We start from the raw sequence: 72,089 nt of genomic DNA on the forward strand, positions 1-72,089 counted from the left end.
GTTGTATAATTAATCTTCATTGTTTTGATCATTTAAGTCAAGTTGATTCTCGACTCTTACCTTATAGATCACAAACAAATACATGGCCTTCTACCTTTGATTAGAGAGACACATGTAACTATGGGTAGAAAATTTAACTAAAAGGGTAACACCTTCTGCTACCAATCGTCAAAATCAAAAGATCCAAGATGTCATTGTGAATGACCTTTAGTGGACCGATACTCAAGGTGACACCCTAAACTGATTAATCTTTGTATATTTTCCTTTAATGTACCCCGTACCATTACTTAAATCAGTAAAATCAAGAATTCTTCTTTTACCAATCTATCCTCAGATATGTGGTTCAAAAACTTAAGCCATTGATTGGATGAATTCTTGTCCACATGATTTTATTTATTTCTAAAATTACTGATTATCTCATTCTAATGAAAGGTGGGCCAAGTTTGACCTTGAGGAGAGTGCAATCCAAGTCCATAAGGATTGCCCTGAAGAGAACCAAAATCACTAAATGGAAAATGAAAAACTAGAGAGAATCCATTATACTTCCAAACCTTGATTCACAGCAGAAGGAATCAAGTTTTCTAGGAAAAAGGTTTCTAGTGTTAGAGTTGGTGCCGTAAAACCCAGTATATTTCGTTACCCATGCTCATGGATTCACAGATCCTAAGGAGCAAGGAGATCTGGGATTCCGGTTCTTTGCAGACCTTAGTAGTTCCTAGTTGGGGTTGAGGTTGGACACCTCTTCCTGTATACAACTAGCATCTATCTTGCCTATATGCACAAGATGTGGAGTGACTTATCTCAATCACTTGGGTAGTGGACCCTAAGCAAGATAGAATGGGGACGACAATGAGATTGCGTACTGAACATGATCACATTAGAATAGCTTGTGGACATAAGACAATTGAGCTATTCTACCAGACAGAACCATTTACATGTCCTTTGGCCTGAGGGGTCATATTAGTCTATTGGCGAGTCTCTTATTTTTGGTCTATCTAATCGTGATTCATTTGAAATTACCAGAGGGTAGTACTGGAGTGTTAGACAAACCTTCGAGGTCAATAGTGATACCCATCATGGAATTCTCTGCCTATTTAATAGGAGAGAACATCTACGGTTTTGGTCAGAGCAGTAGGCCTAGAAAAATACCTGGCCAGGTGGATTTGATAAGATGTTTATCAAAAGAATTTCACAAAATAAGTTTTGAAATGGTTTTAGCAAATGCATTTGCAGGCCGACACTGCTTGACTGGAAGGTATACCATGAGTGACCCCAATGGGTAATTAATGCCCACCCCTGTATGACTCAACTCGGTAGATGTGGACTTAGAGAAAGGACTTGCACATTTGATGTGATTACCGGTATGATGATTTGACGGTTATTTTCAGTGTTACGTTTCGATGGAGGCCACTGACTCAATGCGATTGGAGCATTAGCTATGGAGAAATAATCGCAATAGCGCCCACTTGTGGGTTTTGCAGGATCTACTGTTAAATCCCTGCTACGATCCCACTCACTACTTGATTGACCTATTATAATATATTAGATAGAGGTCCCGCATTTATTTGGTTGCTCACACGAACTAGTTTCGTAGCATTGGATTCATTGAAAGAATATACACAATGTATATAATGTATATGCACTATGGGATACATTGAGAATACCAAAATGGTTAAGTATTAACCATAAGGGTATTTTGGAAATATCATAAATTATAATGGAGCTTTAATCCTATTGGATATGATTGGATTGCATTAATTTAATTGGGAATTAAATAAATAATGCAATAGGAATATTGAATTGGATAGGTGGACCCACATGGGACGAATTTGGGTGGGACCCATGCCCATACGCCCCATGTGGTATGCAATTTGAAATTCAAATAATATTTGAATTCTTATTGCTTGATTTGTTTTGACTAATTAAAGCAACACATGTGATGAAATTGGAATGAGAGAGAAGGAAACAATGAATAAACAAAATTAGAAACAAAGAACACCACACAAGGCAACCCAAGGTTGCTTGGGCAGCAAGCAAACCCCCTTGGGACGCCCCATGTGGGTTTCCAATTGTGGGTAAGCTTGTTCCCCAATTGGAGCTTCCAATTGTGGACCCCGATTCAAGGAGCGGCGAGGAATCGTTCCTCGCTGCCTCCTCGGATCGGGGTCCATAGGCTGGCGACTCTGCTGGGGATCTCTTGAGATCATGCCTAACTCTGTTAAACGTGTCATTTTAATTAATTTTGAGGAAATTTGAGAGAAAATTATTTCAAATGAGAACTTTTTCGTTAAAATCTAGGGGCACCAAATAGGTACGTAATAAAACAAGGGCTCTCACACTCACTCTCATCCCTGCATATATTATCTTATTTTGTGATTACTTTTCAGCTATGGTTTGTTGTGGATGGATATCAGATGACCTATTCGGGGTACTATGAGCAGGAACCGTGAGAGCTATACCCGCCTTCTAGAGCATCCCCGCACCAGTAGTGCACTCAACACTTGGACACTTCGTGTGTAAAACGGACATAGTTCGTATACGGGCGATAGTCACGGTATACAAGTAACTATGCACCCGGCCAAGTGGACCTCATCCTTACCCCCTCTCTATATATTGCATTTGTTATTTTGTTTGCATATAGAGACGGACATGTGTTACTTACACATGTTGAGCTTAGAGTTAGGGGCCTTGTCCTATTTATAGACTATGGTAGCTTACCTTATGTGGCTACAACACAGTCCTAGTTCTCTCACGAGTTTGTCATGAGTCAAGATTTTCTTGACTCCGCTAGATTAGACTAGGGATGGTGCCCCTAGTTAGGGTGTATATATGTATATATACCTATTTATATTCATTATTAGATTAGGGCCTTCTTATTTAGTGAAGTTTTCCTATCTAATCTAATCAATTATATCAATTCATCTTTCAGATCTAGACTTGGTCAGTGGCTTTTACTTGTCACCCTTATGGCCATAGTCTATCCTTTGACCCTTTGACTATACCTCTGACCCATATCTTGTATCATTGATCCATATTCTACATATTTAGATTAGAGCATATTTCTTAGTTAGGTTCTCCTTACTAATTAAACCATTCTTTATATCTATCCATTCTGTAGATCACAATTAGATTATTGGTTCTTTATCCATAATCTATTCCTTAATCTATTAGTCATAAAATTGATCCATAGTTTCCATCATGGGTTTACATTATTAGATTAGGATTTACCTCTTACTTACGTTCTCCTCCTTAATCTAATCAATTCTTTTTATGTATTCACTCTGTGGATTATCATTAGATTATGGGTTCTTTATCCATAATCTATTCCTTGATCTATTGTTATAACATTGATCTGTATTTTTCATTATGGATTTACATTATTAGATTAGGGTTTACTTCTTAGTTAGGTTTTCCTTCATAATCTAATCAATTATCCCTATCTATTCATTTTTTGAATTACGATCAGATCGATGGCTTTTAACCGTCATTCTTATAGCCATGATCTATCCGTCGGTCTTTTGGTTGCAAATCCGACCCATTGCCAAATGTCGTCATTCATGGTCAATCCTTCAGTTGATTACATCTCCTTGGTGACCATATTCTGCTTATCGATTGTGAGTTTATCTTGCCATTATTATTTGAATGCAAGTATCCTTGCTGGGAGTCCTATACTACCGAGTTTATCCATATACCCTCATGATGACTTGTGGGGGTACCTTTGTGAGGCCGTCTGTGGGACCCGATCCCGCGAGAGGGGAATGGCCCGTGAGCTGTCTTCCTCTTTCTTGGTCTCCCGTACCCACGCAAATGGCGTGTGCTTTTTATTATTGATTTTAATTACCCAACCAAGCAGGCAGCAACCAAGCCATAGGGTGCAAACAAACGTGCAACCCAGTACCCCTAAGGGAAGGCGTAAGCCGCCGAGCCTAGCAATGTGTGATTTAATTCATCTTTTCCGTGAACTTGGGATCACTAAGGCAATCCGAATTCCACGCAAAAGAGAGTGACAGAGTCGCCACCTAGATGAGGAATCTAGGACCCACAATTGATCAGAAATCTATGGGGAGTTACCATCACATGCACCATTCCTGCCCAATAATCGGTATTCAATTTCAAAAGTTAACTCTTTTGAATTTCTTTTAAATGGCTCATTTAACTCTATATTAATGTGCGAACTACGTGACATACATCATAAGATCTAATTTTAATGTAATTCCTAAATGTGTATCTTGATTTTCTTAATTTGTTTGAATTCAGTCTAAGTGAAAGTTCTCCTAAAATTCTAATTTCATGCAAAGTCCTAAGTGATTTAATTACTTTTAATTTAATGATTAATATACAAAATCCCACCACTTATGTGTGGAGCCGACTCGGGCTTGGTATGCCACTCAAGTATCCAAGTTGCCTACGTATCCCAGCCTCACTGGAATCAGAGTCGATCGTAGTTCGGTGCACCTAAACTAAGCTACTTATGCCTAACTCCTCTAGGACACCGATCTAGACTAGATTGACTGTTTCAACAGTTTTAAGAGAAATTATTTAGTTCAAGTTGAAGATTTTATTATCCTAGGACTTCATCTAAGATGCTACATGGTCCTAGCTAAGTGCAAGACGTCCCTTTGACTAATGCAGGTTAACCTATATCCTAGGTAACTAGGCCCGTCTTATGGGAAAAAGGGGTAATTAGTGTAACTAGATCTATGACTCAATTGCTAATAATAGCAATCAGTTGTGATGAGGCTGAACTCCCTAACTCTAGGACACCCTAAAACCTAGGATACAACGCGAGGTAAGTGTTCCTAATTGGTTCTAAAGGTCCTTACGAAGAGATACCGTTATCCAATGGTTCCAAAAGCACTGATCAAATGATCTTAATTTATTAAGTAAATAATTTTTAATTTTTCAAAGATTTTCGATTCCTAACATCTAAGGAATATCAAAGGCTCCATGGTTAGCAAATTTCAGCCTTGAGTTGCATCCATGGAAGGGCATCGTGCTCTCAATCCATGTATAATTTAAGACATAAATTATAGTATATTATTGCCTGGCATGATTCTCAGGATTTCCGTGTACAGTGGACCTCGGAGCCAACAATATATTATAATTTATATGCTCAAATTATGCAGGAACGATCACAATTAGTATACGATTATGAATGCGATCTCGGCAGTTAAACCATCACAGCATAGTCAATTTACAAAGGGAATCTATAACCTCTAGGGTTTCTGTTTCAAACAATTTTAAGGTTAAATATATGATAAAAAATTAGGATTTTCTGAAAGTTTAATTAGGCGAAACCTTCACGCACTAATTAAAGGCGGAACCTTCACGTACTAACTAACATGGAAGCTTCATTATTTGGAACCTTCATGCAGTAACAAGCAGGAAAATTTAATTAGGCGAAACCTTCACGCGCTAATTAAAGGGGAAAATTAGCTAGGTGGAACCTTCACACGCTAACTAACAGGAAACTTGATTGAGTGAATTTTTTTTTTGAAGAGATTGATAATCTTTTGATTTTGATTGATTGATTTATTGATTCAGATTGATTCCTTTGAAGATTGCTTTGTCTCTTGCCGAGAAAATGGGAGTACGAGTTCCTTACTGAGGACCGGGCTCACATGATTTGCCGGGATTTTGGGTACTGACCCATTTTTGAAAGAATTAGATTCTTGCTGGGAATTGAACGCTTTGAGCATTCGCAAGCAGACTCTCTGGGAAATAGATGTTAGACTCCATTAGGGATTAGCTTTGCTGATGAGCTGACTATGGAGTAGGCTTAGCTGGGGAATTTGGAGGTTTGACTCGAGATGTGCTCGTAACCTCTCTTATCTCAACTTGTTGGAGACATTGGCACTGATTGCCTTTGTGTGCTTGACATCTTTTATGACGCAAGTCATAAAAGATGCCCCTAGTGTACTTGTGCTTCCATGACGAGAGTCTCAAGGAAAAAAAAACAATGATAGTTGAAGAAAAGATGCCTGGTTTCATGAATGCTTAAGGTTGCATAGGTTTTTTTTTTCCGGATGGAGAGAGTAGGACTATCACCGTGACGGCTGAGTCTAAGAATCTCTTTCTTGCATTGCTCACTTCTGGAGGCTTAAGGTCTCTGGTAGGTTTGAATAAGATGACTCTTGCCCCTTCTGATACCTAAATCAGGATTTACTCTGAATTTTTTTTTTAGGGCATGCTGCCCTTCTTCCAACGCCAGCGACTTCGACTTCAAAGGGAAATGACAACAAATAAATAGGAGAAACGAATTTCAAATGACTCAATCAAAGAAAACTATTACTCTAGAGACTCGACTCATTTTTTTCTTTACTCACTCTTGGATCTTATGTGTTATATGTTTTAGGGTATGGCCTAGCCACTCTAAGAGTATTTCGAATACCGTGTCAAGGGACACTACTCTCCTCCTTCGGTATTTCCTTCATGGTTATTATCCCTTTCAGATTGCTCGGTTTCAATTACCTAGATTAGAGGAGCGTCAAAATAAGCTTGCTGGCACTCCTTGGACTCTGAGATTTTACTCCGGTTGAAAGTTCTTTCTTCACCTCATTGATTCGCTCCTTGTGAGAAGTCACTGCCATTGACCATATTACCTTTCCAGGTTTTTAATCCGATGGACCGCTTGCCCTATCTTTTGCCTGGATCGCCCTTTCGGGTTTTCGATCCAGCGGGCTTGAGTACCCTGACTTTTGCCTAAGCCGACTTTTTAGTTGTCAACTTAGCGGGTGAATGATCCTAACTTTTGCCTAGGCCACCCTTACGGGTTTTCAGCCTAGCGGGTCTTCAGACTCCATCGTTTTTCTCTTTTCTTTCTGCTTTTGCCTCGAACCTTTCCTTGTTCACCAGAAGGACTTTCTAGGTGGGCGTGGGTTCAAAAGGGTTGGATATTTATTTGGTTCAAACGATTTCGACCGAATTTGGTCTAACCAGATTGCTTACATACCCCAAAAATGGAGCATCAGGTCCGCGTAGTTCGCTTTGGGTTTGGAAAAGAATGATTTAGCTTTTAACTCAAAGGTTGACCGAACCTGGAAGACCAGGTTGCCTACGTACCCTTGAAGAATTGGGGATCAGGTCTGCGTAGTTCAGACTCAAATGCCCCTGGTTTGGTTGATGGTTGAAAGAATATTTCATTTTGTTGGGGCTCAACGGAGTTTGCAAAAGGATTTTTCGAACTTGGGATTTTTGGTTTTGAAGGTTCAAACGGCCAAGGATGGCCTTCTGGTGTTCTTGCGTGAGATTTTCTCAAATGATTGAGGTTCAACAACTTTTGAATTTTTCTTCCTCTTTTTTTTAGGAGTCTGGCGACATTTCCTAGCAAGACTTCATCTGCACTGCGCAAGCTTGACTGATTGAATTCCCACTTTGTCTTTGGGATCTTGAACTAGTACTTGAGATTCTGTGATTCTTGGTCTTCTCTGAATTCTGAAGACGATTTGAAACCGACTCCACTTCTTGGGATTCCGATATTTCTAAGGAGTTGAAGTAGGGGCACGTTCCCTACTCCTTTTTTGTTATGGAGTCCATCTCCCTTTTTTATCATTCTATTTCTTTTCTTTTTTTCTCTTTTGGATGTTCTTTTTCTTCTGGTTCCCCCTTTTTCTTTTTCTTTTAATATCAGGATCGCCCCCTACTCCTTGACTGTTTTGACTTGAAATTCCATCAGAATATACGGCCCAAATATTCTTTTGGGGTTCATATTCTATGGCCTTGATTTTGTTGCGCACAAAGGTTCTCTCAATCTTTTCACTATCATCACTTGATGTCTGATGCTCCCCTTTCTGAATTTTTTGCTTTTTTGACCTGATGTCTAAAGCTGAGGGACTCTTTCATTGAATAGCACTAGGGCATGCTCCCGGTTTATCCTCATATGGCCAAGCAGAACTACTTTGAACCCTCTTAGTAGGCTTTATCGATTCTTCGTGCTCTTCGGAAGATAAAGTTTTGCCAATCTGTATTTCCCGAGTTTCAGATTTCGATACCACCATCGACAGTTTCGATTTCGTCTTCAAGTGGCTTTGCTCGACGTTCTTGCTCTCGTTTGACCATCTTTCAGATCTCGAGGAGAATTTCGTCTGCATCCTCTTCCGAGAAGGGTGTCTTAGTTTGTTCAACATTAGATCCCAGAGGAAACACAGAGGAAAATTGACATTGAAAACACATGTTCATTTCATTGAGAAGTTTATGTACATTGATGATACTCGACACGCAACATTGGGCTTTACATCAGACATAACAATGGGTTGAATGCTGACTCACCATAAGAAAGGCAAGCAAACACAAAATACTTGGACTTGACACTAACATGATTATTTGACCTACCAACTTGGACAAGAGAGTGGTTACACACACGACAAGGACGAATTTCAAAGAAATGACACTTTTTGGAGGCAATGGACTAGCGCTGAAAGTTCATGACATCGTGCCTTCATTAATGATGATAATAATTGGAGAGAGCAACCCTGGAGTTAGAATCTTAGAAGGAACGGCCTCTTTGGTTTCTGTTGACCCAGCTCAAATTGATCTTTAGCACCTGACAATGGCAAGGCTTTCTCTAGTATGATGTTTTCAAGGAGTTCAAGCTCTGACATTTTTTCTTTTTTTTCCTTTTGCAGTCAATCTACTTCCCAGCCCCAGGGTGGTATAGGAAAAGGTGGTAAGATCTGTGAATGGTTGAATGAGTTGAATGGTCCCCATGGTGGGTGGAAGAGGTGCAACATGGTCAATTGCAGGGTTCTCGGAAGCATTTGAGTTCGAGAAGAATGAGGGGATCCCCGTCTATCAGGTCCTGAATTTCATCATCATTTCCCTCATTTCGGTCAGGACGAGACTCTCAGTAGACTCAACCATCTGGGCAAGGTGAGAGGTGAAATGTGTGAAGCAGAACTGCGGTTAAGCCTTGAAGCTGGGCGAGGCCAAATGGGTTTTGAAAAGGTGAATCTTTCGAGAGCTATGATTAACCAACCGGGCAAGATTCCTATCATGGACATCACAAACACTAGGTTCAATGAGAAGAAATCGCATGGCAATGTAATGCGCAAGTTGAGACAAAAGGTAGCACCAACACATCCTTCCATTGGATAAAATCAGACAGCATAACGGCTGTACATGGAGATGGGGTACGGTAAGCACATGGTTTATCCATAACCCTAAAGGATAATGGTTACGCTTAAGGTTTTTGGAGAAAATCCGGCAGCATAACTACTGTACAAGGAGGGTCTCGGCAACCAAGCATAAAGAATACACCGACACGGTCAAGATGAAACAGGGCTCTCAGCAAGAACACACACTGGTAGTGATAATGGCAAAGTAGACCCATAATTGGCATGCGGAGCGATCGGATCAAGATCGATCAAAGGATCAAGCTCAGGGAAGATGGATCATGGTTATAAAGATAATGATGTGAAACCAATGATCTGATCATAATCCAAAAGACGGATGGATGGGAAAAATGGATTAGATTAGGAAAGGAAACCTAACTATGAAGCAGGCCCTAATCTAGTAATAAATATATATACATATATATACATCATAACCAGGGACACCAGTCCTAAATATAATCCCGCAGAGTCAAGACACTTGACTCAAGATAGACATGTGAGTGTACTAGGACCGCGTCTGTAGCCACATAAAGTGAGCTACTCTAGTCTAAAAAATAGGATAAGGTCCCTAACTCTAGGCTCCACATGTGTAAGCAACACATATGTTCGTCCATAAATGCAAACAAAAGGACCATGCAATATATAGAGAGAGTAATGTCGCGAGGTCTACCTGGCTGGGTGCATAGTTATTTGTATGCTGTGACTATCGCCCAGCATACGAACTATGTCCGTTTTACACACAAGGTGTCCAGGTGTTGAGATACTACTGGTGCGGTGGCACTAGAAGGCGGGTATAGCCCTCACGGCTCCTACTTATAGTATCTCTCCGAGAGTAACCTGATAGTGTATCCACAGCAGAAAGTAACCACAAAACAGATAATATATGCAAATGATGGAAGTGAGTGTGTGAGCCCTTGTTTTATTTACGCACCTATCTGGTGCCCCTGGCATTCTAACGGAAAAGGTTCCCATTTAAAATGATTTTAGTCCAAATTTCTTCCAAGATTAGTAAAAATTGCATTTTTACAGAGTTGGGCAATGTTCCAAGAAACTCCCCAGCAGAGTCGCCAGCCTGTGGATCCTGATCCCGAGGACAGGGCGAGGGACACGAGGTCCCACGTCAGTCCTCTAAGATCTCCACAATGTGAAGGAGAGCTCTACCAAGGAACTCTCGAAATGATGCCACTCACAGCATGGGTGGCGATATAAATGAGATACCTCTCGATTCAAGGACCAGCCCGGAACCAAGATGTACCTATAACAAAGAAGAGTCGCCATCCAAGGAAGTAGGCCCTGGATCCCATGAAATACTCTGTTGCAACGGATAACCAGAGATACAAAAGTCCGTGCCTGATGACGAATGGGGAAGGTATTAAGCGCCCCCAATTCGTCCAAGTGCAAGCACCTGGTCTCTTATGCCATTTTTAATTAATTTTGAAGAGTTTTGGGCTAAAATCATGTGAAATGGGAACGAGCACCCCCGAAGAAACGTCTATCTAAGCATGCATGACTCGGGGATGGGCAAAAGAAAATAAACATCCAAATCCAACTCACCGCATCTACTCCTAACCCATCACATCTAGGAAAGCAATAACATCTGCATGCACAGCTACAGCTAAGCAAGTAATAGCAGATATGATAAGCAGATAAGCAGAAAAGCAGTAAATATCTACAGCTAAGCATGTGAAACTAAACGCACAAGGAATAAGCAAGCTGAAAGTAAACACATAAGGAACTAAAGACGAACACACGATAAACTAAAAGATGTGAGGGAAGAAAGGAATCAGAGAATAGACGGTATGCGCAAACCCAAAATGCCAAGGAAAAGAAAATGGGACTCAGGGAGCGATTCTAAAGGAATCGAGCTCAGTGATCCTGATCCGCTAAAGATCGGACAAGTCTCGCGATCGTCATAGCCTATCGTTGGGCTCAGTGAGGACAATCCCTGTAAAGGGGCCACGCTACGTCATCGCCCATCCCAAAACCCGATAAAACGTCGAAAAACCGATAAAACCGGCAAACCACGATCAAAATCGGAAATGAAATGAAAGGAAGGCTCCGAGTGACCTGGCAATCACCATCCTTGCCCATTTTGGTTTTTGTATTTTTGAGAAAAGCTTGAAAGATATTTTTGGATGCTGAAATGATCTTTTTGAAGGGTTTAAATGATTTTATTGAAAAGTTTGACTGAACTTGGGATGATGATCCCAAGCTACCTACGTACCCTGTAAAAAGGGATCAAGCGAACGTAGTTCAAAACAGCTTTTCGAAAAACGCTTTTGAGAGCTTTTTGATGTTTTTTGGATTTTTGTTATTTTGATTTTTATGTATTTTTATCCCTTTTGATCGAAAGGGGGTTTTGGCTCAAGAGGTTGCCGTCCGTCATCGCCTAAACCCGACGATTGTTCCCAAAATCGATGGGGATCCCGAAACGCAAGGAGAATCCCAAGGAACATGTGAAAAGATGAACCCAAAGAAGGACAGAAATTAATCCCTAACCCTATAGAAAATTATCATCTCGGAGAGGGAGGAACCCTTGAGTCCTGTAAGAAAGGACGGCCTCCAAGAAGGGAAAATCCCTATACCCTGTAAGGATCCCAAGAAGAGAAGAGGATGTGAAGGGCAAAGGGTTGGCTCAAGAATCATTCCGTCTTCGCCATTTTACCCCTTTTACAATGCCAAGACCAAAACTCTAAACTAACAAAATTCAAAGATCACACCTCCCTCCGTGTTAGTAGGATGCACATACTGAGTTCAAAATTGCGGGAACTGAAGCTTAAGGCCAAATCACGCCATTGTGCCATTTGTAAACGAAGTAAAGTTATGGCCTGATTTTCCCCTTATAAACCATTTCATAGTCTATTCCTCACAGAAAACCTGCTTGTATATAGGCATAAACTTAACACCAAGCCCCTAAATTAATACCATGATACTAGAAAACAGGGTAGATATCAACACAAATTTTGACAATGCAAATGGGGTTAGAGATATTACCTGAATGTTAGAATTTTAACAAGAAGAAGATGTTGAAGAATTGATCTTAGCGTTGATAAGATTGACGAAGAAGATGACCAAGCCTCGCTCTAGAGCTTTCGGGTTTAAATGGAAACAGTCTAGCACGAGGGTTTAGAAAATGGGTTAGAATTTAGTGGCAGTGGTGGATGGGGAAGATAAAAGGGTCGATCGGAGATGGGATGGCCGGAGTGGGGTCGATCGGAGATGAGATGGGTTTTGTTGAGATGGAGGTGGAGAGGGAAAAAGGAAGTGGGTTTGGATATGAGTTTTGAAGGAGGAGATGAGGGTGAGATGAAAATGGATTTTGGGATCTTGAGAGAAGGGGTTGCAGAGATGATGGAGCTGGGAGAGGTTGACAGATTTAATGGAGTTATTGGTCGGAGCCGTGCCGGAACGGCCAGAGATGGTGGAGAAGATGGTGGGTTTTCAAAGAAATAAAAATAAAATGGGTTTGAGAGTGATGATTGCAGAAATGGAGGTGGCTGAAGGTGGTGGTGTAGAGAGGGTGGCGAAGAAAGGAAGAAGGGTTTGGGAACAGGGTTTGGCAGGGAGATGGTGGTCAGAGAAGGTGGGAGTGGCCGGATTCCGGTGGGGTTTGCCGGAGATTGGGTTTTGGGTAAGGGCTCGAAGTGGGTTTGGAGGTGGGGAAGTGGTGGCCGAGGGAGTGGTGGAGACGGTGGACGGTGTAGATGGAGGTGGCAGCAAGATGAAGATCCCTCTTCCCTCTCTCTGCTCCTCCCTCTCTGTAGCTCCTCTGTTTTTTTTTTTTTTTTTTAATGGTGGTGTCGGTGGGATGGGGAAGATGGTGGAGGTAGCAGGAGGGTAGAAGAGGAAGAGGGTTTGGGTTGGTTTGGTCGGATTCCGGCAAGCTTGCCGGAATCAATGGTGGTGGTGGTCTCTCCCTCTCTCTCCCTTGGTGGCTGCTGTTGGTGTTGTAGAGGGGGGGAATGAAGATGGTGGCGAAGAGATTCGGTGGTGGTGGTGGCGATCGGATAGAGCTGGTGGCTTGGTGGGTATGATGGCTCCCTCTTTTCTCCCTTCCCCCTCTCTGCTCCTCCCTCTCTGCAGCTCCCAGAGATGGAAAAAAATCTCCCCCTCCCTTTGAAAACCCTCGTTCGATCCCTTTTGTTAGGGAAATGATATATTCCACCCCCTTTTGTCCCTTGGACAACCCTCTTCAAGTGTATTTATGACTACTCTTTTTAACTACGAAGGGCGGTTGGGTAGAAAATGGGGGGGGGGGTTAACATTTAGCTCTTATTTGTTTCGGGTTGGGTTACTAACTTAGGATCATGTCGGGTTCGGATATTTTGGGAAACTTTAAATTTGGTTCCGGACCTTAGGTTTCGGGAACTTGAGACTTGATTCGGGGAGACAGTGAATTCGGCTTCGGGACTCGGATTTCGGGATTTATTCAAAAAATAAATAAATATTTCTTTTGGAAAATTGGGGCTAGGTCAAAATGGGATGTCTACACTAGAAAACCCCCGGGTCAGGCAAAATGACCGAAATACCCCTATACCAAGTAAAAATGAAAAAATACCCCCGAGTCGTGCAAAATGACTAAAATACCCTTATGACATAAAAATGATCAAAATAACCTCATATAGGGTAAAATGACTAGAATACCCCAAGATTATGGAAAATTACTGAAATACCCTTATATCAAGTAAAAATGACCCATGGATCATAAAAATGACTAAAATGACTAAAAATACCCTCATGAGATAAAAATATGCCATATTGGGTAAAATGACTAGAAAACCCCCGCTCCGGGTCAGGCAAAATGACCGAAATACCCCTATACCAAGTAAAAATGAAAAATACCCCCGAGTCGTGCAAAATGACTAAAATACCCTAATGACAAAAAAATGATCAAAATAACCTCTTATAGGGTATAATGACTAGAATACCCCAAGATCATGAAAAATTACTGAAATACCCCTATATCAAGTAAAAATGACCCATGGCTCATGAAAAATGACTAAAATGACTAAAAATACCCTCATGAGATAAAAAAGATAAAAATACGCCATATTAGGTAAAATGACTAGGATACCCCCAGGTCATAAAAATGACCGCAATACACCTATACCGGGTGAAAATGACCAAGTACCCTGAGTCATGGAAAATGACTAAAACACCCTTATGACATAAAAATGATCAAAACAGCCCTATATAGGGTAAAATGACTAGAATACCCATGGATAATGGAAAATGGCTGAAATGTCGTTATGTCAAGTATTTTTGGGCTTATTGATTTTGTTAGATTTCAAATTCAAATCCAAAGAGCATCCAAACAAAAAAAATTAATTTAGATTTGAAATCCAAATCTATACGTGGTCATCCAAACAACATTATTTATAAATTTGTGAATTTTAAAATTTTGGATTTTGAATCCATGGATTTTGGAAATCCAAATTCACCTCCAAATCCAAATCCAAGGGGTATCCAAACGGGCCCTTACATTATAGATAGAATCATGGTATTAGACTGCTGTAAAAATTTCAAAGGTGTTTGTTAAGATTTGATGCCAATTAAAATTCACACAAAATTCGGATAAAATCAATGAATCAATTAAAAAGTAGATTAAATGGTATTCTAAAATCATGTACAAATTCCAGTAGATATAAAATAGGTTATATGAATTACTGTCAAAATTTCAAGACCTAATAATTAATGCTCCTTCATAAAATCCATTTTTTAATAAAAAGGGGATTTCGTTTCCTAGGAATTAAAACCCAAGTTTTTAAAAGAAAATTGTGAAATCATATTAAACCTTTGTAAAATATTTTGAACATTTTTCACTAACCTTCCAATGGCCTAAACTACTGGTTTGTAGGAAAAAGATTCGAAATTTTATTAATTTAATATGAAAAAGAATTACGACACTTAAAACGAAGAAGCGATGAGAAAACAAATAAAAAAACTTTTTTTTGAAAAAAACATTTCATGAGAAATTCAATTTATTATTGATCATTAATTCTGGAGAGTTTCATCAATTTTAAAAATCTTTTGATATTTATTAAAAATGGCCAAAATTTAAAATAATTTAAAACAGGATTAAAAAATTCAAAAAATCCAAAAAATTTTGGGTGGTCTGGAAATCAAAAAGTTGGTTTGGAAACAAGATTTCACAAATTGTGGACATGGTTTGATATACTTTTTGGCTTCGTTCATCAAGAAATAACCCCTTTCGGGGTTATTTTATGAAAAATAGAATGAAATTAAAACGGTCAAACTGCGATTGGAAATTAAGTTTTCGGTAGTATTTTATTTTATAGAAATCCCAAAAAATATCAGTTTTTAAAGAAACTCACGTTTTCAAACACTTGCTTTGATAATCCGATTTAAATCCATATTGAATAAAAAACGAAAGAAAATCATTACTAAATGGAGGCAAATTAATTTTTTGGTGAAATTTTGGATTTTGAAAACTTATAATCTATATTATAACATACTGGAATTTCAAGAAAAAATTCATTGATTTGATCTATGAAAAGTAAAATCCTAGCATGCTTTTCTACTTTTGATATTACAAAGATAAATATCCTACCGTTGATTGCGCTCCTTGTCTCTAGGGTGCGTAGATCCGAGGTATACGCTTTGTCGCACCATTTTATATGATGAAGAAGACCCAAAGAACACCCCAAAGATCATTGATGTGTGATTTGTTGAAGAAGAAAAGGGAATTCAAGAATCCCTTTTGTGAACAACCCTTGAGAGAGATGAACACACTTCAAGAGAGAAGATGTTTTTTTTTTTTTGGGAGGAGAGAGAAAAATGACGAATTTGAATTTTTTTGGATCATTCTTAGGATTGTTTGCTTTGATTTTTATACAAAAAAACTAGGGTTAAGAGAGAAATAGTAGTTTCCAATGTGAGAGCTTCATTTTTGGCTTGTTTCCAATTTTCCCCACTTTCTTTCTTTCTTTCTTGTTTCTAAATTGGATTTAATTCCAATCTTAATTTCTTGTCAATCAAGACATGCTATTCTTCATTCCACATTGCTTCTTTGGAAGAGAACTTTTTAAGCAATCATTCCTCTTTTCTTTTTTTATTCTTTTTAATTTTCTTTTAACAAATATGATGTCACCATTGTGAACCCACATGAGCTCCATCTTTGCGGGCTTTAGACCAATGGGCCATTTTCACACGGGTATTGGGTTTTTCCGTAAAATTCAATAAAATCTTTCTAAATTCAACATTCTATATATGGACCCAACCCATTTGACATTTATGGTGCATCCCTCACACATGATCGGACCATCTTTTTTGGAAAACAACTTTTCGGACCAAAATGCTCCTATTTGACTGTTAGACATCCAAATGCGACCAAAATACCCTCAGATTGGTTCACCCCTAAAGGGAAAAATTAAAAATGAAAAGTCTTTGTGATCAAACTTAAAAAATAGAAACTTTTAAAATTGGATCCTTTCGGTGAGCAATATTAAACAGGATCATTTGGTATCCCCTGAAAATACCCAAAATGCCCTCAACACTTAGAATTTCCAAATTAAGCGAAATCCCTGAGAAATTCAAAATTTAGCAGGTTTTTCAAAATTTAGGAAATCATTCATAATCTCTCAGACATATTTCGGGGATCAAAAGAATTACACAGGAAAAGACCAAATTACCCCGAGGTGCTAGAATTTGGCGAGACTAGGGAAAACCCTGAGAAATTCCAAAAATAGCAGATTTCCGAAAATTTATGAACGGACTCAAGATTTCTTAGACACAACTTATGGACCAAATATGATATGTTGGAAATGTCTAAAATACCCCCGAAGTGCAAGACTAAGAGAAAATCTTGAGAGATCTAAATTTAGCAGGTTTTCCAAATCTTACGAAATTACTCATAATCCATCAGCCGTACCCTCGAGATGGTTTTGGATATATGAGAAATGATTGAAATATCCATAAGATGATGAAAATGTGGAAGCCCCATGAGTTTCTAAAAATAGCAGCTTTTTCAAAATTTGTAAAATCACTCAAGCTTTCTCAAATATAACTCGAGGGTCAACCGAGACACACCGGGAATGACCAAAATACCCCTGTAGTGTAAAAATGGGCGAAAATGAGGGAAACCCCAAAAATTCTAAAAATAACAGATTTTTTCAGTTGGTTGGAAACTTGAATTTTCATCTTCTAGATACCATTGGAATACCCTAGAAACCTTTAGGATCGCGAATCAACTTCAGAATTCCTTCAACGAGGCGAAATCTACCCTAAAATGCACAGATGCCTAATCCTAAGTGGAATGCGGACTCGAGACTTGATAAACTACCGAATCTTTTGGTTTTTAAAGTATAGCAAAATGGGGGTGTCTACAGATGCCCCTCTTTGGTAGAGATGACGTAGTCATCGAATACCAAAGCAAAAGTGACAGAGCCATTTTGCGCAGCTTTAATCAACAAAGGACTCTAGACAAAATGCAACCTAGACGCAAACATATACTACCTAATGCAAGACCCTAAACAAAGTCCTAGAATTGAAATGTAATAAAGAATCATTTATTCTTGCTACCATGAGATGGTAGTTCAGAATAAATGAAGAAATGAATCCAATCTAAGAGCGAAAATCAAGCAACTTAGAATGAAAAAGAATCCCAATGCGGTGCTGTTCACAAACAGGCAATGAGCGAATGAGATATCATTTTCGAATGACTTTTGAAGAGAAGGAACAAAGATCGTTCTCAAACAGTTTTTAGAAGAAAATGAGACACCGTTCACAAGCGGGCTCAAGGAGGATAAGAGACCATTCACAAATGGACTTGGAAAACAAGACACAGTTAACAAACAGGCTCAAAGAGGATATGAGGCCATTCACAAATGGACTTCAAAAATGAGACACCGTTAAAAAAAGGGTTCAAAGAGACCATTCATAAATGGACTCGGAAAATGAGACACCGTTCACAAACGGGCTCAAAGAGGATAAGAGACCATTCACAAATGGATTCGAAAAATGAGACACCGTTCACAAACGGGCCCAAGGAGGACATGAGACCATTCACAAATGGACTTTGAAAATGAGACACCGTTCACAAACGGGCTCAAAGAGGATAAGAGACCATTCACAAAATGACTCGAAAAATGAGACACCGTTCACAAACAGGCTCAAAGAGGATAAGAGACCATTCACAAATGGACTCGGGAAATGAAACACCGTTCACAAACGGGCTCAAGGAGGACATGAGACCATTCACAAATGGACTCCGAAAATGAGATATAGTTCACAAACGGGCTCAAAGAGGATATGAGGCCATTCACAAATGGACTCGGAAAATGAGACACCGTCTACAAACGGGCTCAAAGAGGATAAGAGACCATTCACAAATGGATTCGGGAAATGTGACACCGTTCACAAACGGGCTCAAGGAGGACATGAGACCATTCACAAATGGACTCAGAAAATGAGATACCGTTCACAAACGGGCTCAAAGAGGATATGAGGCCATTCACAAATGGACTCGAAAAATGAGACACCGTTCCCAAACGGGCTCGAAGATAAGAGACCATTCCCAAATGGATTCAAAAAATGTGATATCGTTTCCAAACGGGTTCGAAGAAGATAAGAGACCATTCCCAAATGGACTCGAAAAATGAGACACCGTTCACAAACGGGCTCAAAGAAACAAGATAGCTTCGATTGATGAATTCAACAACGAAGAATTTAGAAATTTTTCATGAATTTGAATTTGACGTAAGATTGGATTTGATGAATTTTAGATTTTTTGAACTCAATGAAATCAAGGATAATAGAGATTGTGCCGATAAAGATATTGGAAACTAAGACTTTGACGAATGATGATACGACAAACCTTAGGAATGAAGAAGCATGACTAACGAGAATGGTTTAGGAACACTTTCATGAAGCTTCAACAAGATTTTTCGCAAAGAGACTGTTGGTCTTGTCTTCTGGGAATTTTGATAACTGAAACCTTGATCTAAATACTTGAAATTGGTAATCCAGAACAATGGCTCTCTTAGATACTAACATGAAAAGTGGTATTTGCCTCTTGACAGGTGTTTAGATAAACATTTCTTGACCAGGATAGTATTTAACTAACTGAAGGAAATTCTGAATTTTAATGGTTCATCTTTCTAAGAAATTGGCTCAACCACCATTGCATCTGAGGTTCTTCCAAGCTTAAGGTGCCTTCCTAGGGTATGATCTTCTTACTAGAACTGGGCTTTCTGATGTTTCTACTTCTGAATTCTTCTGAGTTGATCTTCTTTGAAATGAAGCTATTTGACTAGATTCTCGAGCTCTTTCAGGTACAATCGCAGAGAGCTGACGAGGCCAGGCCTCCTTTACCGAGACAGCTGCATCATTCGGACATAAGGACGACAATTGACTCTTTCTAAAGAGAAAACTTAGATAAAAGGCACTACTCAAAGGATTGAGGAGCTCTGAAGGAGTGAACTTAGAATAACAAAGATTGACTGACTATACTAACAAATAGAGTCATGCTTCTGACTTAGTTAATATTTTGTTTGGTAAGTCTATTCTTTTGAGGAATAGTTTCCCAATTGGTAAACACTGGATTTTTTCCTTAAAACAGTAATGCCTCAAGGATTTAATTACGACTCCTAAGATTGCTTAGCTTCAATGCCCCTAGTTTTGAGGATGGCACTTGAATTTGCCTGAACTTCTATTGATCTTCAGTCTTGATACCGGTTGTAGCCTTCTTACAATGATTCTCTTACCGTGACCAAGTCACCTCTTCGCGGTTTTTAACTTGGCAGACCGTGTTAGCCTTAACTTTACCTGAACCACCTTTCTAGGTTTTCGATCCAGCAGGCTATCCCCTTAGCTTTTGCCTAAGCCGCCCTTTCGGATTTTCAACTTACCAGGGGAATGATCTTAAATTTTGCCTAGACCGCCCTTTCAGGTTTTCAGTCTAGCAGATCTTCAAACTCCGTTCTTTTTTTTTCTTTTTCACTTTTTGTGTTTCGGGACCTAGATCATTAATTATGAACACCGGAAGGACTTTCTAGGTAGGATATGACTTTTCAAAGAATGGCTTAAGGTTCAACAAAGATTTCGACCGAACCTGTGAACAGGTTGCCTACGTATCCCAGGGTAGGAATCAGGTCGTGCGTAGTTCAGGGCGGATGCCCCTAGTTTGAAGATAAATTGTTTGAAGGTTAATTGATTTTTCTTTTTTTCTTTCTTTCTGGAATGATTGACTTCTCTTCTTTTGGAACTTGTCCCTCTTTTTTTTCTGGAACGATTGAATTTCTTTTCTTTTGAAATGACCGAACTCGGTTTTACCGAGCTGCCTACGTACCCCAATGTAGGGATCAGGCTTAGCATATTTTCGGGCGGATGCCCCTAGTTTGATGAGTTTTGAAGAAAATTTCATTCAGGTTCGAAGGGTTTGCAAACCGGTATTCGTTTGATGCTGGGTTATGATTTTGGGATTTATTCGGCCAAAGGAGGCCTTCCGATGGTCAGATTGAGAATCGATCTAGGTTACTAGAGTCCATTTGGTACTGATTATTTTTTTTCCTTTTTTTTTCACAGAGTTTGATGGCATTTCCCGTAAGAGATAATGATTCTTCTTCCTTCTGGATATTGATAAGTTATTTGACTTTGAGAGTGCATACTGGTTTTTGGACATCATTTCATCATTGAATCGGTGGCCCTTGACATTTTGATGATCGCTCTGAGATGATTTCTCTTGCACTTTTCATATTGAATTTGATGGGTTTACATTCTCACTGGTGAAACCTGTGACCGGGGCCATTGACTGGAGATATGGAAGTTGTTTCCAATCCATGCCCCTTGTATAGTATGTGACATTCACTTCGTTTATTCTTTCTTGAACCTTCTATCTAGGTCTTTCTCTTGGCATTAATGGTAGCGCTTACTGGACCATCTCTTTATTCTCGAAATAGGTTTATCAATTCCTCACACTCTTTAGAGGGTAATGTATTTTCAATCGGCATTCACTGAATCAAAGTTTCAGTGCCAATGTTTATCACTTCAATTTCATCTTTGAAAGGTTGGGATTGGCGCTCCTCCTCTTGTTCAAGTAATTGCTGTGACTTAAGTGGAGTTTCGTCAATTTTATCCTCATTTGAGGAGGGAGTCTTACTTTAAGATCAGAAGTATACTTAAGAAACAGACACAAATGAACTATTGGGACTGAAATTTTATTTAAAGAAAAAGCTATTACATCTGACGACCTATCCTGAACATGCTCAGGATTCACAACTCTAAATAAAAAGAAAAGCAAAAGATAACTTGCCTGGACTAGGCATTGACCTTGAACTGTAAGACCGGACTCAACAATTGTACTGACCATGATGACTGACTCAACATAAAATAGTAAATGACTAAAACTTTAACCGCTGCAACTGTCTAGCTTTGGAGGCTCGGCGAAGGCTGGTTCACATCAGGGTAGCAGCTACTAGAATATCTTCACTGCCTGTATCTTCTTCTTCTTCAAAAGGATCTGACCCAGATGTTCAGAGGTAGGTTCTAAGGCACAGATAAGAGTGAGAGGATCAAAATTTGGGTCTCCTATGGTTATAGCATTGACAGCAGCAGCAGGGTTTTCATGACCAGGTAATGGATTATTGGTAGCATTGGGTCTTGGCTCGAACACAAGGCCTCTATTGTCGAGCAACCTTTGGATTTTGAATTTTAGGGCAATGCAATTATCAGTGAGATGGCCAGAATTTCTATGGTATTCGCAATGTTGATCTACTCTCCAATTTGCTGGCAAGGGATTGGGAGGAGCCCTAATGTCTGTTAGGGTTATGCGACCTGAGGCTGGACACTCCTTGAGTATCTCAGATGGTGGAAGAGGGAGAGGGGTAAATTCTGTCTGGGCCTGTGGTCGAGGTGCAGGAGCAGGTTGGGTATAGTCCATCACCATGGGGTTCTGAGGTTTTGGAGGCTGAGGCTTGGAGCGGGAAAGGTTATTAATTTCAGCTGATGGAGGCTTCCTGAATTCTCTGGTATTCGGGTTACTTCGGTTAAATACTCCTTGAGCCATAGCTTCCTCAATCTGTGTGCCTGCTACGATGAAGTGTTTGAAATCCGGCTAATATTGGAGAGACATGTGATATTAGAGCTGAGAGGATATATTCTTCATAATCATCTGGACATGTTCTTCTTCAGAAGGGCGCTCCATCATCTGCGCCGCTAACCTTCTCCATCCTTTCACAAAAGTTAGGAAAGACTCCTTCGTATCTTGTTTGGTCCTCTGCAGATCTTTTTTAGTGATCTCGGTGCCATCATCATACTTGAACTGTTTGATAAATTGTTCCCCTATGTCTTTCCATGTCTTATAACGGGTTTTGTCTAAGACCATGAACCATCTTCTAGTAACTTTAGTGAGGAAAACAGAGAATAGTTGGGCCATTTGCTCGGGAGATAGGCCTTGAGGCTGACACATGATGGTAAACATCTGCAAGTGAGTGATGGGACAACCAATGCCGTCGTATTTGTCGAAGTCTAGCATCTGGAAGTTTGTCGGGAGACGGACTTCAGGGAACAATGTGAGGTCACTCGGATTGAAACCTCCTTGATCTTGACAGTGCATATCTTGAACCTGCTTGGTAAGACTGTCCAATTTTTCCATAACCGACCTATCAACCATCGATTGAGGAAGTTTACTGTGATTTTCGTTGTACTGCTTTTTCTCAAACTCTTCTTCAATTTTATCTGGGATAGGGATGAACATTGGCTGGGCTGGTGCTGCAGAAGTAGTTGTATGGTGCATAGGCTCTTTACCTTTTAGAACTGGAAGGCGATGGCCCGAGTTTCTCAGCAAGTTGGGCTTTGATGGCCTGATTTTCATCTTTGATCTCTTGTAATTGCTGGAGAACTAAGGCAAGAGTTTCAGCAACAGTAGCAAGCGGAGGATTCTCTTGGTTTTCTGCCATGGGTGAGGAGAAAGAAGGGGACGCTGGAGTTCTCACAGAGGGTGGTGGAGAGACAGATTTCCTCTCCAACCGTGAAGAAGTCCGAACCCAAGGAGTGGTAGACTTAGCTATGGTGCCAACTTCCTGTCATGGAAACAATGAACCCAAGGTATATGAGCTTGACATTCATGGAGTGTTTCTTCTCAATGACTGAAAAAGATTATGGAGTAAGCAAGTAATTGGGACAATAAGATGAATCCTAAAGGACCAAAACATGACAATGATGACAAAATCGTATAAGGAAATGCCCCTAGTTCAAGGATCATGAGAGTGAACTCTGAAGGACTTAGCAAAATATTCTTGAAAAAGGTTGCCCTTAGAGTAAGAAGAGACTAAGGGTACAAGTACGATCAGATCATCAAGATTGCACAATCAAATGATTGAGACACAATTCCTGCCAATTGAGAAAGGGAATGAAAACATAATCGAATCCCACAAGAGGCGAATGATAGACACATGATCAAAAGATGAGATTGCATAGGATTGCTTTCAACGGGTAGATCAGGAATGGCTAATCCTATGGGATCTTAGGCAAGATGGAATTTATATCCTAATCTCAAAGGGAAAGTTTTTTAATCTTCGTACATTTTAACAGTGTTACTTGAAGACATCAAACCCTAATCCTAATCTAGCGGAGTGGAGAGAGGATCTCGACTCAAGACTTTGTTAGTGTTCCTAAGAACCGATCGTAGCCATTGTAACATGGACTACGGCATAATCTAGACACCATTGAATAAGATATCCTAATCTAAGCTCACACACGTGATGCACGTGTGTTCGTATACTATATGCATGTGTGGGGTAATCTAGGGGTAAGGCCAAGAGTTCCCTTAGCGCGAATCCGTGCTCAATATACTGTACCAGTGTCCGGCGTATCAGTACGTGAACAAGGGATCTGTTTACGCACCATAAAGGTAGGCTAAGAGTGGAATGCTTCTCTAGCACAGAGGCACCGGGTGATGAAATCCCAGTCAACCATGCTAGATAACACTCCGGGTTCCTAAAATAGGACGTGTGTGCATGTGAGATGCAAGGGTTTAGATGCAAGTGATGTAAGTGTGTGCAATAAGTTTGCGCAATCTATGATGCCTATAGGTTTTGTTAGATTAAATTTGAGTAAAATGTGATGAGAAAATAAAACATACAAACTAATCTAACAAGTATAAGATATACGATAAAGTTTTTTATGAGCCAGTTAAAATAAATTCAAACGAATTATCTTTTGAAATTTTAATGAAGTTAGGTGATCCCCAGCAGAGTCGCCAAACTGTGGGACCCGATCCCGCGAGATGGGTGGGGTGCGAGCCGTCGCGCTCTCTCTTGGTCTCTCGTACCCACGCGAATGGCGTGTGCTTTTTATTATTGATTTCAATTACCCAACCAAGCAGGGAGCAACTAAGCCCTAGGGTGAAAACAAACGTGCAACCCAATACCCATAAGGGCAGGGGTAAGCCGCCGAGCCTAGCAAGGTGTGATTTAATTCATCTTTTCCGTGAACTTGGGATCACTAAGGCAATCTGAATTCCACGCAAAAGAGTGACAGAGTCGCCACCTAGATTAGGGATCTAGGACCCATAATTGATCAGAAATCTAGACTCGTTACCTGGTTACGAGAATGGAAGGTATGAGGAGTTACCACCACATGCACCATTCCTGCCCGATAATCGGTCTTCAATTTCAAAAGTTAACTCTTTTGAATTTCTTTTAAATGGCTCATTTAACTCTATATTAATGTGCGAACTACGTGACATACATCCTAAGATCTAATTTTAATGTAATTCCTAAATGTGTATCTTGATTTTCTTAATTTGTTTGAATTCAGTCTAACTGAAAGTTCTCCTAAAATTCTAATTTCATGCAAAGTCCTAAGTGATTTAATTACTTTTAATTTAATGATTAATATAGAAAACCCCACCACTTATGTGTGGAGCCGACTCGGGCTTGGTATGCCACTCAAGTATTCAAGTTGCCTACGTATCCCAGCCTCAGTGGAATCAGAGTCGATCGTAGTTCGGTGCACCTAAACTAAGCTACTTATGCCTAACTCCTCTAGGACACCGATCTAGACTGGATTGACTGTTTCAACAGTTTTAAGAGAAATTATTTATTTCAAGTTGAAGATTTAATTATCCTAGGATTTCATCTAAGATGCTACATAGTCCTACCTAAGTGCAAGACGTCCCTTTGACTAATGCAGGTTAACCTATATCCTAGGTAACTAGGCCCGTCTTATGGAAAAATTGGGTAATTAGTGTAACTAGGTCTATGACTCAATTGCTAATAATAGCAATCAGTTGTGATGAGGTTGAACTCCCTAACTCTAGGACACCCTAAAACCTAGGACACAACGCGAGGTAAGTGTTCCTCATTGGTTCTAAAGGTCCTTACGAAGAGATACCGTTATTCAACGGTTCGAAAAGCACTGATTAAATGATCTTAATTTCTTAAGTAAATAATTTTCAATTTTTCAAAGATTTTCGATTCCTAACATCTAAGGAATACCAAAGGCTCTATGGTTGGCAAATTTCAGCCTTGAGTAGCATCCATGGAAGGGCATCGTGATGTCAATCCTTGTATAATTTAAGACATAAATTATAGTATATTATTGCCTGGCATGATTCTCAGGATTTCCGTGGACAGTGGACCTCGGAGCCAACAACACACTATAATTTACGTGCTCAAATTATACAGGAACGATCACAATTAGTATACGATTATGAATGCGATATCGGCAGTTAAACTGTCACAGCATAGTCAATTTACAAAGGGAATCTATAACCTCTAGAGTTTCTGTTTCAAACAATATTAAGGTTAAATATATGATAAAAAATTAGGGTTTTCTGAAAGTTTTCACTGACTTTGTGTTGATTTGCTATTAAGTTGTGATTTATTAACATTAAGACCAGATTGCTAGGATTACACAGTAACCCTACGCAATCGAACTCTAAATTCATTGCAACTTTTTCAGTAACAAGATATAAATGAGTTTAGACTACTGGAAAAGTTTCATGAATTTGGAATAAGTTTTGCTATCAATTTCTGAATTTCTGAATTTCTAAAATTTAGGTCAGATTGCAAATTAACTAATTAACTCATAGCATACGAATCTCAAATCAAGTAAAAATGTTACAGTATAGATGGAATCATGGTATTAAACTACTGTCAAAATTTCAAGGTGTTTATCAAGAGTTGATGCCAATTAAAATTCATAGAAAATTTAGATAAAATCAATGAATCAATTAACAAGTAAATTAAATGGTATCCTAAAATCATGTACAAATTCCAGTAGATATTAAATATGCTATATGATTTACTGTCAAAATTTTAAGACCTAATAATTAATGTTTCTCCATAAAATTGATTTTTGAATAAAAAGGGAATTTCGTTTCCTAGAAATTAAAACCCCTTTTTTTAAAAGAAAATTGTGAAATCATATTAAACCTTTGTAAAATATTTTAAAATTTTTTCACTAACCTTCTAATGGCCTAAACTATTGGTTTGTAGGGAAAAGATTCAAAATTTCATTAATTTAATATAAAAAAGAATTACGACACTTAAAAAGAAGAAGCGATTAGAAAACAAATAAAAAAACATTTTTTCAAAAAAAATTTCATGAGAAATTTAATTTATTATTGAACATTAATTCTGGAGAGGTTCATCAATTTTTAAAATCTTTTGATATTTATTAAAAATGACCGAAATTTAAAATAATTTAAAACCGGATTAAAAAAATTCAAAAAAATCCAAAACTTTTTAGGCGGTCTGGAAATCAAAACATTGGTTTGGAAATAAGATTTCACAAATTTTGGAAATGGTTTGATCTACTTTTGGCTTCGTTCATCAAGAAATAACCCCTTTCGGGGTTATTTTTTGAAAAATAGAATGAAAATTAAAACGGCCAAACCGCGATTGGAAATTAAGTTTTCACTAGTACTTTATTTTATAGAAATCTAAAAAAATATCAGTTTTTAAAGAAACCCACGTTTTCAAACACTTGCTTTGATAATCTTATTTAAATCCATATTAAATAAAAAACGAAAGAAAATCATTATTAAATGAAGGAAAATTAATTTTTTGGAGACATTTTGGATTTTGAAAACTTATAATCTATATTATAACATACTGGAATTTCAAGGAATAATTGATTGATTTGATCTATCAAAAGTAAAATCCTAGCATGCTTTTCTACTTTTGATATTACAAAGATAAATATCCTACCGTTGATCGCGCTCCTTGTCTCTAGGGTGCATAGATCCGAGGTATACGCTTTGTCGCACCCTTTTATATGATGAAGAAAATCCAAAGAACACCCCAAAAATCCTTGATGTGTGATTTGTTGAAGAAGAAAAGAAAATTCAAGAATCCTTTTTATGAAGAACCTTTGAGAGAGATGAACACACTTAAAGAGAGAAGAGGTGTTTTTTTTTTTTGGGAGGGGTGGGAGAATAGAAAATCAGAGAAAAGGGGACGACTCCATCTCTTTTTTTTTTTGCTGTGTTTTCTTGGCATAAAATATCTCTTGCTTGGATTCCGTTGGGTTCCTTGTCAATAGGTGAAACTGGGTCGGATTCACTACTTTGATAGCTACATCTAATCTCACACCTCAGTCCTTCACATCTTCTCTCATCTCTTATCCCATCTCTTTTTCAACTCTCATATCTCATCAGTGCACTCACTTTCTCTTTAAAAAGAAAATTCTATCTTATCTCCTCCTCCTTAGTTGGTCGAACTACCGTTTTGGACTAGAAAATTTTGTGGCCGGACACCTACTTGCCTCAGTGCTTGGTCACAGATTACCTTTGTGACCCTAATCCTTTGGTTGATATTTCATTTGTTGAACTCTCTTAAAGTGATATTGGTGGATGAATTCTACTCTTGGAGGAGCTTCGGTATTTGGATTCTAATCTTGAAGAATACATTGGTGGTCAAATCATAATTTGATTGAATTTCTCGAAAAGGTATGTCATTATTCCTTTTTATTTTCTTTTTCTATAATCACATGTTTAGGGATGTTGTTATGCTTGCATGTTTTAGGAATTCTAGTTTTTTTTTATTATATATTTCCCTTTTTAATTTCTGTTTTTATGTTTAAATTTTGCATGATCAAGCCTCTTTGGATTTGTTAGTCATATGTCCTTATTTCTTTTTCTTATTTAATTACATCCAATTACGATTGCATACTTAGGAATTAGGAGAAATTTTTTTGGTCTTGAGCTCTAAGAATTTTGGGTTCTTTTTGGGCAAAACTATGAAAGCTACTTTAAAATTAGAGAAAACGGTTCCTACACATATGTGTAGAGAGTTCTCTACACACTAGCTTAAAATACAGTGGGGGCCCACATTGTTTAGGTGATCCAAGCCATCCATTTTAAAGGCCCTCACATAGATAGGGTGTCTACAAAAAATCAGATCCATAGGATCATCCCAACCCTACGATTTGTGGAGGTAAAATGGATGTCTTTAAACCTTCACAAATTAGTTCATTTTTTGCCTCCATAGTTCGAATGGTTAGGATGATCCTATGGATCTGATTTTTTGTGGACACCCTATCTATGTGAGGGCCTTAAAAATGATTGGTTTGGATCACCCAAATAATGTGGCCCCCACTGTATTTTAAGCTAGTGTGTAGATAACTTATCTACACATATGTGTAGGAACCATTTTCTCTTAAAATTAATTCTCAAGATAAAAAAATGTAAAACCTAATGTTATTCACATTCCAATTCGAAAACAGATAAAATCCAGTCCCAAACACCCTGTTTGGAAAGCAAAATCCAGTCCCAAACACCCTGTTTGGAAAGTAAAATCCAGTCCTAAACACCCTGTTTGGAAAGTAAAATCCAGTCCCAAACACCCTGTTTGGAAAGCAAAATCCAGTCCCAAACACCCTGTTTAGAAAGCAAAATCAATTCCCAAACAGCCCGCTTGGAACCCAAAATCCATTCCCAAATAGCTCATTAGAATGAAATAATCACAGCCCATTAATCATTAAAAGACAAAAAGTAATAAGACAAAACGTGGTAGTTCCAATATCATTCTAGTCATAGCGCTAGCTGCTTGTCTTTAAACAGATTTTTCAACCTCTAAACAGTAGAATCGTGGAAAATGGTCAACTACAAAGTTGTAGATATTTTTGTGCCGTTTCCAACGAGTATTTTTTCTTGATCAGAGGACGAGCGGTTAAAACGTTATACCCAAAATGGTTGCAGCACAACTTTAGGCATTTCCAGTTTAATGTTGCTGTCCTTTTGCTTGTAGCACAATTTCGAACTACTAAGCCACAAATTCACAGAAAATAGTAGACTACAAAGTTGAAGCCCTTTGAAATATCTTTCCAACGCATATTCGTACGTTAAATTTGGCTAAATTGTTAAACAGTTATGACAGTTTTAGTAGGCTGCATTTGATAAATATTTAAATGGTTAAGGTTTTGTCGAATTTGTGCAATTGTCAAAACATGGTTGTGTTAATATCATTCTCTAAACCAAAAATAAAAGACATTAATTTAAAATACATCCAACCTAAAAATCACAAATCTTAGATTTACCCATTTAAAAACCACTAATCTAAATCCGTTAAAAGCCATTAACCAAAAGGCCAATAAAAGTTGCAGGTGAAACTAAAGCCTTATAAATAAACAACCTAAAAAAGACACCAAACACACATAAAAACTCTCAAACAACTAAAAGCTTCAAGAAAACTTTAAAAGACTCAACAAACCCAAAAAGAACTCGAAATTCCTAAGAGCTTTTGGATTCAAAATTTCATAGGAACCTTTAGGGCCCCTTTAGGAACACTTACGTAACGTCGTGTCCTAGGTTTTAGGGAGTCCTAGAGTTAGGAGTCCAGCCTCATCACGGCCGTTTGCTATGGATAGCAACCGTGCCATAGATCTAGTTACACTAGTTACCCAACTTTTCCCATAGGACTGGCCTAGTTACCTAGGATGTAGGTTAACATGCATTAGTCGAATGGACATCTTGCACTTAGCTAGGGCCATATAGCATCTTAGATGAAGTCATAGGATAATAAAAGCTATTTCACTTGAGCTAAATAATCTCTCTTAAACTGTTGAAACAGTCCATCCAATCTAGATCTGTGTCCTAGATGAGTTAGGCATAAGTAGCTTAGTTTAGGTGCACCGAACTACGTCGACTCTGATCCGAGTGAAGCTTGGGTACGTAGGCAGCATGGATGCTTGATGGCATACCAATCACGAGTCGGTCCCACACACAAATGGTGGGGTTTTGTATATTAGTTTTTTTTATAAATTCTTAATTAAAATATATAGGATTTCCCTCAAATTAGCATTTTAGGAGAATATTCACATAGATTGAATCCTAACAAATTAAGAAAATCAAGATACACATTAGGGAATACATTAAAATTAGATCTTATGATGCATGTCACGTAGTTCGCACATTAATATAGAGTTAAATGAGCCATTTAAAAGAAATTCAAGAGAGTTAACTTTTGGAATTGAAGACCGATTATCGAGCAGGAATGGTGCATGTGGTGGTAAACTTCCCATACCTTCCATTCTCGTAACCAGGTAACGAGTCTAAATTTCTCGTCATTTATGGGTCCTAGATCCCCATCTAGGTGGCGACTCTGTCACTCTCTTTTGTGTGGAATTCGGATTGCCTTAGTGATCCCAAGTTCACGGAAAAGATGAATTAAATCACACATTGCTAGGCTCGGCGGCTTACCCCTGCCCTTATGGGTACTGGGTTGCATGTTTGTTTGCACCTTATGGCTTGGTTGCTGCCTGCTTGGTTGGGTAATTAAAATCAATAATAAAAAGCACAAGTCATTCGCGTGGGTACGAGAGACCAAGAGAGAGCGTGGCGGCTTGCGCCCCACTCCTCTCGCGGGATCGGGTCCCACACCGTCATGCTGCCAGATTTTACCTAAAATATTTTGAGTATGACCTCTATCCTTTAGGGTAATTGATAAACCATGGGTTTACCGTACCACGATTCTTTTGTAAGGCCGTCATGCTGCCAGATTTTACCCAAGATATTTTGAGTGTGACCGCTATCATTTAGGATTATCGATAAATCACGTGTTTACCTTACCATGACCCTTCTTACAATTGTTGTGCTGCTGATTCTTACCCAAGGGAGGGATGTGTCTGTGTTATCTCTTGTTTCAACTTGTGTATAACATTTTCATGAGATTGCCTCATACTAAAATTAGTGTTTGTCAATTCCATGATAGGGGTCTAACCTAATTGACTTCACCCATTTGCTGCACTAGTTTCCTCTCACCCTGCTCAGACAAAATGGCTATCTGTGGATTCCCTAAAAGAAATGACGAAGAACCTATATAGAGAGCTATTAAATATGAAGGAGGATGTGAACCAGCTAAAAAACCGAGCTAACAAGAAATCTGTGACCTTTGAGGACTTTGTAGTCCAAAATACCCTCTTATGATCCCTGTTCCTATCCCAGTCGTAGTAGCAAATATTTATGGTTCTAAAGCCAAGGAACATGTTGAAGAGAAGTGTTTCCCATCTCCCACTTCAAGAGGAAAGGAGAAAGAACTTGTTAAAGAGGTTGATAAATTACCTCCGGTAACCCTTATTCCTATCCTAGCCGTAGCAGCTTGTCTTGATGATCCTAAAGATAAGCAACATGCTGAAAAAGAAGTGTCTCCCATCTCCTACTTCCGTAGGAAAGGTGAAAGAACTATTTAAAGAGATTGAGAAGTTGACCTTTGATCAACAGAATGTGAAGAACCCAAAGAATGATAACAAACCTGTTGTTTATTCCAAGAAAATTAGCAGTATTGAGTCATCCCATCAAGCATCCCAAGCTATCGTGCATAAGTCTGATAAAGGGAAGGAGGAACCAGCATGTAAACCCAAGAAGAAGTTCACTCAATTATCGAGACCTCCAGTAGTTATTCTCCGAAAACTTGTTAAGGATGGGCAGTTGAAACTTATGGTTCCGAAGCCGCCCCCAAAGGTTCTTCCAAGGTCTATAACAAGGATGAATACTGTGAATATCACCAAGGCCCTGGTCATGTCACCAATCGTTGTCACTCCCTTAGATTTGCGATCCAAGACCTCATAGATAGGGATCGTCCCATTTGGCCCGGGTTTAATGCTACTCTGAATCCTTTGCCTAATCATGTTGCAATTTCTTCACCTGCTACTAAAGCCATCTCGACGGTTGAGCCTTTTAAAGATCCCACGATCATCATTCGTCCCACCTTTGAATTATGAATTTCTTCAGTTGCAAACTTGAGAATGTCAAAGTTTGAGATGTGATGGGGTGGTCATATGCCAGGAAAATCGTCACCACTTTCAGTTATTGAAGATCAGCTTAAGCCAGGTTGATATGATATACACCAAAGTTGAATCCTCAGTCATCACCATCACGGAGGGAGGCATGCTACCTGTGAACTTTCAGTGCCAGTTTATTACCGTCGAAGAAGTGTCCTGCGTTTTAAATTTTTTATTTTGTTCAGTATATGCCAATTATCATTTGAAGTTGGAAGGTCTAGTTGTGTCCATGTCAGTCCTAAGCCTGTTGAGTCTTTTAGTCTTTCTCATTGACTCAAAGTTTAGTCTTTTGTCAAATCTGTTGTGTTGAGCCACGTCAAAAAAATGTCATGTTTGTCAGTCGGGTTCATTCAGAGTCAGTGTTTTGTCTTCTATTAAATTCAATGTAGAGCCCATTGAGAAGCGTAAAAAATCATCAATGTACTTACATTTTTTAATTTAATAAAGTATTTGGTTTCGTATCTTTGATACTCTATGATTCACTCTTAGATCTAATGTTTAAATAACTAAAGAAACCCTTATCGAATGAGAATGCAGACGAAATTTTCCTCAAGATCTGAAAAATGGTCAAACGAGAGGAAGGGCGTCTAGCATAGCCACTTGAAGAAGAAATCGAAGCTATCGATAGTGGTATCGAAATCCGAAACTCGGGAAAGATAGATTGGCAAAACTTTATCTCCCGAGGAGCGCGAAGAATTGATAAACTTGTTTAGAGGGGTTCGGGGTGGTCTTGCTTGATCCTATAAGGATAAACCAGGTGAATGCCCTGTTGTGGTGCAAGGCAAGACTCCATCAGTTTTAGACAAGTAGTCAAAAGCAGAAATCTTAGAGAGAAGAGCATCAGATATCCAATGGAGTTAATGAAACATTAAGAGAAGACTTTCAGATGCAAAGTCGCATTCATAGAACTTGATCCTCAAAAAAAACACTTGGGTTGTATATTTTGGAGGGATTTCAAGTCATAGTATTGAGAGAGTAGGGACAGTTCTTATGTCCGAAAGAAAGAGAGTATCCAAAAGAGAAGGAAAGCATGAGAAAGATAAAAGGAGAAGGGAGTGAGTCTCTAAGACAACTCCTTAGGAAAATCCAAGACCCAGATGATGGAGTTGATGAGATAGATTGAATATGAGAATCGTCTTCACCATTTGGAGACAAATGAGAGTTGTAGAATCTTAGACATAAATTCAAGATCCTGAGAAAAGAATAGAGCACCGTGGTTGAAGTCTTGCCTGAAAAACCGCCAGACTACTCGACAAAAATATTCAAAGTCTTTGAACCTTAAGCAAATGAGCTTGCACGTCAAATACACTAGGACGCCATCCTTTGACGCTTGAGCTTTGATAGCCAAAATTCCAACGTTTAAAAAATTCTTTTGTGAACCCTTTGAGCCAAAAGTTAAAACCAAACAATTTTTCCAAACACATAATAAACTAAGGAGGGCATTTTTTTAAGAGTTTGAACTATATTATAACCTGATCCCCAGCTATTCAAGGGTACGTAGGCAGCCTGATTTATTCAGGTTCGGTCAACCTTTGGAATAAATGCCAATTATTCCCTATTAATTTTGAACCTAAAAAGCTAAACCATTCTTTGTTAAACCCCAAAGCGAACTACGTGGATTTGATCATCCATTTTTGGGGTACGTAGGCAATCTGGCTAGACCAGATCCGATCCAAATCCTTAGAACCTTATATATCTAACCCTTTTGAACATAAGCCCACCTAAAAAGTCCTTCTGGTGAAACAAGCAAAGGTTCGAAGCGAATGAAAACAAAAATAAAAAAAGTGAGAAAAACGAGAGTCTGAAGACCCACTAGGTTGAAAACCCGAAAGGGCAGCCTAGGCAAAAATGATAGTAATGTATTTGCTAAGTTAATAACCAAAGGGGTTGGCTTATGTAAAGTTAGGGTAGTGGTCTGCTGGATTGAAAGCTTGAAGAGGCAATCCAGTCAGGGGCAAATACTTCCTATGAAGAGTGAGTTGACGGAATATAGAAGGAGTTCCTCAGTCATGAAGGATTCCGAAGTTTGAATAGTATGAGAATTTCAGGCAAAAGATGAGACAAGTGGTTTGCTAGACCAGAAACCTGGAATGCAATAGTCATGGGTTCCCACCAGAGGAGACTTGAAGAGATGGAGAAACAATTACTACACAGGGCAGGATCCTGGAATCCGAGTAGTGTTAGTGAGACTTACTTTAACACCTTTCTAAACTAGGGGCATTAAGACTGAGCAATCCGAATGGGGTAAAAATCATGACAGAAATCCTGATAGAGGAAATTAGTGCCTCTTAACATAGTTTTTTGAGATTATTCTGAGAGCGGCTAGCCTTACCCTAAAACAATTACACATCGGGTCTAAGGGTGAATCAAAAGTGAGTCGAGTCCCTTGGATAATGTACATATTCTTTGATAGAGTCCTTAGAAGTCTGTTCCTCATTTGTATTTGTTTTTTTTCAAGGTCTAAATTGTCTGGCTCTGGAAGAATGGGTGTATACCTCCCGAAGTGAAAAAAAAACTTAGGATAGACCCTGGTTTAGGTATCAAAGAAAAGTAAGAAATATCTTGTTCAAATATGATGGAGATGTCAAGTATCAAGTAGTGGTCCATGGAAGGAGAAATTTTCGGGCTGAGCCATTATCCTATCTTTATTCCGAAGAAAGAACCCATGCAAATCTAAATTCCCCTTACCTACCCTGGTTCTGTTTTCTTTGGAACACTTGTCATGGAAGTACAATATACTAGGGGCATCTTTTATGACTTGCATCATAAAAGATATCAATCACACAGAGGCAATCCGTGCCAATATTTCCAGCAAGTTGAGATAAGAGAGATATGAGCACATCTTGATCCAAATCTCTAAACTCCTCCAATGATTCCATTCTTTAGAAGAGTCAATGTTAAGAAAATCAATTTCCCCAATGGAGTCTAGCATTTGCTCCCGCAACCTTCAAACCTCAGCATAATGCTTTTCATCTGTTAAAGAATGGTCAATACCCGAAAACCCCCGTCAAGTTACCTCAGTCCAGTCATCAGCAAGGAACTCGTACTCCTAATTTTCTCGGCAAGGGAAAGCCAATCCCAGAAGAATCCCTCAAAATCTAAAAATCCAAAAATCGATTCTCCAATCAATAAATAAGTCCTCAGTGTAAGTCTTGTACATTCTTGGCTCTTCATGGTTTACCATTTGGGTACACCATGGACCCTTGCTTCCCGATTAGCTCTTCGTAATCTGTCCTTGAGGATGTATTATGGACCCACTATCCTTATTAATTATTGGCTCTTCATGGGCTACCATTTAGGTACACCATGGACCCTTGCTTCCTGGGTGGCTCTTTGTGATATGTTCTTTGGGGTATGTCATAGACCCACTATCCATACTTATTTTATTCATCCCCATTACTTGTCATTGTTCATGCTGGGCTCTTCGTTACTTATTACCATGGACCCTAAATTTACTTCTTGGCTCTTCGTAGCTTATGGCTATTGACCATCGATTTCCAATTTCCTAATAAATCAATCACTCAATGTCTTTTTAGCGTGGCTCTTCATGGCTTATCACCATGGACCCTCGATTTCTGCTTGCTAGGCACTTTGTGGCTTATAGCCACGGACCCCAAATTCCATGCTTGGCTCTTCACGGTTTATTGCTGTGGACCTTTGATTCTTACTAGGCTCTTCGTGGCTTATTGTCATGGACCCCAAATTCTCTCTTTCTTGGTTTTTCACAGCTTATGGCTACAGACCTCGATTTCCAGTTTCCTGATTAAAAAAACTATATCTTGTTCGCGAGGCTCTTCATGGCTTATTACCATGGACCCTCGATTCCTGCTTTCTTGCCTCTTCATGGCTTGTCGCTATGGACCTTAGATATCTGCTTGCTTGGCTCTTCGCGGTTTAACACCGTGGACCCTCGTTATTTGCTTAGCTCTTTGTGGCTTATCACCATGGACCTTTTTTCAAAATATCCATTCAACTGTTGTTCTTTCTTGTCTAGTTTGGTGAAAAGCTGGACCGCAACTCTATCTAGTTATTTTTTTTATTAGTAATGAAAAAGTCTTCAATTCCCAATAAAATACATTAATCCAATAGTATTTTGTATGATGTAGTGCACTTCCACAATACAGGGTAGTTGATTTAACTTCTTCCCATAGCCCTGTAAAAAAAAGTTAATTTAAGTCTCTTTTGTTGTAAATTCTGTACAAGAGTCGTCTATTGATAAGGAATTCAAAAGTTATTTCAAAATTACACTTGTATAGTGGGGTGGTAGACATGTGTTATGTCCAAAGTTTTTATTGTCAACAATTTTTTTTAGAGACATTTATTAACGGTTGCAGTGATAATAATTTGTATTTTTTTAAGATGGTATTCTTATTATGACTATAATATGACCTTAGCTATGGGTTTAGAAAATATTTTTTAAGATGGAAATTATGATGCCAAGTGCGGTAAACATCGTAGCCCTTCCTTTGATATTGAGTCACAGTAATATTTATAGCAACCCCTTCTCAGTTGTTGAGTTGAAGTGTCGCTCACAGCAGCTCACAATTTTTTTTCTCACAGGACATTCTAATTGGTTTCAAATGATTTTGGTTCGTTAGTAGCTTAATCTTCCATTATGTTTGGAGGTATAGAGCTTCCTTGAGTTAAATTCTATTTGGTTTCACATACCTGCCATCAAGGAAATGCTATACTATTAGTTTTTGGGTTTAAAATGCCGTTGAAATGTGTAGACACCCCCATTTTGCTACGCTTTAAGTAGCGAAATATTTGTTTGGTCTGTGTCAATCATCTGCATTATGTTAGGCATTTTTGCATTTTAGGTTGAATTTCACCTCATTTTAGGTGTTTTGAAATTTATTCGCAATCACAAAAGTCTCCAGGGGGTTCCATTAGTCTCCGGAAGATGAGAATTCAAGTTTCCAATCAAGTAGGAAAAACTGATATTTTTGGGTTTCTCAGGGTTTCCCTCATTTTTGCCTATTTTTGCACCTCGGGGGTAATTTGGTCATTTCCAATATGTTTCATTTGATCTCTAGAGTGTGTCTAAGGAGTCACGAGTCATTTCATGAATTTTAAAAAACGTGCTAAATTTGGAATTTCTCATCTTGTTTGATATCACCCACCAAAAGAAGCAAACTTAAAAACTTTCTATTTTTTAGGTTTGACCATGAAGACTTTTTATTTTTAACTTTCCCCTTTGGGGGCAACCAATTTAAGGTCATTTTAGTCGTCTTTGGGTGCGTAATGATCAAACAAGGGCATTTTGGTCCGAAAAATTATTTCTTCTAAAGGAGATGGTTCGACCATATGTCGAGGGTGCATCATAAATGTCATATGGGTTGGAATCATTAATAAAAATTTTGAATTTAAAGGATTTTATTGAATTTTCATTGAAAAAAACTGAAAATACATGTCATAAGGCCCATTGGGCTAAAGACCACAATGCGGGGGTCCATGTGGACCCACCCATGTGGGTCGGCCACATAAGTGGGCGCCCCACATGGGGAGGCCACATGCAAAAATGTCCAACATGGGATGAGGTGGTTGGTGACATCATATTTGTTTTGAAAAAATAATAAAGAAAGGAAAAGCTATAATTAGAAAGAGCTAGTATGGTCAGGTTTGTAAAATGAGCATAACGTTTTATCTTCTTGTCCAAAAAATTTGCACTTATACTTCTTTCGAACATCTCAAAAAGATCTACAACTTTCTAGTTCATAACTTTTTTTGAACCAGCTCCTAAATAAGTGAAAAACGAGCTCAAACGTTGGGCAACCCTCTTTGGACGAAAATCATTCATAAAAGCTAGTTTCCTATGTGAGAATGCTTCTAGACTGATCTTAAAGGATCTCCAGTGTATAATTTAGCATTGCTTAGCTTGCAAGAAAGAAGGTTTAGAAATAAGTTCAATATGAAAATCAAAGAATGAGAAAGTCAAAGCACAAATTGGAAACAAGCCAAAAGGAGAGAGCTCACATTGGAAACTTCCAAATTCACTCAAACCTAGCCTTGTGCCTATAAGAACAAACTCACCCAAGGCTTTTCTTCTCTTGAAAAAACATCCCACATTGTCTTCCCCCTCTAGAAAATTTATTCCCCCATTGTGGTGTTCTTGATCATCTTCTATTAGTTGTTTTTCTTCAAAGCACACTTGGATTTCCTCGTCTCTTCTTCAACAAACGTCAAAATTGGATTATATTGGGAGATCTTTGGGGTTTTCTTTTGCGTATACAAGGTGTGACAGAGCGTGTATCTTGGATTTACACACCTTAGAGACAAGGAAAGCGATCAACGGTTAGTATCTAATTCTACGTAATCTAGAACTAATAACATGTTACATGTGTCTTTTTTTATTTTCTTCATGGATTTTTGTAGAGAATTTCATGAGAGGTTGTCTTGCATGATCTAATATGATTTATGATGGGTCAATTTACTTTATTACTTATTTTTGTGGAAGAAGAACCATGTTACATGTGAAAAATTAGATGTTTAACCAATTAGGGTTTTAAGTAGTCTTTGAATCGATTTACAAAGCAAGTGTTTCAAATCTAAGGATTTTTCACAAAGTTAAATTTTCTGAGTTTCAATTGGATTGAAAAAACACTATAGATCTGAAAGTTCCAACATAATTCATTTATATTGATGGCTTTAAAATTCGATCAACCGATTAGGATTTTAAGTAGTCTTTGAATCGATTTACAAAGCTAGTATTTCAAATCTAAGGATTTTTCGCAAAGTTATATTTTCTGAGTTTCAATTGGATTTAAAAAATAATATAAATCTGAAAGTTCCAATAAAATTCATTTATATTGATGGCTTTAAAATTCGATCAACCGATTAGGGTTTCAAGTAGTTTTTAAGTCGATTTACAAAGCAAGTGTTTCAAAACCAAGGATTTTTCACAAAGTTATATTTTCTGAGTTTCAATTGGGATAAAAGACCATTAGAAATCTAAAAGTTCCACTAGAATTCATTTATTTTGATGACTCTAAAATTTGTCCAAAAAATACCTAAAAAAGAAAATTTGACGAATAAAAATTTGTTCATGTATCAAAACAATTCAAAATTAGAAGAAAATTTATTCTTAGTACTCTTTTAATATTTAAATATCATATCAAAGTTTTCAAAAAAATTTGAGTTTGTTTATTATATTTACTGGAATTTGTTAATGAAAATTACTTATTTCCACATGTATGAAGGAAATACCATCAAATGAACTCTTCGGAAGCTTCAATTTTATAGTAAGATGAATTGGCCCAGAAAAATCATATTATGATGTTTTCGAATTTGTTGTATATGTTTTGATAGTTTTTATGATTTATCTTTGAATCAGACAGAGTATAAATAAATATATTTAAAATAGTAAATTTCAGAGATAATGTGTGAAATTTCTATTGTGGTTTGATATTACTGTGAGCATATTATAGTAATAATTTGGAATGATTTGGGGCATGTTTTCTATATGTTGCTTTGTAACAGTATCAATCTGGTCTGATTTTGTTAAAACTATTATAAATTCACTTTATTTCTAAAAATCGTGAAAAATTTCAGAATATCATAACTTTTCAGAATGCATGTAATCCTTAAGTCATTTGAATAGAAACTTTAAAAATCATTAAGTTCCTTCATAACTGGCTAATCTAGGTCATTTTAGATGAGAGGGTTGTATTCATAATCGTTTCTTCATTGCGATCAACCCTTGACTTTTTAGTATCTAAATCTAAATATGTTATTGGCTCCGAGGTCTTTGTCCACGAAAATCCTGAGAAAATGCCAGGCAACAGTATATCATGATTTATTTGCCGAACTGTGTAAGGGTAGAAAGCACGATTCCCTTCCATGAATTCAACCCATGTAGGGAAATAACTAACCCTTAGAGCATTAGATTTTTTCTAAATTTTAGGTGTTAGGAACCCTTAAAAGAATTAAAAATCATGGACCTAATAATTTGGATTGGGTAAACCCATGTTCAAGTCAATCTTGGAACCGTTGGATCACGGTCCCACCTCGTAGGAACCTTTAGAGCCTCTTTAGGAACATTTACGTCACGTTGTATTCTAGGTTTTAGGGTGTCCTAGAATTAGGAGTCCAGCCACATCACGGCCGATTGCCATTATTAGCAATTGACCTTTAGATTAGTTTCATTAGTTAACCCTCTTTTCCCTGTAGGACAAGCTTAGTTAACCTAGGATGTCACCTGCATTAGTTTAGGGAGCGTCTTGTACTTAGATATGGACATATAACATCTTAGATGGAGTCTTAGGATAAAAAAAATCTACTCAACTTGAACTAAATAATCTCTCTTAAACTGTCAAAATAGTCAGTCCAGTCTAAACCGGTGTCCTAGATGTCTTAGGTATGTAGCTTAGTTTAGGCCACCGAATTACGTCGACTTTGATTCAACTGAGGCTTGGGTACGTAGGTAGCTTGGATGCTTGATGTCATACCAATCACGAGTCGGCCCCACACACAATCAGTGGGGTTTTCTAGGGTAGTTTTTATTTTCTTTCATCATTTAAAACCTTAGATTAAAATTGTTTAAATCACTTAGAACTTTTTCCCAAATTAGAATTTTAGGAGAACTTTCACATAGATTGAATCCAAACGAATTAAGAAAATCAAGATACACATTAGGAAATACATTGAGATTAGATCTTATGATGCATGTCATATAGTTAGCACATTAATATAGAGTTAAATGAGCCATTTAAAATAAATTCAAGAGACTTAACTTTTGGAATTGAAGACCGGATTATCGGGCAAGAATGGTGTATGTGGTGGTAACTCTCCATACCTTTCATTCTAGTAATAAGGTAACGAATCTAGATTTCTGGTCAATTATGGGTCCTAGATCTCTTATCTAGGTGGAGACTCTGTCATTCTCTTTTGCGTGAAATTCAGATTGCTTTAGTGATCCCAAGTTCACGAAAAAGATGAATTAAATCAATAATAATAAAAAATAGCACACGTCATTCGCATGGGTACGAGAGACCAAGAGAGAGGGAGGCGGGTCACGCGCCGCGCCCCTCTCGCAGGATCGGGTCCCACAGACTGGCGACTCTGTTAAGGATCACCTAACTTCATTAAAATATTAAAGGATAACTGATTTGAATTTAGTTTAATTGGCTCATAAAAACTCTATCTTATATCTTTATGTTGCTCTTTGCTTGATTTGTTTGTTTGTTATGCTTTATTTTCTTATCACATTATACTGCAAACTTAATCTAACAAAACCTGAAGGCATAATAGATTGCGCAAACTTATTTCACACACTTACAGCTCTTGCATCTGAAATCATGCATCTCACATACACACACGTCCTATTTAGGAACCCGGAGTGTTATCTAGCATGGTTGACTGAGATTTCATCACCTGGTGTCTCTGTGTTAGAGAAGCATTTCACTCTTAGCCTAGTACCTTTATGGTGCGTAAACGGATCCGTTGGTTCACGTACTGCTACTCTGGACACTGGTAGAGTATAACGAACACGGATTCGTGCTAAGCGAACTCTTGGCCTTCCCCTAGACTACTCCACACTTGCATATAGTACGAACAGCGTGCATCACGTGTGTGAGCCTAGATTAGGATATCCTACCCATTTGTGCTTAGATTAGGCCGTAGTCCATCTTCCAATGGCTACGATCGGTTTTAGGTACACAAACAAAGTCATGAGTCAAGATCCTCTCTCCACTCCGCTAGATTAGGATTAGGGTTGATGCCTTCAGGTAACACCAGATAAGATGTAAGAAGATTAAAAACTTTCCCTTAGAGAATTAGGATATAAATCTCATCTTTTCCCAAGATCTCAAAGGTTATCTTCTTAGATTATCCCTCATATACAATCTCATCTCGACCGTATCCTTCTTCGTCTATGATCCATCTAACAAGAACGGTGATTCTATCTCCATATTCCTCTAATCCCGTAGCTTTCATTAGTTTCATCTTCTAAATTTTTCTTGCTTGATATTCATCATCTTGAGGTTTAGAAAGCCCATTTCATAGGTCCATTACCTCGTCAGTCTTTGTTCGGATCATTATCTCGGTTGTCATTTTCTCTCAATTGTCTGTCTATTCGTCTCTCATGCCTAAGGCTGTATTGGAAGAACTCATTGGTTTCATTCTAGTCAAGAAAGTATATTTCATGACACCCGAGTTTGAGCTCATTGCATTCCTAGTATAAGATTATGTTACTTTGCACTAAGGGCATTATTCAAATCTTCTCTCTTAATAACCGAGTGTTCATTTCCATAGTCCTTAGACTATGGGCATTCCCCTTTACTATCATGTCGCAATTGTCATACCTTGCTCATTTCAGGATTCATTCTATCATCCCATTGCTTGCAATGGCCACAGTCATCTCTAATCATAGAGAAGAAATACATGCTGAATCTCAATCTTATACCTTGTGCTTATTGTTTTCATGTCATGAACATTCACCATTGATCACCCTCAAGCAACTTGGGTTCGAGTAGACTCTCGTCTGGTCAGGAAGTCACCTCCTCCATTTCCTTCGGAAGCTTCTCCTTCATCTCCATCTACACCCATGGCAGAACACGTTGAGAACCCTCAGACCAATAAACTTGAAGTTATGATGACTGCCCTCCTCGAGCAAATGAAAGAAATCAAAGAAGATAATCAATTTCTTAAAGCCCAATTCACCGAGAAGTTTGGTTCATCACCTTCAAAGGGCAAAGAACCCATGAACCCTTTCATATTAGAGCCTCCTCCAAGCCTATGGTGATTCCCATTCCTCAAGGCCCATTTGATGTTACTGATGAAGAACCATATGATGATGAGAACTACAATCTGGTCTCAATGCCAGCTGATAAGTCGGTCATGGAGAAATTAGAACTGCTAACTAAGAAGGTTGACAATAGACAGATTCAAGAGTAAGGAACATTTAGCTTAATTGATCTTACACTCTTCCCAGAAATTCGTCTCCCTAAGAATTCTCAGATGCCAGACTTTGATAAGTATGATGGCACGGGATGCCCTACTTCCCATCTCCAGATGTTTACTATCTTGTGCCAACCTCAGAGCTTATCTTCTGAACAGATGGCTCAGCTTTTCCCAGTCTCTTTAACTATGGTTGCCAGAAAGTGATTTTTGGGATTGTACAAGACCCGCTATAGGACATGGAAAGATATTGCTGAACAGTTCGTGAAGCAATTCAAGTTTGATGACAGGGCAGAGATCACTAAGAAAGACTTGGAAAAGACCAAACAATATTCAAGGAAGTCTTTCTTGACATTTGTGAAAAGATGGAGGGGGTTAGCAGCACAAATGATTGACCGTCCCACTGAGAAAGAGCAAGTTCAAATGATACTAAAAAACCTGTCCCCTCAGCTCTATTATCACATGTCTCTCCAGTACTATCCTGACTTCGAGCACCTCATTAATGCTGGCACACAAATTGAAGAAGCAATGTCACAAGGAGTGTATAACCGAAGCAATCATAATACCTGAGATTTTAAGAAGCCTGCACCCGTACAAGTCAAAGAGGTTGGCAATGTCTCTCGTGCCAATCCTCAACCGCCAAGACCTTAGAACCCTATAGTCATGGATTATGAACAACCCATGGTCGTACCCTAGCAGGAACCAAGGAAGGATTTTGATCCTCTACTTGTTCTACCTTCTAAAATCCTACAATAATGTTTAGCCTCACCCGCACACGCACAAGTCAAAGAGGTTGGCAATGTCTATCGTGCTAATCCTCAACCGCCAAGACCTCAGAACCTTATAGTCATGGATTATGATCAACCCATGGTCGTACCCCAGCAGGAACCAAGGAAGGATTTTGATCCTCTACATGTTCTACCTTCTAAAATCCTACAAGAATGTTTAGCCTCAGGTCGCATTATCTTTCCTCTCATTAGACCACCTCTCAATCCTTTACCCCGAAGTTGAAGAGCACATGAGCACTACGATTACCACTAGGGCCTGGGTCACATCACTGATCGATGCATAGCCTTGAAGTATGTGATCTAGAAGCTGATTGATGAGAAAAAATTAGCATTTCAACAAAGGTCGACGTCGTCAATAATCCTATGCCGACTCATGCAATACCGCCAGCGGCTAATGCTTAAGACAACTCAGGGTTCAAAGAAGCACAGGTCCAGTTGCAGTGAAGAAGGGGATTGAAAGTACCTGTCATGAACTAGCCTTTGCCGAGCCTCCAAAGCCAGACCTTTGCAGCGTTTAAAGTTAAAGTTTCAGTCATTTACTATTTTGTGTTGAGTCGGTCAATATGTTGGTTCAGAAATTGAGTCTAGTTTTACAAGGTTATAGAGTCAACGCCTAGTCCGGGTGAGTCTTTTTTTGCATTTATTTTCAAGTCAAAAATTTGTGAATCCTGAGCATGTTCAGGATAGGTCATCATTTGTAGTGTCTTTCTATTAAATAGAATTTGCATCCCAATAATGTTTCAGTGATTGCTTCTGATCTTAATAAATAAAAATGAGACTCCCTCCTCAAATGAGAAAAAAGATATCGACAAAACTCCCCTTGTTCAAGTCAATCTTGGAACTGTTGGATCACAGTCCCACCTCGTAGGAACCTTCAGAGCCGCTTTAGGAACATTTACGTCACGTTGTGTTTTAGGTTTTAGGGTGTCCTAGAGTTAGGAGTCCAGCCTCATCATGGCCGATTGCCATTATTAACAATTGACCTTTAGATTAGTTTCACTAGTTAACCCTCTTTTCCCTGTAGGACAAGCCTAGTTAACCTAGGATGTAGGACCCACCTGCATTAGTTTAGGGAGCGTCTTGTACTTAGATATGGACATATAACATCTTAGATGGAGTCTTAGGATAAAAAAAAATCTACTCAACTTGAACTAAATAATCTCTCTTAAACTGTCAAAATAGTCAGTCCAGTCTAAAGCGGTGTCCTAGATGTCTTAGGTATGTAGCTTAGTTTAGGCCACCGAATTACGTCGACTTTGATTCAACTGAGGCTTGGGTACGTAGGTAGCTTGGATGCTTGATGTCATACCAATCACGAGTCGGCCCCACACACAATCAGTGGGGTTTTTTAGGGTAGTTTTTATTTTCTTTCATCATTTAAAACCTTAAATTAAAATTGATTAAACCACTTAGGACTTTTCCCCAAATTAGAATTTTAGGAGAACTTTCACATAGATTGAACCCAAATGAATTAAGAAAATCAAGATACACATTAGGAAATGCATTGAAATTAGATCTTAGGATGCATATCATATAGTTCACACATTAATATAGAGTTAAATGAGCCATTTAAAAGAAATTCAAGAGAGTTAACTTTTGGAATTGAAGACCGGATTATCGGGCAAGAATGGTGCATGTGGTGGTAACTCCCCATACCTTTCATTCTCGTAATCAGGTAACGAATCTAGATTTCTGGTCAATTATGGGTCCTAGATCTCTTATCTAGGTGGCGACTCTGTCATTCCCTTTTGCGTGAAATTCAGATTGCTTTAGTGATTCCAAGTTCACGGAAAAGATGAATTAAATCAATAATAATAATAAAAACAGCACACGTCATTCGCGTGGGTATGAGAGACCAAGAGAGAGGGAGGCGGGTCACACGCCGCGCCCCTCTCGCAGGATCGAGTCCCACAATATGCATAAGAGATAATGCCATGGCAAGGGCCTCAAGTGTCCTTCCATTATTATGCTTTGGTAATGGCATTTTGGATAGTAGATACTACTACCCTCTCCTGTATCATTAGTCTTTTTTTATTTAAATAGCTACAGCTAGAACCAAATTATATATAATAGTCCAATTAGCTTGCAAACAATTGGAATATGAGATTACAAAGCTTTTGCCTCCAATTCAATTTCCTTTTATTAATCTCTTTGCCTGTGCCATTGCTCCTAGCTGATGGTGTAGACACTTATGTTTTAATAGCTACACAAAATCAGTCTCCCATGCATTGAATTGTATTTGGCTTAAGGGTTAATAGTGGTAAGGAGTAATTTGGTGCTGTATAATCATCCCGAGAAGGTATTTCTTCACTCTTGATTTTTCAGTTTTTCTTGTGTTATCATTTGTATGACTGATTCATTTTAATATTCTTGTTTTATCTCTTTCAATTAATCATTTGAGTGTCCTATTTACATCTAAGAGAATTAGTTATGTTTTCCATTGTTATAGAATAGGATCTGAGCATGATTAATTCGTTGACATGTTTATTGATATGCGAATGATTCTTGGAGTTATGGGAAAGTTGAGGAAAGATGTGGCTGCCTCCTTGAAGCTTAGTTCATGAAACTAATGTGGGTAGAGAGTCATTGATTCTTGTGTTTTCATTTCAGATTGCATTTTTTCCCTTTGGAGCGAATGGGATCTTTTTGTCTTTGTTTTTTTTTTTTTTTAAAGGTCATATGACTTTAGTTGCAGCATAAAATTGGTTTGATCCTTCCATGTTGATTGATTTTTACTCCAAATACCTTATGGGAGTTGTAACAGCTTAGGTGTCTTGCTTTGTGCAAAGGTTTGAGTGTAGCTTGTCTTGTTAGAATAAGTACACGCATGGTCATGCCTATTCCTTTTTTTATCGTCAGCATATCCATGCTTTAGTGTTTTTATTCCCATAGCTGGCTTCTCCTGTTAATCAGTTGTGAAAACCTTCCAGGAAAAATATAACATGGCTTGTTTATCCACTTTAACTGTTCTCATTTGAGCTGCTGTTTGGATAAGTTATCTTCCAAATATGAAATTAGGGGATGGATATCTGTAGTATTTGATTTCAATAACAATATGATAATGTGTTCCTGAATCTAATCAAGCTATTTGGACCATTATCCTTTTATATGTAACAATGAATAGTGAACTCCTTTATTTTGAGCTAATGGGCTCAATTGTTTAATAACCTGTATATTTTTTTATGGTATCGATTATTTTCTCTGATAAGTATGTGAGCATGTTAAGAATAGTAAAGGTGTTAGGTCATTGTGAATGATGGAAAACAAGTGAAAGTGTAGTTATGATGACATTTCTTCCTTTATGATGTTTAATGATAATGCCTTGATATTTTTCTTCATGTTTCCTACAGTTTAGTCAAAGTAATGAGCTCAGTAGAAACATATTTCAAATGGTTGTTGAATTAGATTTTATATTTTTTAACTTATTTAGATGATCATTTAGTAGCATTAGCTTCTCTACGAGTATTCACTTGTATTGGAAAGGTAAAAAATAAATAAATTAATAGCATGTTGTACTATGCTTTCTTTTTAATACGAGATTTTGTACATATAGTCGATAAATGGAGATATATGATATGTTTATTTTGTTGGTATTAGATTATAATGAGGAAAGAATCTTTGTTCTAGTTCCAGTTTTAATGCATGTCTTGCTAGCATGAGAATAACCTTAGTTTTATAGCCTTGTTATTTCTATTTATCTATCAGTTATTTCTATGTTGGGTTGAATATTTGATCTCATTATGATGATAAATAAATGGTGGAAATAAGGACCTGACTTATGTAGGCATGTTTGTTTTGATCCTCTTTACAGAGCAGATCATGTTCTTCTTATGAGATGTTTATTTTAAATTTTAGATTGATGCCCTGAGTTACAAGATATTATTGCATGGCTTTTGGTTGTTATATGAAAATATTTGTTGGTTGTTTCTTAGATGAAAACGATATCACTGTAGTTGATTGATTGCATGATTTTTTTTAGAATATTCAAAATGATCAAAATATGTATATGGAAATTGTTATAGAGTGATTGCTATATGTTTAATTTTATAGAAAACTTAGATTCTACCCTTTAGTTGGTAAAATATGAACCAAATTATTGATGTTAGCACCATATACTTTAGTAACTTTGCAAGTTTACCTTATTTCTTGCCTTAAGACACTGTACTTGTTAGTCATTAATAAATTGTCATAGTTTGAGTTGATTTAAAAGATATTGGTACAGTTGTGCTATGAGAATGCTTGTTTAGCTATTCTATTTGTCCTGAATTTTTAAGTATAGTGGCATATTTAATGTCTGTTCAGAAAATTAACTGAAGCTTTGTATGACTTATATTGCTTTGAAAGAAAACGGTTGTAGTTTAACCATGTTTGGGTAAGGTTGAGTTATTCTTTTACCTGTTAACATGGATTAATATCCGCTAATGTTTGTTATAGAAAGATAACTATTTGGATATCGAATGATTAGAACAAATACGGGATATGATCAGGGTGATATATACTAGAATTGAATTTAAATAAAAGTAAGGATGCCTATTTATTATTGTTTGAGATGAACAGACTTCTGTTGAATCATTTTAGTTGTATGGTTATATGCATATAGGTAATGTCTATAACAATTTATTTTAGTAGTATTGACATTGCCTCATTTCAATTGATGCATCTTATCTATTTACTAATTAGAATGTTTAAAGACTTTTGTTTCAGATTCTTTTACTCATTTTACACTGTTTGTTGCCAAGTTTAAATATTGGCTTTTATTATTTTATTTTTTTTAAATGTGCAAGGGCGATGAAGGAGTCATCCCAAGCCCATCTTTTAGGGGACTTGCCTAGTTCATATAGTATTCATCTTTTATTTAATAGATTTTCTTAGTCTTTTAAAAATATATCTTTAGATAAAATCCTTCCCTCATTGCAAGGGCGATGAAGGTGTCAACCCAAGCCCATCTTTAGGGGACTTGCTAAGTCCTTATTGTCCCCTCATCTTCTTTTCTTTAATAGACTTGCATAGTCTTTTAGATACTCATAGATGGTAGTTCTCTCTATTCATTGCAAGGGCAATGAAAAAGTTATCTAGAGCCCCCACTAGGAGACATACTTTGTCTCGTTAAGCAGTTCTCCTTTGGAAACAAGCCTTGTTGTTTAGAGCATATCCCTTAGGGAGTATACCTTGGTTTTAGTATAGAGTTAACCTATAAGAGGCATGCCTTGCCTCATTTATAGAACCTCCTTTAAGTTGCAATCCCTCTGCTAAATTAGAAGACTAACTTAGTCTTTTAGTTGCCTAACCCTATTTATCGTTGCAGGGGCAATGATTAGGATACCTGGAGCCCACCTTTGTGTCTAGGAGACTTGCCCAGTCTCACTAGCACTCTTGTTTATCTCCTCTTCCATTTAAGAGTCCAGTCTTTGACTTATTTGCCCCATTTTGGCAGCGTTATTAGAGTCTTTGACTTATTTACCCCTGCTTTGGCAGTGTTATTAGAGAGTCTTTGACTTATTAACCCTCATTTTGGTAGCGTTATTAGAGTCTTTGACTTATTTCCACCCCCTCTTGAGTGTTACTTGTTTAGGAGTTTATCTTTTGGTTTAGAAGTCTGTTTTTTAGCTAGGGTTTAGCCCTATATTTCTAGAGTATGCCTTTAGTTAGGAGTCTTTCTTTTAGCATAGTCTTGTTTCCCTCTTAGAGGCTATCTCAGTTTTATTATAGCTATGCCTACTTGGGATCTTAGATCATCTTCAAAAAGATCTTTCTCTAGAGTTAGGAGTTTGTTCTAGATGTCTAGAGTGTTTTAGAGTTTAGGAGTTTGTCTTAGAGTTAGGAGTATGTCCTAGAGTTAGGAGCCCCTGTGTAGTCAGTTTTGACTATGCAGTTTTGCATAGTCGGCTGATGGCTACACTAGGATGCACTTAGTGAGCCTATTATTTTTCCTAGGATACAACCTAGTTGCACATAGGATGTAGAACCCACCTGCATTATACTAGGGCTAACTTGCATTTAGTTAAGGCATGTAGGGTGTCCTAAAATCCACAATTCAGTTTAGACTAAATAATCGCATTCAAGAAGCTTTAAATATCACTCTAGTCTAGGCACAATAGATCAAATCTAGTTTAGTGGTCTAGGCACAATTGTCATTGTAGCTTAGAATAGGCCACAGAACTACATAAACCTTGATTCAAAAAAGGGGGCTTGGATACGTAGGCAGCTTGGATGGCTGGTCATCTAAGTCCAGGGGATATTGTTGCACATTTTTTTTATTTTAGAGTTTTAGGAGTTTATAGTTTGGTATTTGTCATTATGTGTTGCATAGGTGCATGTTAGTGTATTTTTCTCCTTCTGAGTGTTTATTATCTTTGGATATATCCTTTGTGTGTTCTTACTTGTTTTGTTCACCCGTTTAGTTATAATATAGTTATTCTTTTATTGTTTTACTTACTCGTTTACTCATATGCTTAGCTGTAGCATTTTCATTTCTTTATTACCCCACTTGTTTACTCACATGCCTAGCTGTAGCGTTATTTACTTACTTATCTCATTTATATGCTTAGCTGTAGTTCTTTTACTGCTTGTTTACCTGTTTAGTTTTAGTCTTCTACTGCTTTTCTGCTTATCCTAGCTTATCATATCTGCTCATTATTATTGTTATTACTTGCTTAGCTGTAGCTGTGCATGTGATTGTTTAGATGCGATGAGTTAGGACTAGATGTGATGTGATAGGATTAGTGGAGATAGGTAGCAGAGTTGTTTTATATTGGATTGGCTCTAGTCTTCTACGCCTCTTTGAGAGACGACGGATTCTAGTGTTTATTCCAATATCAGGTGACACTGATATCAACTCTCTTTAGGATTTGGATGTTTTATTTTTCTCTTGTTCATTCCTGGGTTATGCATGCTTAGGTAGACATTTTCTCGAGGATATTTGTTCCCATTTAACATGATTTTCACCCAAAATTCTTCAAAGTTAATTAAAAATGGCATAAGAGACTGAATGCGCTCGGGCGAGTAGGATACCTAACACCTTCCCTACTCGTAACCAGGCACGGACCCAATTATTTCTGGTTATGCATTGTAAACATAGTATATTTTTTGGTTCCATGGCCTATCCACGGATGGCGACTCTTACTATTTTTAGGTACGTCTTGGTTTGGGGCTTTGTCTTTTGATTAAGAGGTATCTCATATATCGTCATAGGGCGTTTTATTTTGAGAGTTTCTTGGCAGAGCTCTCTATCATGTGGAGATCCAAAAGACCGACGGGGAATCGTTCCTCGCCGCCTCCTCGGATCGGTGTCCACACTAGTTTCCTTAGTTTTTGGAATTTCTCTAGAAACTTTGGATTGTGCATATGGAAATTGAAAACTCTATAAATACAAGACATATTGCTGGAGTTTTCTACAGCTCTTCATTCCATGTGCTGGAAATTGGTAGACACCCCAAAGTCTTTCTCTTCTTCTTCTCTCTCAATTCTGATTTAGATCATATTATTAATTGAACAAAGAGTTTTGTGTGCCTACCATATTTCTCAAGCTTTCCTTTGAAATGACCTTGTGGGCGTAGGTACTTGAATCTGTTGCAATTTCTTGCAGTGTAGGGTGCAGTAATATTGGGATTAATTGCAAGCTGTGATAAGATATGGTACTGGTGTGTCAAGAGATGATTGTAAAATTAGCTATTTTGGGAGCCAAAGCATCAAACAAGGAATCACATGCTAAGTAGAAGGTTTCATGAAATAAAATGAGGATCTCATGGTTCCATGACAAATTCATGATTCAGTTTTCTGTTAACGTAAGCTTGATATCACATTATATTCCCCGAGTTTCAGCTTCGTTATTCGCTTTTGACTTGTATGGTTTTTGTCTTCGCTCCTGTTAACGTATCTTCTATGTGCAGCTGAAATGGCAAGAAGACAGCTCTGTTTCCTGGTGACTTAGAATTGCAACTGCTACACACTTTCAGGCACAGGCAAGAATTGTCCATTTTGATTTCTGATTTAGCTCTTAGAAGGAAATTACTTTTTCCAAGCAGATAATCACACTTCTATGACCTACGTTTTATTTTATTTATTATTATTATTTTTTTTACACATAGGGTATCCCCACCCCATTTTAGGGCAGGACTAATCCCTACAGATGCGCCCAATCACCCGTCGGTTTAGACAGGGGGAATAGAACTCTCGTCTTTGGAGAGCATACCCATGACTTTAAGCCGAAGAGCCCACACCTGTTTGGGTTGACTTTAATGTTTATACTGTCAATCAATTGATAAATATCATTTACTTTAGGCTATGTCCGGCAGCCAGGAATTTTTTTCATGATAAATCGGTGTCTCCAAGTAGTGACAGAGGCCGTAGGGCAGTGTGAGGAGAGAGATTTGAGAGGGTACGATTGCTATCAGCCTAAGAAGTGGCTATAAATAAGGAAAAAGCTTATTTTGAGTAGAGTTTTTGGTTTCCATTTTTAGCCACTCATCATTTGGAGACACTAGTTTCCCAATTTTTGTTTCGTGATTTTTAGCTACTTCACCCCACCTAGAGACACCGATCTATCATGAAAAAAAATTTCATGGTAGCCAAACGTGCCCTTAATATTTATATTGGCAATGAAATGATAAATATCAGTTTTAAGGTTAATTTAGAATGCCATCCCACCAATTCAGGAATCAAATGTAAAATGACTACAGAATCTATGCATTTCTAAAGAATCAAATGTAAATTGACTACAGAAGCTATGCATTCTAAATTCTAATCCATGTTTTACATCCCAAGCACATCAATCTATTTCTAGCTTGTTTGGTTATGGGTAACTTTGTCAGTGTTCAGCATAAGGCAACAGCTATGGCTGGCTGTGATTTCATCGGATTTACATAAGAAACTTAACACAGTAAGCAGACACATTCAAATAATAGATAGAGAAAACCAAATACAACAGAAAAGGGAAAACGTAGACATTCTTTTGTAAACCCTAGCTTCACCTACAAGCAGCTCATGAGAGCAGGCATATTTAATCTGTCTCTATAACAATGTAGTCACGCTCTGCATCATTACCGAAGCTTTGTCTCACTTGATTTGCTGCTTCTAAATGTCGAAAGAGAGAAGAACGACCGTGTTGCTGAAAGCAAAGACAATAGAAACATGGGATCCAAAATGGAGCAAATGAAAATGGAGTTGATATGAAGTCAAAAAATAAAAAATCGGAGCAGTGCGACTTAACCTTTAGTTGAGGTGGTTGCAGCCGAGGTTTGTCCCTCCCGCAGCTTGTGAGAACCAATAGTACAGAAATCGCTTGATTTAGCTGGAGACAGGATTATTACCACTTGTTAAAGAACTAGAGATGCTTTCTAACAACAAGTATAAGTACAACGAAGTAAAAGTAGGATTGATGTGGCAATTTATTGGTAGCCAAATCATCTATATGTTTTCCCTGAAAGAATCTTGCTAAAACTCGTGCATCCATAGGGATTAGTCCCGTCCTAAAGTGTAAGTGTGTGTGGGTGCGTGGGTGGGGTGGGTGTGTGTGTGTGTTGGGGGGGGGGGGGGGGGGGGGGGGGGTTGGGGAGAGAGTGGGTGTGTGGAATACCCTATGTCATTAAAAAAAAGAAGAAATTCGCTAAAACTAACAAATCCTTCATCATTCGGAGATGATTACAACACACCACAGCTTATTACGAAAATTTATAAATGACCTCTATATGACTAACAATACCATTGAGAGAAGATGGCCATGAAGGACCTCTAACATATTTGAAAAGCACGTCTAACAAATCCTTAATGAAAGATGGTCATGAACTAAGACAATATTAGATATGATTGAGAAAAAACAAAACCATATAATTTGGTCCAGCTGACAAACAGATGAGAGACTTGTTAAGGCAGTCTTAGAGGATATTGGCAAATAGACATTGGGACAGAGTACAAGTTACTTGTTTCTATAACTGTATGAGTTTTCCCTTCTGGTAAAATCAAGTTACTGTTCAGGTAAAAAAACCAAATGTGCATACTGAAACTTGAACACGAGCTGGAAGCATACGGACATGCACAGGTACGCATGTATGCATGCTTAAATGCAAGAGCGTAGCTTAACCAGCTGAAAACTTGAATATTGTCAGGTACCAATAAAAGGTTAAAAACGGTTATTCGTAAAAAAAATTATGGTCATTCTTAAAATCAGAGGGAAGCATTGTAATATTTATAAAAAAAAGACAGACTTTTCCAGGTTTTACTTTGTACGGAATGAGGGAAATAGTGGTTTAAGAACACAGCGTCAATTGGGAAATTTTTTTTATGGTCATATCAGGCATAAATTGACTTAAAAACACTGAATTTCAAACTGCCAGAAAAAGGTTTCAGCAATTCTATTTGAAGAATACCTGATAGAAGCTCGTGAGCAGCGTATTCCATGGATCTCTTGCTTGAATTTCCACTATCATAGCTCTCTCCAAACATGTTTCTCTGCTGTCCGAAGCCCTTTCCTTGAGGCGCAGCCTTCCTCAGTAGAGCATCTGGATTCTTCTTATTGGCAGCTTTAGGTTCCTCTGCATCCTCCTCTCCTTCTGAGAAAACTGATGGGCTAGCCCAACCAGTCACATTTGCCTCTCCCTTACTTTTTCTTGCAAACTTCAAGAGCCTCTTCAATCCCTTGGGTGAATCCTTCTGATACACAATAGCTGGAGGAATTTCAGCATTTCCCCACTCAATAATCTCTGGCTCACCACTGTCAGCTTGCAACATCTGTGACAAGGAGTGACGGACACGTGGGCTTGATAATGCTACTGGGGCATCATTAGATGGCATTGCAATTTGAGACGGGCCATTGTCACATGATAGAGGCAGTTCATGTTGGTCTATTTCCACCCAAGCAACGGATGAGATACCTGATTCCTCATCGGCTTGAATTTCTTCTGGAAATTCTGCAATCTTGGTAAAGCTATCAACTGCTTCAACAGCAAAAGGAACATATTTCTCTGTGTCTTCACAGTTCTGTTTGTTATTTACCAGAACTTCTAAATTAATATCGTTATTTGCGGATTGGGCTGGAGCTTCCTCTGGAATCTGAATAGTAGTCTCAGATTTCTCGGCAACTGGATCACTATCTAGAGCTTGTACCACATTCCCACTGTTTTTTGAAGGTTCTTCAGGATGCGAGGGTTTTGTCTTAATGACAACAGGGCCAACACCAGGGCCAATCCCAGTGCCTTTTCGTAGAAATGGCTTGGACTCTAATGGCACGACGCTGCTCTTTTTCGTCACCTTGCTGTAGAAACTCGGCTTGGCGGGAACCACACCGGAATCATCCCCAGGAGTTGCCAGAGCCTTTGTTTTTGTACTTTTACCTCCTTTTTTCACTGCTTGCTGCTGCTTTTGTTCTTGCGCTTTTACGCTCCGCTTGCTCTCTGTCTGGGCCTTCATGCCTTTCTGTTGTGGCTGGGATATTTCTGTTTTGGGGCTTGGCCGAGATGGAGATGGTGTTCCCTGCGGCTTTCGGCGGTTTGGTGTGGTTCCACCAGAGGAGATCCCCTTAGTTGGTGCGGGCCCAATGGACCTGGGTGATGGAGTTGATGGCCATGAGCTACGCAGAGAAGGAAGGGGTGATGTCTTGGATGAAGCCTTCCTCAAAGCAGCTGGTTTTGACGGTTCCTTTTTGGGCAACAAAGTCGGAGACGGACTTCTACGTAATTTCTGCGACTGAACAGCTGTATCTTGTTTTCCAGCAATACCCGTATTCCTCGAGGCCATCTCTTTCTTCCTCTGATCAAGAACTTCTTGCATTGCTTTGAATTGTGCTTTTTTCTCTGCCTGTTTGCCAGCATTGTCACCTCGAAATTTCTCATCCCTCTTTTCCTTGTAGTGATCATAGAACCCACCCCTCTGTTCATTAGAAACCTCCTGGTTTCCACTGTTTCCGGGTTTCACGTTCCTGTATCGCCCATGCTTGCTTTCCATCATTTTCATCAGCATTTGATTCAACTCAGCTTCCTTTTGCCGAGTCCACTCAGCCGAGGCTGTTACACGATCATGATTTTCATCCACTTTGGCTACAACTAAATCTGATTGACTATCACTCAGAGATGTCTTTTTCCCTACCCCAACAGATGCATCTAATTCAGTAGTACTAACAGGATTAGGACTGCCCGCCCTAAGATCCAACACCGGCTTAACCTCTGCCTCCTTTGGTTCGAGCACTAACTTATCAAGATTACCCTGAAAGCCACCTTCAGAAGAATTTTCAGGCAGACATTGGGTAGATGAATCACCCATACCTGCACTCCATCGTCTCAAGACAGATTTGTTAGTGTTAGCAGAAACCTCTACAGAAGACCTCAATTTCATATTTTCTAATTTTTGATCTCTCTGTTTGCTTTCAAAAAGATTGATTGCATCTTGAACACTCATCCGCCTTACTGTGTTTTCGAGTTTCTTTGTAGGTTGAGATTCTTCGTCTCCACTGCTGTTCCCAGCAGCATCCCTGTTGAATGATATCCTTTCCCTGGCTGGGAAATGACTAAGGCTCTTAATGGTTAGCGGGGTAGATCTGCGTGATCCAGATCTCCCTAGTTGGATCCGACGCATTGGAGATGCTGACCTTCTAGGTGATGCGGATCTTATAAGAGGCCGGCTTCTTTCTACACGTGACTGATCTTCATCACTTGAGCTAGATGACTCACTCTCTGTAGAGCTTTGGCGTTCAGCTTGAGCGATTTTTGCTGGAGAGATTAGACTTTTCTGATGCTTAGTGGCGTCTGCCATCAAACTCACTTGCGATATTCCCTCTGCTATTTTTCCACTGTCACTCCTTGAATATTGTGAGAAGCTCAACTGTTCATTTACTGTGTCATCATCTTGGTTCTTTTGTCCTAGAGCTAAATATTTGCACAGAGAATTCCTGGAAATAGATAAAGAGGCATCTAAGTAATCATGACCCCAATAGGAGGAAGACTATCAACATTACCAACCAAAGAGATTAAATGAAAAGGCCAACTAAGGCCGTGTTCGTTTCAGATTGTGATAACCGATGGTGAGGGCCCCAATTGATTACTGGCCGCCTAAGTATCATTTATTTAGTGTCCAAGGAAATGGAAGCTTAACAGACAAGCCTTAAGGCTGTATGATCTAACTCTTTTTCACATATTTCATAAACCAAATAGTGCTCTATTTTAACTTTTTTTTGCCATATAAAAAGGTAAAGAAACGAAAAATACAGATAGCTGAACCAATTATCCAAAGTGAATGTTTAATTTTTATACTGCAATGTTAAATAGCGGACCTCCTTAAGTTAAAAAAAAAAACAGTCAAGATGGAGCATGGTAAAAATTTAAAATAAAAAAGAAGAGGAAGATAATGGCCTCCCCTCCAGCGGTTTCCGGCACATATCAGGCTCCAAATCCGATGCAAAAAAGCAGATCTATGTAGGAATAAGGTACCTTAAATCTATTTCTCCAAAATGCTGAGCAAATGCTGCTAAGTCAGAAATTTGTTTAATGGAGCACGTGGCACCAACAGCTCTGTTGAGAGCAGCCGCTAACTCCTCTCTGGATGTCATTAGCCTCAAGTCCATTGCTCGCAATAGTTCATATCTGACAGCATTCATCTTTACAGTTCAGATGAGATGAAGCCAACACAAATATACTAAAAGAAAATGTACGTAACCAGAAGAAGATACTTACTTTGTAGCATCAGAGGATACTGTCTGGGCTTCAGGCTGTAGATGGTAGCAGGCAACACGTGTTAGTTAGTTGCAAGTGTGATGGGCTGTCAAACTAAATTAGGAAGTAAACCACCTAATTTCCAGGGGAAACCACTTACTCTTAATGCTAGTTCCATCTCTTTTGAGTAGCTGTTATCTGGTAGAAATAGGGAAATGTAATCGTTAATTTCCACTTATAAAGAATCAGCAAAAACTAACTGGAAAGCGAGAAAAATAAAAATGATTGAGCAAAAAGAAAAGCACTAAAAAATATCAAACAACAGATTGCTAATTACATTCTAACTTAGCAATTTTTACACATATATAGGAAGTATTCCATTGTCTTTCATCTAAGAATTCTCTCATCACAAGGGTTCCTAGTAAAAATTGACTAATAAAAAAAGACAGAGAAAAGCACGAGAGAAGGAAACCTAGGGTAATGTGCATATTTGTTATCCATTCCCTGCCTAATATATTTAGAGTTCCAAGAACAGGATTACAGGAAGCCGTAGGTGATCTAACTTTAGTAATTAAATATTGGGATATAATTTGGACTTTCATTTTCAGTAATACATCACACTTTTCCCAGCTGAAAATAATATTATCAGACTTTTCATAGATTGTATATGACTATATTGTATTACTATCACACTTTCCAAACATTCTAGTAGAGCTCGTTTTGTTTCTATTTTCTATTGATGCAAAACGAACACAGCTGGTCACTTCTTTTTTTTGGGAATGGTAACACAGCTGGTTACTGCAGTTTCTCAGCATATCTATACATTGTAAACCCAAAATTTCATTGACTTATCTTCATTGACACAGATCTTGAAGCAATACCGCTGTTCTTTGACCTTTGATAAAATTCTAGTTCCTCTTTCAGTTTGATCACTGTAAGAAACAAATCAAATATGGTAAAATAGCATTCCCTGAGACAGCCGCTTTTCCCATCCACTAAGATTATTGAAACCCTCTATGTTCAAAACACTTTCGAGTTAAAGAATCGTACTCATCGATACCCCAGCATATGTTAGTCAACATTATGTCTATCCCACAGTTACAGGAAACATCCCCGGAAGGTGGGAAGCGCGCTTCTGAGGAATCCGGTTTCGGAAGCGGGAAACGCGACGCTTCCCAAAAAACTGGGGAAGCACACTTCAGATTCGTGGGAAGCTCGCTTCCCAACAGTTTTGGGAAGAGTGTTTTCTATTTTTTTAGGTTATTTCTTTTTTTATTTATTTAATTCTATCATTTTTTTAACTTTAAGTTTGTATTAAATCAACTATTTATTTATGGAAATTCTTAATTTTAAGAAGCAGCATGGATTTAAAGTTTTTTATTTTAATTTTAATTTTTGAAATAATGCGGTATGGATTTAAAGTTTACTTTTTATTTTCCATATTCTCTATCTTTCTTTAATTTTGATTTTTTGAATATGGATTGAATTGTTCTCAATTGATCGATCACAAGAAGAGGGGGAAGAAACGAATAACGAAACACAAGAATTATTTGAGTTGAGACATTGATTAAATTAAATTACTAAATTAAAATTTTAACACTTCAATACTTTAATGTTCATTTTAGTATATATATATATATAAGTTTTTTTTGTATGATTATAACGTATAAGTGTTTTTTTAAATAACATTTATAGATTATACTTTAATTAGTTATTCTGCATAATTCATATATGAGATAAGTTAAATAATGCTTTCATTTTAATGTGTATGTAATGTTGATGCATAATCAAGTTAAGTACTTATATACTAGTTACTACATACATTAAGTGATTTTAGTTAGTCACTTTATTTAAGTGATTAATTATACATTTCAGTAAAAACTTATCCAATGTATCAGAATTCATTTTAGTGGGTATGTAATGTTAATGTGTATATGTAGTTATTTTCAATTAACATGAAAAGTGAAGTTAGTTAGTTTCTTCATTTAAGTGATTAGCTATTTAATCATTTAAGTGATTAATCATTTAATTGCCCATTTTAGACTAAAGAAAATTTAGCATTGACTTTGATAATTGATATTTTGATTAATGCTTGACGTATGTTGAAATTCTGATCTGTTTGTGGTGGTTAGATTATTTTTTCTTTATGTTACTTGGAAACTTGAATTTGTATGTGTTTAAATTTACAAAAATTGAAAAATAAATTAATAAAATTTATTTCTAATTGTCACTAATTTTTTTACAATTATTTTTGTTATATTTTCAATAATGTTTCACTTTCTTTTTGCTCCTTGCTACCCCGGCACTTCCCTAGCGCTTCCCTTTACGCTTTCCCGTCTCTTCCTAACCATTCATTCTTCCCACTTTCACTTCCCGCACCGGCAACTATGGTCTATCCATTATGCAAATCTAAGCACATTGGTTGTGAGAAATCTTACATGATGGTGCTTCTCTAAATAAATCTTACATGACGGTACTTCTCTACATAATTACATTATGGTGCTTCTCTACGTAAATCTTACATGATGGTGCTTCTCTACATAAAGAAGCCACGATACTCTGTTATACAAGCATCATATTGTGAGTGCAAGGAAACTGTTGCTTCTATGGCCTTGAGGGCCAATCACCATGATTGCCTCCTCTCCTTTTTGTTATCACCCACAATACTTTACGTTTACTCATGGATACATCAATTATTTTGAAGTATAAACCAAGAGTGAAGCCATGTAACTTTGCCAGATGCTATTATAAGACAAGCATGCCTTTGCCTTTTCCAAAGATCATTGTGGGCACAACAGTCTCATTTTTAGACGTAACTTAAAGGAACATGGTCAATAATTCTGACAGGTAGTCAGCAATGACATCATTAGAATTCTAAAACCTCCATCCTGTGCAACTTGGCCATCGGAGTGTAAAAACGGTAAGCTTTATCAAGATACAAGAAGTTCACTTTAAGAAAAAAAATGGATTCTTGTAGGAAAAAGGCAACTAAAACGAATTTACATTTTGACAATTCACTTTAGCAGGTATCTTCATATAAAAGAAACACAACAAAAATAAAGGGCAGAAACGGGAAGTACAATAACAATCTTACGCATTCCAAATTTCTAATTAGCATGGATCAATTAATAAATTAAAAAGTCATCAATTTGCTTAAGAGCAATTGCGTCAGCCATTAATACAGACATGAACTTGCATCTTTAAGTCGCCATGGAAGCGCCCATTGAAAAGTTTAAACAAATAATTTTTTGCTATCCCTGTACCTTTCTATAATCATGAACTGAGAAAGAGTTCTTATACACTAGGAATTCAAATGTGAAGGTTGAAAATTTTCACCATTGCACCTTCCAGAATAATTTGATATTGAAAATGAGAAATACCAGACTCAGGGGTGCCCTTGCAAAAATGGGCTGAAAGGGCGCCCCACCATTGTGCATTTATAATGGCTGCAAGTCAAAGACTATTAAATGCACAATGGTGACGTGCAGCCAATGGGGGAACCCTTGAGTTGAGCATGCCTCATTTAAATCAGCAATCTATTCTGATAAAAGTATTAAAACTCTATGAATTGTTTGTCAACATTAATTCCAAAGGAAATACCTCATACAACATACCTGTTGCTCCATTTCCAGAATGATCCTGCTGACCCTGAGAGATGACGTTGCATTTTTAATGTCAATAACATAGAACAATTTGAAAGGTGAATTGTCAAAGAAGAGCACATGATATTACCTGAGAATACAGAGCAAGATGGAACCTTCTGGCTTCCTCTAGCTGACCCAGCTCGTCTTCAATTGCATTGACAACTTTCAATAACTCAGGCACACCAACAATATGCAGGAACCTAAGCACAAAGAAAGATTTTATCATTTATAGAAAATCCAAAGGAGACATGATTTTCTCCAGTGAAATCAGCTTTTTTTTTCTTTTTTCTCTCTTGATAGGTAAGCTACAATGATATAAGAGCTCATTAGACAAAGGAAACACGAAAATATTTCAAAATAGCAACCTAGAAAGAGTGGATTTGGTGAACCATGATGTGCCCCTAAGACTTTTGGGTAATTGTAGTTGTAAGCTGTCAATGGATCCATCAGAGTGAAAGTCTTTTGCCACTGACAAATGTAACACAAGGTGTTCCAGGAGACCAGATGTTAGCATCTCTTTTCTACCTTCACAGCATACAAACGCCTCATACCTACAACACCAAAAAATGCAAAACCCCTATAAAAATAAGTATCATATAGAGTCCATTTACAGAACAAAGCAATTGAAATGCAATGAAATCTTGGAATTTAACTGAGAGTAGCTTCCAGAGGGAAAAAAAAGGCGAAAAAAGAAGAGGGAACTGTGTAACCTATTATGGGTCGGCGAAATCTGAAATTCTGCATAATCTAACAGGGCATCTGCATCTAGTCCTCCCTCCATCTTGTTTTGGGTGTCTTAGAATCACACAAAGAACTAAAACACCTTAATTCTTACAACTGTTCTTCTGCATGCCTTGACTGCTACTCCTTTGCACGACTCCAAAATCACAAGATTAATATACTGATCTCAGAACTTTGGATTTCCCAAGTCCTCCTTGAGTATGAAGGAATTATGAACCAATTCAAATCTGTAGTAACCTGTTGTTAGAACCAAATTGTCTTTCCAGATCTCAAACATAAACAACAAACAATACCGCGAAAATGACCCACTGCCGAAGATTAACTAATTAGAAAAACAGTTATAATCAATAGAAACCAACTGTTGAAGTCAAACTACAATAACCCGCCAGATCGGAGCATGAAAGCCAAAGACTTTGGTTTTCAGAGGCACAGATCTGGGAAAGAAACTAAATCAGGATAATGTTGATCAAGCTGCACTTGGGAAAAAAAACCCTGATTTTGTTATTCAAAGCCTACAATTGGAAAGCCATCATTTTTATCGCTCAAAAAAAGCCTACAATTGGAACAAAAAAAAATACATTCACAGACCAGGAAACAACAAATTGTTCTAACAAGAAGGAATATACGCTGAAATCCCAGTAAAACACTGGTTTGTTAGCTCAAATCTGATTACAAACAACAGAGAACTGTTCTTCTCAGAGAAAGTACAGGTTGATACTCAATCCAAAACAAAAAAGAAAAAAAAAAACAATCAAAAGATAGCTTTTTACTCGCTTGTTCCGTGTTTTCACTAAAGAACTACTCTCTGACAGAATAACAAACCCTATTGGCAACAGCCCAATTCCAAATTTCTACACCCCCAAAGTAACCCAAATCAAACTACTAAAATCTGAAGGAAAGTGATATATTCGCCCCCTTTTTTTACTTGAGACAGCGCCCTTTAGTGCATTTATGACTAGTCTTTAACACTAGAGTGAGCTGCCCCAAGTAAAAAAAGAAAGGCGAATATATCATTTCCCAAATCTGAAAAAAGCTCAAATCAAGCTATAAAAAACCGTAGATCCATCTCACTTGAAAGAAACTCCACCATCACCGCCTTAAAAATCTGTTTTTTTATCACTCGAATCTACAGATTCAGACCCAAATCTAGCATTAAAAACAAAACCCTCATCAAAGAAAATGAAAAAAAAATGATGAAATCGAACACACATTACACGGCTCGTACGGAAGTAAAAACTGCAAATCGAAATAGGAAATGAGTACCATTATGCTCGAATCAAAGCTCAAAATAAACATCGAGAAAAGGAGAATGAGAAAGAGAAAGAGAATACCAGATATGAACTTCACTTCTTAGTCTCTGTTTCAAAAGAAGATCTCTCGATCGCTCTCTTACTACTGCAGAAGGAGAGAAAAAAGAGCAGGGAAGACAAAAAAAAAGCAGATGAAAAGGCCATATACAATGAGCTAATTGGGACAATGACCTTGGATTTTAATAGATTTGCATTTGTGCCCTTGTGATTTTCACTGAGATTCTTTGAGTTACGTTGAAATTACGAAAGTGACACTGATGTAAATTTAAATTATAGGATGGTCGGAAAATGCATGAAAAGCTGCCATCCCACCAAACGGTGCATTATCTCTCTGTTAACAAATGCCCTTGGATTTGAAATCATTACTTCGAATGCCACTAGTGGTGCGATCGTGAAGCCCATTATTTTTCAAAAAACGTATAGTGGGCCGACTTAGGATGATCCACACTGTTCATTTTCTGCGCCACAACATAAATAGGCGGTGCCCTTTAGGTCATTTCCATAGGATGATCCTAACCCTCTGATCTGTAGTGAGAATGCACCTTGTTGAAACCTCTATAAATCGAAGGGTTATAATCATCTTCTTAGTATGATCCATGCGTACAACATGTTTACGTTGTGGCCCAACAAATGAATGGTTTGGATCATCCTATGAAATGGGCCCTACTTATTTTTTTGAAAAAAATACTAGACATCACCACAAACCATATAAAAATAGGGGAGTGATATTTGGGGGTAGATTTATCACTCCCCAAACAATATCCTTTGGGCCCGTTTGGATACCTCAGATTTTGTATTTGGATTTGAAATTGAGTTTTTAGTACAAAATGAATAGATCTGCCAGCTCATGTTGAGGGAGACATAGAGGGAGATAGAGAGGGAAGGTGATAATTTCTGCTGCATGGGAGAGGTTGAGGAGCTAAGAGGGTGAAGGAAACTGCCAGATCTGTGGATTTCCAATTTCTTATTTCTACAGCTTATATTGGAAATCTGATTTTTTTCACTGTCAGTCGCTGAATTGGTAATTCAAGGATTTGATTGGGATCCGAATGTCAACGTATAAAGGGCTGCAAATGTGAGAATTCCAAATCAAAATCTTACTCAAAATAGAGATTGTTTCACCTGCTTCGTTACTCAGAAATTGGCCTTTTCACGATTTTGTGGAGCTCTTGGTGTGACAGAGGTGAAACAACCCCCTCAAAATATCTACACCTAGTTGGTATTCAAGATTTCTTAAATGGTGTACGCCCATGTAGTCCAATATTTTTCCAAAGGTAGGGTATGGCCCACACTAGAAGATGATCCAATCCTTCCATTTGATGGACCACAACGTACCACAACGTAAATAGGTTGTGATGATACCGAATCTGCTCTACACGATCTAGCGGTGATAGAGTTAATCCTGTGGATAACTTACACTCACAGGAAAGATGTTAGTAGGCCTGGAGCTACAGCTCCGAGTAATACTGTAATATTAAGCTAGAAATCATAATCAAAGGAATGATTGACGGGAAGGAGGTGAAGTTCAGAAGTGTTACCAACGAAGGTGATGGAGAAAGATTGTGACTGAACCTGGTCTTCCCAAGCTGCCTACGTACCCCTTTATTGAGGATCAAGTTTAACGTTATTCCATTATGAATATGAGGATCCCTTTTATAGAGAATGGAGTCCACGAGAGTTAGAATCGTACTCTTTTAGGGGGAGTCTTTCTTAATTGGTCGACTTTCCCGGGAGATTAATAGATATCTATTTTTTATAGATATCCTCTTTCCCTGAACGAGTAAGTTACTATTAATGGGACTCCTTTGTTTAGAAAGCCACCGCCTTAGGGTGTGCTATCTCTTCGAGAGGTAGTTTTCTTTCCAAGGACGTTGCTATTTATTAGGAGATGATAAGATCTCGTTACCTCTTTTCATAGAAACTCTTAAGTCGGTTTCTATTTGTTCGGAGGTGCCACATGTCGTTCATCCACGGTTAATGCTGATTTTACCCCCAACATATTGCCCCCCACTTCCTTGAGCCATGTTTGGGTCGAGGAAGTAGTTTGGAGATTACCTTTGCTCTGTAAGGAGTTTGTTCGGTACCGATAGTGATACAATCAAACGGCCAAACCAATCTTCAACACTCGGCTAGGTGAAACCAAGTCTGATTCATTCAATTCTCTCGTTCATCGCTGTTCATTATGGGAAACGTCAAATCACCCTTGATATTTGTAACGACGACCTCTATCATAATGATGTGACGGGGAAATGATCCCTTCATAATGGATCACTTCATTGGGCAAGTGAAATCGTGCCACGTGGCAAGGAGGCGGGAAGAAATCCAAAAGACGCCTTACGGCACTTGATGGCCTTTTTACCCCTCTTGGAATTCTATTTATAGGGGTTTTCCTTTCTCTTTTCAACCACCAAATCTTTTTGACACTGACTTGCTTTCTCCCCCCTTTTTCTCTCTTCTGTGTTTTACTTCAACTATTTTTCTCAAGAACTCCATGGCAGAAAATCAAGATTTGGATCTTTTCGTTCCCGGGCTCTTCGAGGCCTAGGTCATTGACGTCGATGCCATGTCGGAGGCAGAGATTGCCCCCCAGCCACCATTGGAGCTGCTAGTGGAGCCGGTTGCAAAAAGAACCAGAAGAGCCTCCACCGGAAAGGGGGTGACAAAGCAAGAAGAGACGAAAGGAGAGACCGCTGCGCCTTCTTCTCCTACACTGTTGGCGGCCAGAAAGAGGTCGGAAAAAGTTGCACCTCCCTCTCCAGCCCAGTCAGATGCTCAGTGCGAGATGTCCAATTTAAAGGGAATGCGGCTGTTTATTTGCAACTATCGACATTCGGCAAGACGGGCCAAGGACCGGAGCATAGCATTCGTCGGCCGGTTCGTGGAACTAGCGCAGGAGGTGTGCGACTTGGAGATGAAGGCGGCTCTATTGGAGGAGGAGAACGCGGCTCTTCATGCCCATCTCGCGAATCTGACAGGAAAAGCCGCCCTTCGGAAGTTCCTTCCGAGGCTGACCCTACCGAGTAAAATTACTTGGTACCCCGGATTCTGAGAAGGTCAGAACAGTGTTCTTTAGACTTCTCTTCAAGTCCGGGGGAGGCTCCTTTTTGTCGGTCGGCATGGTAGGTCTCTGGCGATCTCCACCATCTTCTGGGAATTTGCTGATTTTCTTTTGTTTTCAGTATTTTACTTTCCACAGGTTTGGCCACGAAGCCTCTCATATGTAAGCATTTAAACATATTAATGAAAATTCATCTTTTTGCTGCTTATAATATCTCTATTTTATTTTTGCTGCTTATAATATCTCTATTTTATTTCTGTAACTCAACCATTTTGGTTCATGATACATGCTTACCGAGTCATAGGTCTTCTTGCAATGTAGCATTTTAACTTTATTATCCGCATGCTAATCGACTGTCGAGTATGTGAGTCAATTCTTATTCAGATGTGTCTCGCTATCGAGGTTCAATGTTCGCACATAAGTTACTGTTTATGGAGACTCGGCTGTGGTAATGGCGGGTTGGTATCAAGTTATGGGATTACCTCCCTTAGAATTTGGCGATTATTACGTTGGGAACTGGCGCTTTTGCTTATAATGGCAACCGCCATTATTTTCAGCGCAATGATGGGAGACGTGAGACGCCAATGTCTAGGGGCGTGACATGTGTCTCCTTTCAAATGGTAACCTTGGTTTTTCCCGCCCAATGGTTTTAACCTATTTATAAGGCTTTTTACTTTTTCACTTTCCCCCGGAGACGATTTCATCTGGTGGTTTTTATCCAAGGGTGGTGTCAAGGCATTACTTCATACTTCAGGAGAGATTTTATTCGTCCGTTTATTCAAAGGCTGGTGAGTTTCTCCTCTCTTTTAATTTTTACGTCTTAATTCTAGAGATGTCTGATGCTAGTGATTCACAAAATTCCTCCGGGAGTGTGGCTCACATGGAGAACTTTGAATCTCCCCCAAGGGCTTATTCGCCCGAAGAAACTAGAGATGAGGTTAGCACCAGTGAGCCATAGGCTCCGGTAAAGTCTAGCAAGAAGAGGAAATCTACTAAGAGAGAGAAAGCCCCACAAATAACTAAAAAGGCCAAGACTGACTCGGAGGCCACCGTCAGCACTTATCGACCTGATCAAATCCCTCCTAGCTTAATGATAAGGGAGTCTCTAGGAGAACAACACATATCCTTAGCCAAAGAATTGGCTGATTTCTTTGAGGTCATAGGGGACCTTGGGGAATCTTATAGACCGGAGTTGGTCACTTCTCAAATCTGCACCCTTGTTAATAAGGATATTTCTAATATTCGTACTGAGTATCACATTCCCGACGAATATGTCATACGATTGCCGAGTTCCGAGGAACGAGGCTGCGGGAGTTCAGTCGAGGGTGAGACTGCCTTTTACCTTGAGGCTTTCAAGGGCGGTTTAAGGTTCCCCTTAGTAGGGATAATCCCTATGATATTCTGATTTTATGGGGTGGCCCCCTCCCAAGTCTTTCCAAACAGTTGGAGGAACTTGTTGGCCTACTTGGCCAAAAGCAAACTTTTGAATGCCGATGTGTCGGTCGATATTTTCCGTCGGTGCTTCAAGTTGATAGATGATGGGGGATGGTTAACTATCACCCACCGTAGAAACATAATGGTTGGGGCCAAAACCCTTTCATCAATCAAGGGTTGGAAGAACAAATTTTTATTTGTTTGGCCGCCTGCCAATGCTGGATGGGATTTTCCCTTCGACTGGAGAAAACCTTCAGCCACTAGGCTGAGCGTCCTACCAAAATTAGGGCAAATGGGAGATAAGATATTTAAATCTGTCTCATCAGGCTTTAATATTGACCCCCGGGAGTTCAAAGACCAAGAAAAGCTCGTTGAATATGGCTTATGCCGCAAGGTTATTTGTCCCAGAGTCTCCATCAAAGGGGTTGGATCCTCACAGAGCGGTAATTCTCGCTTCCGTACTTGTTCGTTCAGTTATGTCCCTGTTGAAGAGTCTAATAATTATTATACTCCTTTGTGCAGGAATGTATTCTCAACAGGTTGAGGCCTCCAAAAAGGATGAAGCTCAAGAGGAGAGTGGAGTTCCCAAAAAACACAAGGCTCCAGTTATATCGGTAGTAGCATTAGAGAGGGCTCGAAGAGCCAGGTATGGAGGGAACCAAACCGGTACCGCCCCTCCTCTGACGTCTCTTTTTGGGAAGTCGAAGGAACCGTCTAGGGGAGAGAAATCGGAACCAGCGAAAAAGCTGAAGGAGGATACTTCCGGGGCACTAACTGATGGAGGTGCTAGCGATCTTTCCCCCTCCCTTACTGTTGATGGGAGTAGGCGAACACAACTTCCCTTTCATCGTGTTGATATAACAGAGGAGGCAGCCAAAGTTCAGGGCGACCTATTCATCCCTACCTAGAAGGTCAGGGACAAAGATTCTACCATCCATAACCAAAGGGTTGGGGTGGAAATGTGCCTGACCAGTGTGTTTCCCAAGGATAAGGAAGAGTTACGGAAGCTAAGTGTCCGGGCTTTAAGCCGCTCCTTCCTCCATCAACAGAAGATAGTAAGTATTACTGGGCCTTTCCTCTTTCCTTCTTCTCTTCATACCGCTCGGACTTATACCTCACTATCCTTTGTTAGATGAACGACCTCAGTGCCATGGCTTCCAACCGTATTATGGACACTTTAGCGGACAATCTAAAGCTTAGGGACGCGGTCAGCAGTCTAGAGGGGAAAAACCTCATTCTGGAGACCCAAGTGTCCGAACAAAGGGTAAAAGAGAAGGCCCATGAGGAGACTATTGTTGCGCTTTGGAAGGATTTAGAGGACACTCAAAAGAAGCTTAAAGACACAGAGGAGGCTCTCAATGAATTAGACCAGGAGCGATCGGTCGTTGCGGCAGAAGCGATAACCAAATTTAAGGAAAGTGAGGACTTTGGCTTCAAAGTAGCATTCCACGCTCTCGATTTTGAGGTGCGAGGGTTCAAAGAATGTAAGAGGCAAGTCCTACAGATTATGCTTGATTTCCTGATGGAGCGCTTCACCGCCCCCAAGACCGATACCGTGGTCACTGATTCTCCACTCGTGACCGAGTTAGATCCACCTCCTACTAATGTTTAAAGTTCTTTTTTTTTGTATTTTACTAGTTTGTAATATTTGCCTCATGGTGGGGCGTATACTTTGTGGTGGTGTGCTTTTGTTAGCACTTCTTGGATCGGTACTTGTAAGTATCTTTTATTTATGTTTATATAAATACAATGCACGGGTTCTATTCCTCGCCCCTATGGGGGGAATGGGGCTCGCGCTTTTGATTTTATGAACCTCTTGCCTTTCCTCTGTGAGGAGTGGGGTTTTCTTTTATTACTCTGGTTATTTTCTCTCTCATTCTTATAAAAAAAAGGGGGAATCCAGGTAAAGAAGTGGCCGGACATTTGGTCCGTGCTTTTCTTACGAGAAGTGGGCCGGACCTTTAGTCCTATTCCCATGTTATTTAGGGATACACTCTATTGTTCCTTTATAAAGGTAACAATTTTATGGGTATTCCCTTTGTGCTTTGCACGTCGGTCGTCTTTCTTCGATTGATCAATTCGAAGTCGACTGACCCGCCCTCCTTTATGAGGAGGGAACTCATATCCAGTGATATTTTTAGTGGTATCCAGGATGATCAACCTTTGTAGACACCCCATTTTGCTCTGCTGTAATCAACAAAGAAGTTAGTGTTCCGCTGTCGGTTTTTTAGTGTTTTCTATTCCCGTGTCCGCCTCGTATGTTTTCTCGATCTTCCGATCATTTCCTCAATGTTCCGCGTATTCCTTTTCGCTAAATATTGAGAGGGGTTATTCAGAAGAATTCAAACCAGAGAGAATTTGGACCCATTCGGTGGGCCCGCATTGAGCATTTTGTTTAGACTTGGGTCAAACAATGAAACCATACATTTTTCCATGGAAAATGCATTTCGGCTTCATTTGGAATTAGCATTGAAACATTAATTTCTATAAGAAGGTGCCCATGTGTTTTAAGCCATGGGATGGGGCCCACCATGTGCTCATCATGGTGTGGCCCCATCACCATATTTGTAAAACATTTAGACAAATTGGAATGGGGGCCACCGTGATAAAAAGTTTAAAGGTAGGGCCATTATCATTTGTGGGGCCACTATCATTAATTTTTATGGATGGTGCCATTATCATTTTGAGCTTCATAATCTGATGTGTGGGACCTACAATTTACATATCGGGCTATGGTTGTGTGAGACCTATCATTTTATATTTAGAATATGATTAGAATTCAATGGTCTGATCGGCGAGGCCCACCATATCCTCAATTACATGCATGATAGGGGCGATCATAAGGTTTGGTAATGCCACCACCTAATAAATAAATTCGGCAATGTTTGGGGATTCCATTTTGTCATCAGTTTGAAAAGGAAGTTTTTTTAAAAGAAAGGCAGGGGGTAAACTTATTTTCGGTCCTTAAATATTGTTGGAAAGATTTTTTTTTTAGAAAGAATGCTCGGGTATTCCTTTAATAGGGGGTGGATTTTAGTAACACAAGGAGGAGCAAAAAAAAAGGAAACAAAGGGAGAGGAGAGGATCGGTCCTAAGGCAAGAGGAGCATGGACCATGAGAAAAAAAAAAAAAAAAACACTCGGCAACCGGCCCTCGACAGAACTCACGTTTTGTTCTTTGGACATATCTCTCTCGCTCTCATCTCTCACAGATCTGAGATACCTTTGGGGAACAAGCTCTCAAGGACGACTCTCTCCGATCTCCCTACACCCTCTACTCAATAAGAGGAGCTCTGTTATTCTCCAAAAAGAAAAAAAAACCATGGTTACGATCCTCTGCTCTCTCACTCCCTCGATCTCCCCTACTCCTCCATAACCTCTCTGGATCTCTCCCCTTAACTGAACCCTGAGCAGCCCATCGAAAAAAAAAGAAGAAGGAAAAAGTAGGAGAAGAACAGCAGCGTGGGTGGGGTGGCTCTGGTTTTTTGAAAAAAAGAAGAAGAAGAAGACAACAGCCATCTCTCTCTCTCTCTCCCTCTCTCTCTCTCTCTCTCTCTCTCTCTCTCTCTCTCTCTCTTTCTCTCCCTCTCACTCCCTCGGTTTCCCTCTCCACCTCACCTTCTCTCGCGCTCAAAAAACAGAGCATAGTATATCACTCCCTCTCGGTCTCTGTTTCGCTTTCCCACTATCTGTATCTCCTCTTGTCTTTCTCCATCCCTCATCTCTCAAGCTCTCAACACCATCTCCTCCTCCCTCCACCCTTAGTCTTCTCATCCCTCATCTCCTTCATCCACTTCAACCCCAAGCAAACAAAAACAAAAAAAAACAAAAAAAAAAGCGAGAGAACGAAAAAAAACAGAGCATGAGATGCTCTGTTTTTTTCGTTCATCTCTCTCTCTCTCTCTATACCTCTCTCTCCCCATCTTACTCTCCCACCTTTCTCACACTCTCGCTCACTCTCCGTCTCACCCTTACTCCCTCTCAATCTCAATCACTCTCGCTCACTCTTTGTCTCTCTCGCGCTCACCCTCTCTGCGCAACACTCTCTCCATCTCTGTGTTTTTCTCACACTCCCAATCTCTCCATCTCTCTCTCTCTCTCACACTCTCTCACTCTCTATATCCCTCTCACCCTCTCTCTGTCTCACTCCCTCACTCTCCCACTCTCTCTACATCCCTCTCAGCCAGCCCTCCTATCTCCCTATCTCATCTCTATCATTCCTCTCAAA

At 38.7% G+C, this 72,089-nt stretch overlaps 1 protein-coding gene and 1 long non-coding RNA gene across 2 annotated transcripts; one reads left to right on the forward strand and one right to left on the reverse strand.

Moving 5' to 3' along the window:
- The first annotated feature begins 26,642 nt into the window (after positions 1-26,642).
- Positions 26,643-32,815, forward strand: LOC143878580 (uncharacterized). Its single transcript, XR_013251024.1, has 2 exons — positions 26,643-28,023; positions 31,286-32,815. It is a non-coding gene; the product is annotated as an uncharacterized LOC143878580 (long non-coding RNA).
- Positions 32,816-52,744: 19,929 nt separating this feature from the next.
- Positions 52,745-63,514, reverse strand: LOC143880266 (uncharacterized). The gene is made up of 11 exons (XM_077383105.1): positions 63,392-63,514; positions 62,030-62,287; positions 61,685-61,870; positions 61,408-61,519; positions 61,290-61,323; positions 57,836-57,873; positions 57,697-57,731; positions 57,454-57,606; positions 54,403-56,915; positions 53,247-53,327; positions 52,745-53,144 (listed from the first exon to the last, which is right to left on the reverse strand). Exons 2-11 carry the CDS (start codon positions 62,098-62,100, stop codon positions 53,077-53,079), a joined length of 3,291 nt encoding a protein of 1,096 aa, XP_077239220.1. The 5' UTR covers positions 62,101-62,287; positions 63,392-63,514; the 3' UTR covers positions 52,745-53,076.
- Between the last annotated feature and the right edge of the window lie 8,575 nt (positions 63,515-72,089).

Source organism: Tasmannia lanceolata, unplaced genomic scaffold, assembly GCF_043159265.1.
Source record: "Tasmannia lanceolata isolate RefF3 unplaced genomic scaffold, GAP_Taslan_0.1 ptg000006l, whole genome shotgun sequence".
Taxonomy (NCBI): Eukaryota; Viridiplantae; Streptophyta; class Magnoliopsida; order Canellales; family Winteraceae; genus Tasmannia; species Tasmannia lanceolata.

Excerpts from the sequence above, each read along its gene's own strand:
- LOC143880266 (XM_077383105.1), bottom strand. The coding sequence starts at position 62,100 with ATGGAGGGAGGACTAGATGCAGATGCCCTGTTAGATTATGCAGAATTT. Across the intron at positions 57,874-61,289 it reads TTCTGGAAATGGAGCAACAG|ATAACAGCTACTCAAAAGAG; the intron begins GTATGTTGTATG and ends TATTTCTACCAG. Across the intron at positions 57,607-57,696 it reads GTATCCTCTGATGCTACAAA|ATATGAACTATTGCGAGCAA; the intron begins GTAAGTATCTTC and ends GAATGCTGTCAG.